The following is a 70,930-nucleotide window of genomic DNA, read 5'->3' as shown; positions in this document are numbered from 1 at the left end:
TATAGACCCCATCCCTCAATAGGAGGGGTGTCACAGCCACATTGTGGAACACATCATGTGCAATGGAAGTTACGGCGGTGGTCATCTCTGGAAAATCCTACCTGCCACAGCGGTCTCATGGCTTCTCACACAGGGTCCTAGCCATGCTTCTGTTGGCAATCCCCTGACACATCATTCTGATTCAATTCCTGGCATTTTTGAGTTTTGGTCCATGAATCTTCCTGCTTCTTGTTGGGGCCCCCATGTGCAGACGTGCAAGCTGGGTGGTGCACGGCTAGCCTAAGGCTAGTGGGTGGCCCGGCTCCTTGCTGGCACCGCCTTCTCTAGCCATTTTCAGCTCTGCTCACTCCTCTGCTCTCCACCCCTCACCCCCAAATTTGTCGACACCTCTCATCTGCTATTGCCCTCCCTCCTGTTCTTTTTGGTTCTTTTGTGAGTTAATACATGTTTGGTTGATTTACTCTGATTTTGCTCAGGCTTTGGGGAAGGGGCAAAGGAAAATACATACCCTCAATCTATTATTTTAACTTAAAGTGCCATGTTTCCTTTTTTTTTCCCCTAATAAAAATTGCTGCAATAATGCCTCATTACACACATAAGCAAGCATTAGTACCTCTTTGTATAGTTCACTTATACAAAAATGGATCATACTATATATATATAGAGAGAGAGATAAGTATATATATATATATATATACAAATATATATACAGAGAGAGAAATTTCTATAAATAGAAAATTAAGGGCACCTGGGTGGCTTAGTTGTTAAGCATCTGCCTTTGACTTAGGTCATGATCCCAGGATCATGGGATGAGCCCCGTTTTGGGCTTCCTGCTCAGCGGGGATCTGCTTCTCCCTCTCCTACTCCCCCTGCTTATGTTCCCTCTTTAGCAGTCTCTCTGTCAAATAAATAAAAATCTTTAAAAAAAAAAAGAAAAGAAAAGAAAAGAAAAATTTCCCCTCTGGACACCTTCCAGATAATCACTGATAACATAATTTTGGTGATTATTTAGACAGCCTCTGGTCTTTTTTTCTCTCTCTTCCCCTGTGTAGAATGTATATCTGTATATATACACCTATGTGTGTGCATAAAATTTTAAGCAAAATCTCCTTTAAAAAAAATATGATAGGGGCGCCCAGGTGCCTCAGTCGATTAAGTGTCTGCCTTTGGCTCAGGTCATGATCTCACGGTCCTGGAATCAAGTCCCACCTTGGGCTCAGTGGGGAGTCTGCTTCTCCCTCTCCCTCTCCCTCTCCTTCTCCCTCTCCCTCTCCCTCCATGATCTCTCTCGCTTTCACTCTCTCTCAAATAAATAAATAAAATCTTTAAAAAATATATGATAATACTGTAATAGCTCTTCTTGCTTTAAGCCCCAGAGTCCTTTGTAATCACTTCTAATTTGTGCATCCAGAGGGCTCTGCCTTACTGCTCGGGTTCTGATGGCACTGATAAGGAGATCCCTCGCCTGTACCAAGGTCGAAATACTGCAAATGACCCCTGTTGCCTGTCCAAGTATAACCTGAAGAATATTAAAAGCATGGCACCCTCAGACGAATGAGCACCCACCTCAGATATAGTTACCTTGTAAATGAGGGAAGCAAGCAGGATGGTAAAAACTTTACAAAGGAGAAGTAGAGGAAAAGCGGTATCATAGTCCATCAGGAAAGGCATACGAAAATCAGTGTGCTAGGTTAGAGGCAAAATGGATTCATATCTCACAGGGCAATAGAACCATAACCTTTCAGGTTATCCTTCCAAACAAAAATCATTTGCATCTCCAGCAAACAAAATTCCACAACTTAGCACACAGCCCTCCAGAAGTGGGGCCCCAGTCAAGAGGAAAGTTCAAGTAAAACAGAAGTCTATCCCCTGGATAATGAAATAATCCCAGGATGGTCTGTTTGTGAGACAGTGTTCCAGTCTGCACTGAAAGGATGTGCAGTCCTCTTTTCGCCTTATTTCCAAGTTTGGGATGATTTTTCTTAAAATTCTTTCTTTACCTTGGTTCCCCAAACAAATTCTTTGCAAGATTTTCTAAGGGAAAGTGGCCGTAGTTTCTGTGGTGTCCTTGGCATCCCTCAGCTTCCTCCCCTCTACCTACATTCTAGGAAGGTGAGATCAGTCCCCACAGACCAGGGTATTTCCAGTTAGTCACTGTACCTGGCCAGACACAACTCACATACCGCACACTTATTTAAAGTGTATGATCCCATGGTTCCTGGTGTATTCACAGTTGTGCAATCAGTTTTGGAACATTTTCTTCACCCCAAAAAGAAATCCTCTACCCGTTAGTAGTCGCTCCCCATTTCCTCCCAGCCCCTGGCAACCGGTAATCTACATCCTGTCTCTACGTATTAGTCTTTCCTGAACGACCTTTTCTACAAATGGAATCATACAACATGTGGGTCTTTTGTGTCTCATTTCTTTCATTTAGCACAATATTTTCAAGGTCCATCCATGCTGTAGCATGGTCACTGCTTCGTTCCTTTCTATTGCTAAATAAAATGCCACTGGATAGATATATACCCCATTTTAATCAACTGGTGAACATATGAGTTGTTTCCGTTTTTGTCTGTTAGGAAAAATGCTGTTATAAAGCTGAGTTAACATGTTTTTGTGAAGACCTATGTTTTCATTGCCCATCTACCTAAGAGTGGAATTTCTTAGCCATACTGGTAACGAATACCTAACCTTTTTAGGAGCTGCCAAGCTGTTCTCCTAAGTGGCTTTGCCATTTTATATTCCCACCTGCAGTGCAGGAGGGGTCCCAGTTTCTCCACATCCTTGTCAACACTTGTTATTATTTGCCTTCTTGATTTTAGCCATCCTAGTGGGTGTGAAGTCACATCATGATGCTTTCAAGGTCTTGCTTCTTAAATCAGTCTTGCACAGAAAACAATTTTGCACACAATCGAGGAACGGAACATAGTGGCCTCATGGTTCTAAGCCTCTACTATGGGTTGAGTCTGAGGGTTGAGTGAAGACTGCCCTGCTGAGCCACCCCAAAGATGAGAGGTCCTGCAGGGGCAGGAGGCCTAGACCAAACCCTACCCTCCTCGGAGGAAACATCTAGAATGCATGATCTTCTGGCTAAACGTGGTCCGCATCATCCTCATGGTAAAAGGAGGTGGTAAATGCCCAGGATTGTTGTGTGAGACAAGGGAGAGGAGAAATGCAGGCTGGCCCTGGGCTGGGCCCCTTCAAGAATGTCCCCAGTCTCTACCAGGGGTCATTTGTGTGCTGCCCACAATCCAATGACCTCCTTCACCACCTCCTTCACCACTCAGAGTCAGGGTCAGAGATTCCACCACATCTCCAAACTCGGTAAATAAGTTGCCGCCTTTTGAAAATGTGAATACCTCTGGGAGGGGTAGGCATCTTGCAAGAAGTCAATAGCTGGTTGTGAATGAGCTTATCAGATGCCGACCCACACCCGGCCGAGACAGGGCGCAGAGCAAGTGGGCGTTTTGACTCACTGGACAGGGTGGGGAGGGATGGGAGGGAGCTCTAGTGGAAAAGGGGTAGCTCTGCTCAAGAGGTAACATTCCAGGGGCGCCTAGGTGGCGCAGTCGTTAAGCGTCTGCCTTCAACTCAGGGTGTGATCCCAGCGTTCTGGGATCGAGTCCCACATCAGGCTCCTCCACTAGAAGCCTACTTCTTCCTCTCCCACTCTGTCTGCTTGTGTTCCCTCTCTCGCTGTCTCCCTCTCTCTCTGTCAAATAAATAAATAAATAAAATCTTAAAAAAAAAAAAAAAGAGGTAACATTCCAGGATGCCAGGACGGGGCCAGCACTGGATCTGCAAGGAAAGTGTTCACCTTCATTCGTCAATGATACACAGGGATCATGATTAGTTTATGGCATGCCACGCGGTGTACTAAGTGCTTTGCATACAATTTTTCTGTTTTATTTACGTAACAAGCACTTATAGAGCTCCATGTACTGCCACCCATCTCTCACACTCCATGTGCCACATCTATAAGCTAACACAGATCCTGTTGGCTTCCCCTATAAAATGATTCCCCGATCTGACTATTTCTCACCACCTTCCCAGCCAACGCCTCCTCTCAGTCTTACTGCAGCTCCCACGCTGGTCTCCCTGCTTCCCCATTTTGCAGTCAGAGCAATCCTTCACCAAAGAACGGCCCTCCTGTATTTGAAATGCTCCATTGGCTTCCTATCTTTGTCACTATAAAAACCAAAGTCCTTACAATGGTCTAAAGTGTTACCTGAACTACCTTCTCTTACCTGGCTAATGTCATCTGCCCACTGGCTCAGCCGCAGGAATCCGGCTGCTCCTCAGCCACACCGGCGTGCTTCAGTTCAGGGCCCCCGCAATGACTGCAGTGCTCTGCCTAGAGCACCGTTCTCCCAGAACTTGCATGGCTTATGCCCTCAATTCCTTTGAGTCTCAGCTTAAATGTCACCTCCTCAGAGAGACCTTTCTTAGCAGTCCCTCCTCCTCCTAGAAGAGCCCTTGCATGCGCCAGATTGCTCACTGTCAGAAAAGAGGGTTATGAATACAGAAAAGGAGAAGACCAGAATGAATTCTAGGGTGATAGATTGGAATCAGAGATATGGAATGAACTCATGGTTTTCAATAGACACAGATATATATAGAAATAAATACAGATGGAAATGGGTGTGTGTGTGTGTGTGTGTGTGTGTGTGTACATACATATATTCTCTAGCTCAGACCACTGGAGAAGGCCTGGGAGCAAGAGTCCAATAACAATGAACACATCTCAAGCCCAGATCTTGACTTCCCAATATTATTCTCTACTAAAAGGAATCAGGACCCCTTGGAGAAATGGTGGATTCCAGGCCTGGGGCAGGAAAAGTTCAAGAAGAGCCTAAAACATTTTTGTGCCAAAAACTAAGAAAGTGCTGGGGTTCCTGGGGCTCAGTCAGTTGGGCGTCCACCTTTAGCTCCAGTCATCATCCCGAGGTTTTGGGATCGAGCCCCACATCGGGCTCCCTGCTCAGCAGGGAGTCTGCTTCTCCCTCTCTCCGTTCATGCTCTCTTCTTCCCTCTCAAACAAATAAATGAAATCTGAAAAAAAAAAAAACTAAGAAAGTGCTCAAAGGAGGGTGTGACACATCAAAAGGATACAGGAACTAGCTTGAAGCGTCTCGCACTAGCCAAATACTGGACAGCTTGAACACCAAAATAACTAATGACAAGAATCGATTATAACTCACGGAATAAACTAGGAATCTGTGAGCCCTTGGCAACATAAATAAATAAAAAGTTTGATGAGGACCCCGATAATTACAGTTTTCAAAATACGTCTGCAAAAAATAGTTCTTAAAGAGATAAAAAGAGTAACTTTACAGTGGAGAAATCTGGCAGATGCTAGTCAAGTGACTGAAGTTAATACCTCAAGTAACGAGACAAACAGAAATTGTCCACCATCTGACAGGAAGCAATGAGAAGTACACAGCATTATTTCTGTGATTATATACATATACATATATATGTATATGTATTTTTCTATGATATATATTTTTTCAGTGATTATATATTTTTTCCTGTGATATGTATTACTTCTATGATTTCTGCCAAAGATATATAACCTAAATCAAATCATGAAGAAACATCAAATAATCCCAAATCAAGGAACAGATTACAAAATAACTGATAATAATCTTTTAAAAGAAATGGAGGGTCTGCTCTAAACCGAGAGAGATGAACGAGATACGACTCCATAGCCATGTGTGGCATTGGATGTTAATTAGACTTAATACGGTCATTGTTTCATGGTACATACATGTATTGAATCGTTATGTCATACACCTAAAACTAATACATTACATGTCAATATATCTCAATTTAAAAAAATGGCAACTCAACGTGGTTCTGTGGTTCTGGAGGGGATTTTTGGCTCTAAAGGACATTATTGGGGCAAATGGCAAAATTAGAATGGGGCCTAAGGATTACGGTGTTGCAGAATTACACGATTCTTGCTCAAATTAGGGCTAGTCCCTGCTCACCTCCACAGTGGTTCAACGAATGCTACTAATGTCTAGTGTGCTTGTGACCAGGACCACCTTATCCCAACCATCTCTGCCACTGTCGCCTGTGTCCCCTCCTCCACTTTCTCGGTGAAGGGATTGATCCCCACCTTAGGAGTGTGGAGTTTGGATTCTCTTCTTGGGCTTGGATTGTGCTTTCTGGGGCTGGCAGTTCATCCATGTGGATGACCATTCTGTTGTCCTCTTTGCCCACGTGGGCAGCCAAGCTGCCAGGCTTGCACATTCCCAGGGCCCATCACTAGCATCTGGGCTTCCCAGGTCATCTTCCAGTCAAACAGGAAGACTTCTGCAAGTACCCAGAAATGATGTGTTTCCTAGAACAAAAAGTAGAGCTTGGAGGTGCAACATCTTTTAGTTTTGTTGTCATTGTTTTGTGTTGTTGTTTTTTTTTAATTTCTTGGTATAGTCACTAGTATCTCTTGGAGGAAATAAAAAGCTATGAAATCTCAGGCTCAGAATCTTCTAAGCAGATCCCCTAAGATGAGGAAGAGTGGGGGCTAGAACCTAGGGGGAAAAGCCCAATGTCAGGACGTTCCTTCATATTCTATTGCCTCCAACAATTAGAGCAGCTGGTCCTTTTGGAGAGCAAACTTTTCTACTTTAAAATTACACCAACTGCAAAGTGATAAGCAAATATCTGTGATTTCTAGTGGTGACAAACTCTCAGGTACAGCTCATGTGCTTGGTTTTTATTTTTGTTTTTGAACATTTACTATATCCATCATGGAAGGAAATGCTAAATATCATTTAAAGGTTTGTGAATAAGGATGTAATTATTTTCATCCAAGTTTATGAACATACTGAGTCCTCACCACCGACCCAGGTTAAGGACCCTGAGTTATCACGTGGTGAGTCTGACAGCCCAGAAATCACTTCAGAAAAGGACCTTCAGGATGCCCAACGAAGAGATGATGTGGGCTTAAATCAGGGCAAAGGCTATGGGCGCCCAGACGGGAGGCTAGAAGTGAGCCATCATCCGGACAGAAAGCCAGCTGGCTCGGTGACAGATGGGGCATGAAAGGTGATGGTGATTCTGGACAATTTGGAAGAGCAGTTGGGCAGGAAGCAGATGAATGTCTGTGAAACACAATGGCCTTACCATGGGCACGGTGCCTGTTACTTTAGAGATTAGCGCACTTCCCTGCAAAAGCCTCCCACAACCTCCCAGAGTGGGTGTGGCTCCCAGAAAAGTACCTTCTACCCTCCAAAATACTCCTCCCCCATTCAGGGTTAAGGACCCATTCTGCAAGACCTCTTAGTCCTGACCCTCCTTGAAATACAAATCCTTTTCAGAGAGGTGTTATTCACATTTTAGCCCAAATGAGTTTATTCATCCTTCCCTGAGAGTTATTAGGAGACTTTGAGTTCACTGAGCTTCTGAGAATAGGTGGGTATTGGGGCGCCTGGGTGGCTCAGTTGGTTAAACAACTGCCTTCGGCTCAGGTCATGATCCCAGGGTCCTGGGATTGAGCCCCACAACGGGCTCCCTGCTCAGTGGGGAGCCTGCTTCTCCCTCTCCCTCTGTCACTCCCCCTGCTTGTGCTCTCTTGCTCTCTCTGTCAAATAAATAAAATCTTAAAAAAAAAAAAAGAATAGGTGAGTATTGAGGGATGGGGGCTAAGAGTGTGACCCCTTTCCCAGTCAGGCAACCTTGAATAAAAGGGGACCTCACTGGAGCACCAGCAGAAAATTCCTGTTTCTATCACTTCTAGCCTGGGCAGGCTGAGCCCCATCCTCCCCCAACCCCAGTCCTCTCAGAGGCACTTTCTGGGTGGAGGGCAGAGTGGGTCACACGTTAAGGATAATTAGGGAAAAAAAAGAATCAAAATGTGATAGCCCTAAGCAAGTTGCATATAAATGTCTGCAGGTGAAGTGCAGCCAGTGGGGGCCTAATTAACATATTTTATTCACCCGTCTGGAGCCTCAAAGACACCTTGACGTGAGGATCCAGCATTTCCTGTAGACTCCTTCCTTACAGAGGGAATTTAAGACTCTACTGCCCTACCCTCTATTGCCTTCCCAACTGGCAAAAAGCCCCCATTAACTCACACGTTGTTGGGGGAAGGGCTAGGATAGTCAACTACCTGTAAACATTGGTTCTTTTTTTTTTTTTTAAAGATTTTATTTATTTATTCGACAGAGACAGAGACAGCCAGCGAGAGAGGGAACACAAGCAGGGGAAGTGGGAAGCAGGGGGAGTGGGAAGCAGGGGGAGTGGGAGAGGAAGAAGCAGGCTCACAGCAGAGGAGCCTGATGTGGGGCTCAATCCTATAACGCTGGGATCACGCCCTGAGCCGAAGGCAGACGCTTAACCGCTGTGCCACCCAGGCACCCCAACATTGGTTATTTTTCTGATAATAAAAGACTCAAACGCACTAAGTGTATTTCCTTCCAGTTCTTTTCCTATGCAATTGTTACGTGCCCAAGAACTTACCGGCTGAATCTATACATACACTCGGTATCCTGCTTTGAAACTAAGCGAAGCAATACAAAAGGACATGGGTTGTAGTCTACGTCCTTACTGCATAGCAAAGGGCCTTGAAGGATGCATGCCAATTTGTGGGAATGTGAAAGGCAGCAAAGAAGAGCAACTTTCACTTTTCGCCTCACGGATTTGTGCATTTCCCGGTAAATGTTTAGGAACCATACACTACTGAGTGAGTTTCCTATTGCTGTCATGACAAATCAGGGCAGACTTAGTGGCATAAAACAACACAGGTTTATAATCTTATAGTTCAATAGCTCAGATGTCCGAAATGAGTCTCGCTAGATTAAAATCAAGGTGTTGGCAGGGCTGGATTCCTTCTGGAAGCTCTAGGTGAGATTTTTCATTTCTTTGCCTTCTCCCAGCTTCTAGAGGCTGCCCACAATCCTTGGCCAATGGCCCCCTTCCTTCTTTAAAGCCAGCAATCATAACCTCCTGACCTCCGTTTCCATCACCACATCTACCTCTGACGTTCCTGCCTCCCTCTACCCCTTAAGGACCCCTACAACATTAAGCCCACCTGGATATAACGCAGGATAATTTCTCCAACTCAAAATCCTGCATTTAATCACATCTGCAAAGTCTCTTTTTCCGAGTAAGGCAACATAGTCACATATTCACAGACTACAGAGACTAGGAAGTAGATTATCTTTGGAGAACAAGGGAGGGAGGGTAGTATTATTCTGCTTACCATCATTACTTATGTAACTTTTAGAAAACCCTTTTTGGGGCACCTGGGTGGCTCAGTCGGTTTAGCATCCAACTCTGGATTTTAGCTCAGGTCATGATCTTGGGGTTGTGGGATTGAGCCCCAAGTCAGGCTCCGAGCTCAGCATGGAGTCTGCTTGTCCTTCTCCCTCTACTCCTCCTCCCACTTGTGCTCACACGTGCTCTCTCTCTTAAATAAATAAAATCTTTTTAAAAGTAAATAAATAACCCTTATTAAAACCTTATATGACAAAATTTTTCTCAACATTAAAATTTCAGGATAATCATAATTTTTCATGGTGCCTAATATTGTATTTAGGGATATACCACAATTTATTTAAGTGGTCCTGCAATTTGGGGTATTTGGGTTGTTTTATCTTCCATGATCTTCATGATGAATGTCTTTGGGTCTTTCGGGAGGGGAATATGTAGAATTAGAAAAGGGCTACAGAAATGGAGTTGGTGGTCAGAAAGGCCTTCGTTCAAATCCAGGCTCTGTCTCAATTCTCCATGTCATTAGAGTCTTGGTTTCCTCAACTGCAAAAACAGGATCGTTACAACTCCAGCGTCAGCATTTTTTAACAGCTTTCTTGAGCTATAATTCACATACCATATAATTCACCCATTTAAAAGTACAAATTCAGTGGGTTTTAGCCTCAGGGTTTTTGCAGGATTCAGTGATATTAAACACATGAATTGTCATCACTCTTAATAATTCTTTGATTGTAATTTATATTATTTTCTTAAGCTAAGTTCTTAGAACCAGCCATACGAGATAAAAGCCTATAACTCTCTCAAATGTTTTAGAAATAGACCTCGTGGGGGCACCTGGGTGGCTCAGTCATTAAGCGTCTGCCTTCGGCTCAGGGCATGATCCCAGAGTCCTGGGATTGAGCCCCACATCAGGCTCCTTGCTCCACTGGGAGCCTGCTTCGTCCTCTCCCCCTGCTTGTGTTCCCTCTCTCGCTGGCTGTCTCTCGCTCTGTCAAACGAATAAATAAAATCTTTAAAAAAGGAAAGGAAAGGAAAAGAAAGGAAAGGAAAGGAAAGGAGGAAGGAAGGAAGGAAGGAAGGAAGGAAGGAAGGAAGGAAGGAAGGAAGAAAGAAAGAAACCTTGTGAAGATAGAAGGTATTCTTCTGAGGGTTTGACATTTTGGGGGGTTGTATGTGTGTGTTTGGGAGCATAGGAGTTGGTATGAAATTGTTGGCCTATTTAACCCAAGATGCTCTCTTTCATTCTCCCTTGTGTAATCCTGGATTGTATTCACCCCTACACCCACACACACACAGTAACTAGGAGAAGTCGATTATGGTTCCCTGTCACCCAACCCTGCAGAGCCACTGACCTGTCCCTCACCATATCCTAGTGAGACTAACTCCAGTGAGGACTGCATTGGTACCATCTCCAACTGCCACTCTTAATTCACACCAAGCACACCGTATGGTGGGCTGGCAGGAAGGAGAGGCGGTGGGTCTTCACCAATGCCGTGGGGAACCCAACCTATTCACCAACGCATCATAAAAACACACTCAGTGTGGCCGTGGGAGGACCGGCTACAGGTTGCAGGGCTGAGTTAGGGAAGTGTCAGCCAAATCCAGGAGCACGTTGCACCAGAGTGATGTGTGGGTGAATCCTCGGCATCCCAGCAGGTGTGAAAGCCGGTTACGTGAGATGGGTGTGGGTTAGGTGGTGAGGGATGAGAGGAAGGTACAGAGAGGGTGTGTGGGGTCAGAGGTAGGAGGGGGTGGAGGCGAGGAATGGGGCCCCACTGGGGTTGGACCTAGTAGACAGACCGGGGGTTTGGAACCATTTTTGGGTCACAGCCTCCTTTGAGAATCTGATGGATGCTAAGGAAAGAATGCAAATACACGCACACGCACACACACACACACACACACACACACACAGACACTGCCTACTGTGTCAGGGATTCTTGGAACCCAGCAAGCTCATCCAAGGGCTCAGGATTAAGAATCTCTGGCCTAGACTAGCTCACAGGGACTTGTCAGAAAAAAAAATCCAAACACTGCATTAAGAGCTGGAGAATGTTTGTGCCTTCTTGCGTGGAAGACCTCTAGAGAGGTTTGCAGGTTTTGGACTTAAATTCCAAAGTCCACTTACTACATAAATGCTTTATTTATCTTCTTCTAGCTTTTGTTTTGAAAATTTTCAAATCTACCAAAAAGTTGTGAGCTCATGTAGTCTTCAACTATATTCTACAATTGTCAACATTTCTGCCTAATTGCTCCCCACTCCCCATGTATGCTTGTGCTCTAGGGAACCCACGTTTTTCTGGAGAACCATTTAAGAATAAGTTGCAGATATTATGATACTTCATCCTTAAACACATGGCATGTAACTCCTAAGATCAAGAGCGTCTCCTGAATAACCACAAGATAATCCTCACATTCACAAAATTTAACATTGATGCAATACTATTATGTAATGCACATCCTCTATTCAAATTGCCCCAGTAGCCCATTCATTAGGGTCCTTTTTGCTGTATTTCTCCTTCCCTCCCTCCTTCCCTCTCTCCCTCTTTTTCTTCCTACCTTTCTCATTTGGGATCAAATCCAGAATTACAGTTCTCTCTCTCAGGCTCCTTTAATCAAGAACACTGCTTCAGAGTTTTGTTTTCTTTTGTGTTGTTTTCTCTTGTGACACTGACAGTTTTGAAGAGTCCCAGACTTCGCTGTTTTGCAGAATGTTTCCCAGTTTGGACTTGTCTGATTCCGTCCTCATACTGAGATTCAAGGTAAGCATTTTGGGCATATGCCATGTTCCTTCTTGGTGCATTACATCACAGGGTCTGTTGGTCCCTTATTGATGAGGTTAAATTTGACTAGTGGTTAAAGCAGTGATCTCCACTTTCTAATTAGTTAGTGATTTGTGGGGTAACACTGTATTCGTTGAAAGCCTCTAAATGTGGCGAATGCTGGGTGAGCCAGTGGCGAGCATCCAGAGTCAGTCCTTGCTCTTATGATGTTTTTACACTGGAGGAGAGAGAATTACAATTACAAAATATGCAGTTTTCTGAAGGATAGAGTGCTGAGATAGACAAGTGTCAACTCTACCATTTCAAGTGAACTTAAAGGGGTGCCTGGCTGGCTGGCTCAGTCCATAGAGATGTGACTCTTGAATGTGGGGTTGTGAGTTGAAGCCCCACATTAGGTGTAGAGCTTACTTTAAAAAAAAAAAAAGTACAGATTTAAATAAAAAATCCATTAAAAAAATTTTTTTTAACATGGGGTGCCTGGGTGGCCCAGTCCCTTGAGCATCCAACTCCTGATTTCAGCTCAGGTCATGGTCTCAGGGTTGTGAGATGGGGCCCTGTATCGGGCTCCGCGCTCAGCCAGGAATCTGCTTAAGATTCTTCCGCTCCCTCTCCCTCTGCCCCTTCCCCCCTTCAAATAAAAAAATAAATCTTTTTTTTAATATTGTTTTTAAATTTTTTTTTTGTAATCTCTACACCCGGCTTGAGGCTCGAACTCACAATCCTGAGATTGAGTGGCATGCTCTTCCAACTGAGCCCGCCAGGTGCCCCTAAATTTTAAAAAATCCATTAAAAATAAGAAAAATTAAAAAAAACAAAAAGAGGAACTGAAAGAGAGCTTGGGAAGATGGAGTAAGAGGACCTTGGGCTCACGCCGTTCCATGTTAAAACTAGATATAATCCAGGGGCTCCTGGGTGGCACAGCGGTTAAGCGTCTGCCTTCGGCTCAGGGCGTGATCCCGGCGTTCTGGGATCGAGCCCCACATCAGGCTCCTCCGCTGGGAGCCTGCTTCTTCCTCTCCCACTCCCCCTGCTTGTGTTCCCTCTCTCGCTGGCTGTCTCTATCTCTGTCACATAAATAAATAAAATCTTAAAAAAAAAAACAACTAGATATAATCCACATCCAAGTGAACAGAATGAGCCTTAGAGATGAGCCTTGAGGAGGAGAAAGAAGGCAGGCATGGGGAGGTGGGATGGAGGGAGAGGAGGCAGCCACGGCCAAGCTTGGAGGGTGAAAGGAACCAAAAGCTGGGCACGTGGTGGTCTCAGGAAGGGAACAGTGATAGGAAAAGGCTCTGGATCTGCTGCTACTGGTACTGAGCACCTCATAACTGCTGAACACTGTTTTAAGTGGTTTACCTTGTCTGGGTCTCCCCATAGCCCTGTGAAGAAGGCCACTACTGTTCTTATGCTGTAAAATCTGCAGCACAGAGTTATTGGCCCAAGGTCACACAGTTTATAAACAGCACAGCTAGGAGTCAACCTGGATGGACCTGACTCAACAGTCTATGCTCTTAACTATATCAAGAAGGAGAAGCAGGGTCTCACCTAGAAAACAGAATATTAAAAAAGACTGGAGCCAGAGCAACCGGGGCTGAGTGGGAAGTGCTGTTGATAAAGGATGTGGAATGGGAAAGCAAGGCAAAAGAAAGGCCCAGAAGATCAAAGACAGTAGAGTGTTAGGAGCTAAAAAGCAACATAATAAAATAGGACAAAGTTTGGTTGGCCGCCTCACCTTCAATCCACGCCCAACCCCTCTCCTGTCCCTTCAGGCAGGACTCACTATTCTTCTTCTGCTCTGTCCTCGCCCACAAAACAGGACATTTTCATAGTCTCAAAGGGTCGCCCCACAGACTGCTTATTAATTACAAAGGGAAGGGGCGCCTGGGTGGCTCAGTCGTTAAGCGTCTGCCTTCGGCTCAGGGTCTGATCCCAGGGTCCTGGGATCCAGCCCCACATCAGGCTCCTCTGCTGGGAGCCTGCTCCTTCCTCTCCCACTCCCCCTGCTTGTGTGCCCTCTCTCGCTGGCTGTCTCTCTCTGTCAAATAAATAAATAAAATCTTAAAAAAAAAAAAAAGGGAAAAATAGGAACTTCACAAAGAGCTACCTGGCCCACTCCAGCTTAACCAAGCCACAGAAGAGAGCATTCAGCGTGTTCTCAGGGAAGGCTCCGGAAGGGAATTAGGGGTTAGTGTAAGAGAAGGGTTTTGTGAGGAAGACTCTGGTTGAAGGGAGGAGGAATCCATGGGTGATAGGGCAGGGTCCATTCGAGAAAGAGGGGGTGTCCCCGGAAGGGGGGGAGAAATCTTGAGGCGGGGGATGTTCTCAGTGGTAAGAGTGAGTCATTAGGGTGGACTTGATGGGGACGAGTCGGTTGACAGGAGGGTCAGAACGGGGTCAGTATGGGGTGGGTAAACCCTGGGTGACGAGAGGGTGGAGGGCTTGAGGTAGGGGTCGCTAAGACCGTCCTGAAAAGGCCCGCGAGGGGCAAGGCCCAAAGGCAGCGGTGAGCGGGTTGGGGAAGCCCCATGGCGGGCGCACAACGCCGCCCCTCGGCCGGGCAGCTTTGGGAGGGGGACTCGGGGTGGCGAGCAGCCGGGGGCGGGGCCGGGGGCGGGGCCGGCACCGCCCGGCCGGTCCCCCCGCGCTGCAGGGGGCGCTGTGAGGCTGGGAGGCCCCGGGCCGGGCGGCGGCCGCTCCTAGTGAGCGCGGCCCCTTTTCCGGGTTGCCTCCTCCTCCTCCTCCTCCTTCGCCTCCTCCTCCTCCTCCTTCTTCGCCGCCGCCGCCGCCGCTGCCCCTTTCCCGGCCGGCGGCCGCCGCTGCTGGTGCCGCCGCCGCCGCAGCCGCCGCCGCCTCGGGGCCGCGAGCCGAGCGGAGGCCGCCGGGAGCGCGAGTGCGTCCTCCTCGCCGCCTGCCGGCTCCCTCCAGGCCCGGCCGTCCGGCCGGCCCCCGCCCCCCTTAGCCCGCCTGCCCCGCGGGCCCGGCTCCGGCCGCCGCGCCGCGCCTCCTCCTCTCCTCTCTCGGCGCCCGGCGGCCCGCCGCTCCGCCCGCCGCCCGCGCCCCCCGCGCGCGCCGCCGCCGCCTTCAGCGCCTCCGCGGCGCCCCCCGGTCCCGCCCTCGCCATGCTCAGGCCTCCGGCCGCAAGCAGGGCCTGGTCCGCCGAGGGTGCAGCCTGAGGAGCCGCGAGTACTGGGACTATGAGGCTCACGTCCCGAGCTGGGGGTAAAGCCGCCGCCGCCGCCGCCCCCGCCCGACCACCCCCCGGCGCAAACCGCACTGGCCCCCCACTCCGCGGTCTGCCTCCCCCGCCGCCCCGCCGCTGGCCGGCGCTTTCTCGGGTCTGGGGTGGAAGGCAGAGCCCCCTCCTCCCGCCGCACATGTGCTTGTCTCCCTGTCCCCCCCCTTCTCCCCGCCTTGTGCACCCCTCTCTCGCCCTTACCCCAAGGAATGCTTTCTTACTGAGAAGTGTAGGGTCCAGGGCCTGGAGCCTGGTGGAAATGAGGGAGCAGCCCTTCCTTCTTACACTTCTGGGTTTCTATTTGGGGTGGGCAGTCAGCAGCTGTCCTCTGGAGCTATTAAAATTCTCTGCCTTTTTAGTTTTTTGAAATGAGGCTGGGTGGGAGGAAATCTTTTAAAGACATCCACATTCTCAAAGCAGGCGCTGGCTACCTTTGGGGTGTGAAGTATAAGGCAGCTGCTGTGGAGCCCCAGGCAGAGGGGCACCCTCCGAGCCTCCAGGATGGATGCTTTGCTTACCCTTCTAGATTGGCTCGGAGCCCTGCCTTCCTATCTCTGCTCCCCAAGTTGTGATGGACCAATTAGGTTAGGTGCTGTGCGCAGAGTGAAAGGAGCCAAGTTTATGTTGGGGCTTTCATTTAGAATGAGTTGTGTCCTGAGGTATAGACGCTTCCAACGCTTGATTAATGGAAGTGGCTGGATGGGGGTGTATAGTGGGCATAGGCTTGGTTAATCCCAAGTCCTGGCATTTATATGTCACTCTTGCCTTTCACAGTAATCAAGATGATTACCAACTGGTTCGAAAACTTGGTCGGGGAAAGTATAGTGAAGTATTTGAGGCCATTAACATCACCAACAATGAGAGAGTGGTTGTAAAAATTCTCAAGGTGAGTGTCTTATGAGTGGCATTAAAAATTTGGTTCGCTGGTCCGGACGTAAATTCCAGCCACATTGTAGAATGAGCAGTGCAAACTCTCATTTCACACATCTTCTATCTGATGTCCCTTCGCTACTCCTTCTCCCACCCGTTTTCCTGTGAACTTTGAAGGAAGTATGTAGACCTGTTTCAAATCTGAGCAGTATCATTCAGGAGCATACTTGTCCTGAAATGTCTCTGTGGGCTTCCAAAGTGAAAATTCCAAAGGGGTCCATTTGTTACAAAAGAAATAGGGATTCAGATGAAAGAAAAGCTTTTCCAGAAATCCCATCAATTCGAGGGCTCCTTGGACATGGAGTTTGTTACCCTTGGTGCTCAAAATTATTCCAGAAAAAAAGTTGAAAGAATAGAGCAGCTCCAAAGATGAGTTTGAAGCTTGGGTAGAAACACCTCAGTGGGTGATGAGTCGTTTCGTCTCCTTTGGCAGTAAAAGTGTGTCAGGTGGGGTTGGATACAGCAAAGCAGTAGTGCCCAGAAGGTTCATTGTTGCTTATCAAATAGTAAAAGTGAAGTTGGGAGCAGTAGAAGAGTACATTGCAATGACTAAAATTAGTGGTTGGAACAAACAGTCTTAGTGTCTGGTTTAGTCACCTAGGTTTGATAAAGATACACCTTTTATTGTCTCTTCGGTGAAGACATGATCTTAATGAGCATGAAGAGTTGGCTAATTCTCCTTTGGGTAACAGGTTGGATAGGTTTAATAATGTTTTGTAGGGTGTACTAAAAAGGTAATTCTTAGAATTTGTGAAGGGTCCTCATTGTTGCCAGATCATTGAATGTGTGTGCATGTCATTTAGTGAAATATCGGAAAGACTAAAGAATAATTAATATAAGCACTTTGGCATGTACGAGATTTCCGATGTGGCCATTTTTCAGGGGCTCCGTGAATAAGGATGAGGAATTGGAAAGCTGTTTTTGTGTCTTATGGATCGAGTTAGGGCAGCTGTGTCCCTTAGTATGAGGGGTCAGGCTTACGCTGTCTGCAAATCAGTTTTCAGAAAAGTGATCAGCTCTGTTACTCAGTGCCGTGCAAGCCTAGTGATGAAGAAGCAGAGCTGCAGTAGAGAGAAGTAGACAAAGTTATCTGTGCCATCAGAGGCACTGGGGGTGAGAAGTGAGGAATTGATACTGAAGATGAGGAGTTTGACTCCCCTCTTCCTCAAATGTGAATTGGACCTGAAAAGTCACATGGTCTTTTTTTTTTCTTTACAAGCATAAATATTTAAAGAAATGTTCCCTTCAGGGAAGTCACCTGGGTAAGCCATATGATTTTTTCCTTTATACATAAGCATAAATGTTTTTAATATAAGCTGCTTAAAATCTTTCTAGGAAGTGAGCAAGGCATAAATTGAACTGAGGAATATCCATATTCCACTGCTGTGCATTTGGAAGAATGAATCGCTGACTCTGGAACAATTTTAGAAAAATAACTAAACTTTTACGCAATACTAGCATTTTTAGAATAAGTGTGTAACTTCCTGTGGTGTCTTTTTTAGAGGAATGGCCTTTAGGTATATGTGTAAGTGACAGTACATTCATGCAAGAGAACATTGCATTGCTCTTTAGTCTTCCTTCTAGAGATCTTCATAGCATCCGCTGCTGGATAGTTTTCCCCCTAAGGATTCACAGGATGTGTTAGGGAACCCAACATGGAAGCCGGAGGTTATTTTTACAGACGAGAAACCTCGGCACAGGAAAACTTACCTGATACCCCTATGTTGAAATGACCCATAGCCAGAACTCCTGTTTCCTCTTTCTCCCTCTCTCCTCATTTTAGCAAGGGTTTGTAAGATCTTCAGGATAAGTGCCCGTGTTCTGCAATAGGACTCAGGAGGCTCCCTGGATGCTCTAGTTAATGAAGTGTTCCTTGTATCTTTTCCATACAAGTTCTTTTTGGGGTACAGCCTGAACCAACTTCATTGCCACTGGTGAAAACCACCCTCACTTCTTTCTTTTCCAAAGGCCTGTGGCATTTTTTATCCAAATTTTGTTCTATCTGAAGGATGGGGTAAGAAACTACTAACGGTATTGCGATTTTCTCGTTTTCACAGGCTGAATTAAAGTGGATTAAAAGTACTTTGTTTGTTTGTTTGTTTGTTTTAAAGGACAGGGTCTTGATCCCAAGTTGTGCACCCTTATTCAGATAAGTTATGACTAATATCTGCTGTTACAGTGTTTGCTCATAGGAAATTAGGTCCTTAACAGAGTACCAGCTGTTCGTAATTTAGAGGAATTTAGAAAAAACTTCCTCTTCGTAAAAGGCCTACTGTACTTCAACTGCAGGAAGGAACTTATGTGTTCACGTAGTCACGGTGACCAAGGTAGAGGGTATATTCCTTGAAGCCAGGGCTGTCTTCTTTTTTGGTCAATAACATTTTCCTTCCATTCTTTCCAGGATATGAGGGTGGTCATTTGCTTAGAGACCACAGAGGAATGCTATGATTTAATTTGTATCCGTAGATTTTTTTTAGTATTTTTTTGGTCAGAATATATTGGAGTTCTTCAAAGGTTTTAGAAATTTAGAAGTTGGTGAGCAAAATTGTACTGTCTATTTAGAAGTGAAATTCTGAAGTTGAAATCTTAAAATGTTCCAGTCAATAGGAAGGTTATATCTTTTTTGGCCAAAATGATTTTGAGGAGAAAAAGAAGGGGAGATGGTGGGTGGGAAGGGTTAGCACAGGAGGGCAGAAAGCCACTTTTGTGCTGAAAGTTTCATCTTTTGATTCTGAAAAATCCATTGCGCAGTTCCTTTGTAGTACCCCTTAGGAAGGTATACACAGAGATAAAAGCATTTGGCCATTTTGGACAACTTGTAGCATTTCGTGGGCACCACCTGTGTATGGATTTCAGCCCTTCTTGGGATCCTTCAAGTTAAAACTGCTATTTCCTAAATAGAAGTTAAGAGCAATACCATTTTTAAATAAACGTGTATGGCGTTTTGAACCCATGCTGCCCTGAGTTGGAAATTATCATATAAGAGAATAAATTGATAGTCTGTTGGTGGTCTTATTTTATAAAGAGTTGGGCAAATCCATTTTTTCCCCAGAGGTTAATTCTCAAGATTAAAACAAAGAATGGTGGTAATGCAAGTTTACTTTTTAAGTCTGCTTAGCATGTTTGTAGATGTTTCTAAAATGTTGTGCTATGAGGAGATGGTGCTAAAAGAAGGATGGGAGGCCTGCTGATGACCCATCATGTGGGGTTACTTCAGAGCGAGCAGGGAACTGTCTAGGTTATATTAAAGTGGTGTTTGCTCATGCTGGTACGGGGCTTTCTGCCTTATTTCTGCTTTCTCCGGTGGTAGGTTTTTTCCCTCCAGGTACTTTGTTAGGCAAGTGTACCAAGACATCATCTTCCTGAAGCAAGGCATTAGTATTAATTTATCTAAAGTTTTTGTGATTTTTAGTTCCCGCAAATGTCTTATGGTATAAAAGTAGTTAAAATGGTATTATTAAAGTATTACTAACATCAAAAATAATATAAGTTTTAAAAATGTGTGAACTAGTCAGTGCTGTTTCTTTTTTCTTTTAAGATTTTATTTTATTTGAGAGAGAGCACACGTGTGCATGTGCAAGCGTGAGCAGGGTGGGGGAGGGGCAGAGAGAGAATCGCAAGCAGACTCCTCGCTGAGTACGGAACCCCATGTGGAGCTCCATCTCACCACCCCATGTTCATGACCTGAACTGAAACCCAAGAGTTGGATGCCCGACCAACTGAGCCACCCAGGGCCCCTAGTCATTGCTCTTTCCAATACTGTGGTTGTAGGGTCCTGGAGAGTGCAGTGAAACAGAATCATGAAGTGAGGGAGCAGAGAAACCTTAGAACCCAAAACCTTTTTACAGATAAACTGAGACCCAGAGCTCGGTAGTTTGCTCAGAGTCACATGGTTAGGGGGTGTAAGCACTAGGGTCCTGGTCCTCTGTCCCTCTCATGGATCTTGCAGATGTGAGGAGCAGTTAGGACATTTGCAGGATATTTGATTTCTTGAGGTGTTGAACTGTACTGGAAAGATGGATAAACACTCACTGGAAGTCAAATGAATTTGTTTCTAATGGTTTTGGAGAGTTATTCTTCTGTACGGAAATGCTTGACTTGGACCGGTACTAGATGGAGTGTGGAATAGATGAATACCCAGAGGGCCCTAGGGACCCAGCCAGGGGCTGTGTGGTTTGGGTCTGCAGCGGGGTGGTGAATGTGTAAGTGAAATGTTACTTTGCTCTCTTGGTTTGAAGCCACAATAACCGGTGTTTTTACACTTTTTTTAACCCATACAGTTCCCTCATCATGATAACTTGCCAGATAAAGCTAACAGCTTTATCCCTCTAATATATTAGGGTTTGTTGGAGAGTAAGCCATGTGTAAAAAGAATATCGTGACGTAGAGGACCCACTTGCATGTGTACGGCGTGGCTGTAGATAGTTTCTTGAGCCTGATTTTAGGATCTGCCACCTCACGATGAGGACAGTATAGTGTTAAGAAGTGCTGTAAATGGAGGGCAGAAGACTTGGGTTCTAGAGCCAGCCTCCTCATTTATACCCACTTGACTCTGTTTTCTTATCTATAAAATGGAAATACGTTTCTTGTGGAACTCACAGGGTTGTTGGGAGAATTAAATGAGATCTGCAGAGATGCGTAGGTAGAGGACAGTGTTTTAGTAACCTGCACGGTCCTTCTTTCCCAGAAGTGGCCCTGGAAGTAGATTGCCTGCATTCAGATGGTCATTCCCAAGACTCGGCAGCTCTGTGACCTTGAGCAGTTATTTAAACTGCCTCAGCATCCTCATGTAAAATTGCGCCAATGGTAACTCCTCTCAGAATACTATTAAAAGTGGATTAAATGTGCTTAAAACAGTGCCTGGCACTTAGAAAGCAATTCTAATAACAATATTTCAGTTGGGCCCTGTGAATGATTTCAGAGGGCAAAACCGGTAGTAGAAAGGACCATACCATCCTCTTGATGAGATTCAAAAGGCCTACTGTATGCCTTGCTTTTTTAAATTAAAACACACACAAACATCCTGACAATAAACAGTCTCAAGGAGTTGATAACGTAACTGGAAAGATGGGACTTGAAAGATGAAGGGAAAAGTTGCCGTGAAGAAATAACATTGCTCAGATAATGTTTATATTTGGGTCAGTTGCAGAGGATTTGAGAGACGCCCCCGAGGTAGTAGAATAAATGCTGTCATCCAGGCTGAACTTTTCTTCCTGACTCTGTCCTACAGCCCTGGCAACCAGTGTCCGCTGTGGTTGTTTACTGTAGGTGACGACACTAATCTGTCCGTTGTCACCGAGGCACTGGAATAAAAGTAATTCCAGATTTGGAAGTTCTGAGCCACCTAACCGCCTGTGTCGAATTTATTAATTCAGTTGTGCTTAGAAAGAAATGAAAATGGGACTTTGCCTGTTAACATTTGCTGGGATTTCTTGAGGTCCTAATTCTTTTTTTTTTTTTTTTAAGATTTTATTTATTTATTTGACAGAGAGAGAGAGACAGCCAGCGAGAGAGGGAACACAAGCAAGGGGAGTGGGAGAGGAAGAAGCAGGCTCATAGCGGAGGAGCCTGATGTGGGGCTCGATCCCACAACGCTGGGATCACGCCCTGAGCCGAAGGCAGGCACTTAACCGCTGTGCCACCCAGGTGCCCCTGAGGTCCTGATTCTTATGCCCTTTGTATATGTTAGTTCACAAATTCAATCACAATCAAATGCTAGTAGTTGAAATCATTCTCAGATCTGGCTTTTTAAAAATCAGCCCCATGTAAATAGGACCAATCACTGACTTCTTTAAGCAGCCCATCACTAAATTTATCTTTTGTTTTAAGTTTTTCAATGTTGGTCAATAAGGAGAGAGAAGTAGTATCTTAATTCTTGAATTATGTTGAACAAGGTTGTCCTGAATAGCTGGGACTCTCCACCACGTGGGCAGAAACCTTTGGGAGAGTTCCTTCCTTCTACCCCCTCTCTCTTTCTCTTTTTCTTTTTCTTTCTCTCTTTCTTGTTTTTTCCTTCCTCCCCCCCTTCCTTTCCTGAGCTCATGCACAGAAAATTTCAAATTGAGTTTTTTCCTTTTAAACATTCTCTCTAGATGTGTGCCAGAATTCATTTATTAACGAAACTTGATTTAATACTTTAATTTCTTTCTTTCTTTTCCTTTTTTTTTTTTTTTTTTTTTTTTTTTTAGCTTTTTGCCATTTTTATCTACTAGGCTTTGAGTAGAAAAAAGAGTATTGGGAAACAGCTAAGCTGATTCATTTTGAATCTTTTAAACAGATATTCTTTGACTTGGGATAAATGAACCTTAACTGGGAGAGACTTTGTCTAGCTGGATGAAATGATGAGACTATGATGAAAGTGTGTGTTTTCTGTTTGTGTAGCTGCAGGTGACTGAACGCAAACATTGGGCTACAGGCTCAAAGCATTCTTATTTCTATAAAGTCCATGATCTGTTTTCCATAGGATGCAAAGGGTCTTCCTTTATAAATTCTAACCTTTCCTCTCTAGTTATGTTTACAGCATTAAAATGATCACTTTCGTTCCCAGGGAGCTCATTGGTTTTTTAGCTTCTAGCGCATCTCCCAGGTTCTGAGGAATAAGCTTGAGGCTAAAGGGAGTTCCCCAAGGCCTGGTTCCTGTAGAGAATAGATGTCCCTGCTTTGGAGGAGTGTCCTGGACTGTAGGTCACTTTCCTTTTGTATAGTTTCTTGGTCTTTTGTCAGGATGTGAGGACTCCAGGTGCTGTGTGAGTCCATTGTGCCACTTCAGAATTGCCTTGCTGTCCCCAGTCTCTAGGTGAGGAAGTTGTTGGACAGGTCACAGTTGGGTAGCAGAATACGCTCACTTGCTCCATAAGTTACCTTAGGACATAATGAGAGATACCTAAATCTCAGCGGCATTGTCTGGGAACCGTGTGCCTGCTTGACCTGTTGCTGCCTAATAGGAGGGCAAAGCAAGGCTTTATATGGGGCATTGTCATAAAGCCAACTTAGTTAGTGGGTTACCTCAGTACTAATTCACTGTTGGGAGAGGAAGGTTTTTGATGTATACAGATATCTGGCTGTGGTGTATTTTTTCTTCTGTGACCCCTATCACAGATATGTAACTGCTTTCCAACTCTAGAATTTTCTTATATTGAGTATACTGGTAGCATTGGCTGAATTTACAGATACAATAGCCAGCTTTTATTTTTCTTGTAACTTTTTGATGTAACGTCAGACTTAAAGAAAAGTTACAAGAATTCCCATATATCTTTCACACAGATTTCTCAAATGTTAACATTTGCTTTATGCTTTTCTCTTTCTTATATATAAACACACATACAAGTGTGTATAAACATATGTAACTATGTGTTAGTAAATCACAGTGATCCTTACTGTAGTGTGCATTTCCTAAAAACAAGGACAATTCTTATGTAACCCCACAGTGCCATGATCAAAAATCAGAAACTAACATTGATACAATGCTGTTAGCTAATCTCCGGCCTCTGTTCTCATTTGCCAATTGTCCATATAATGTTTTTATAGCAAAAGAAAATCCCAGGTCATGTGTTACATTCAGTTGTCCTATCTTTTTAATCTGGAACAGTTGTTCAATCTGTTTCCTGACATTGACATTTTTGAAGCTTACTTATTTTGTAGTATGTCCTTCTCTGGCTGTTTTTTATTTTTTGTTTTTTGTTTTTGATCAAGTTGTACTTCATGTTTGAGTCCTTTATTTCCCCTAAGTATTGAGCTCCCTAATTACGAAAAAGGGAGTGAGTTTGATTCCTAAGTGGAAGTGGGAGAGAGACACAGTAGCCAGATCTACTCTCCTGGGAACCCTGACAAAGCGGAGTGGACATGAGTGTGGCAGCTGGCTTGGAAGAATGCAGCTAGATTCCAGCCTGTCAGTCAAGCACCCCGTTAGAGGTGATGCAGGTGCTCTGTGTTTCATAATCTCCCTCTGTTTTGTTATGTGTTCAAAGCTGTAGCTTAGTGACCAACAAAAGATGACGGTGTCTCTGGCCTATGTATGTATCTCTCCCCTCCCACCACCACACACACGCAGGCTTTTAAAATCTTACTTCATCGAAAACCCATTGGACTCTGCCTGTGCTATCAGAAAAGTGTCCAGCGCCTTAGTGATAGAATACTCCTTTTCCTTAGTTCCCTTTCTCTCATAGCTATACTTGGGAAATGAGAGCACCATGGCCGAGATGGAGGCCTACGGAGTCACTGTCTAGATTCCCAGTCCTGCCCCCACCTTTCACTGTCAGCTGTGGGACCTTGGGCAAATGGTTCAACTAGGCTGAGTCCACTACATAGGAATTTTGTGGTTTGTTACTAACTAAAAACATGAAATAATAAATAATAAATTTTCATTTATTGGGTGCTTCCAACATGCCAGTCACGTGTTCTAAGTACTTTATAAAACGTAATTGATTGGGATGTGACTGTTGTTCCAGAACTACTTACATTCTTTAAATTCACATGTAAATAGCACATGTAATGCTAGTATTTCTGATAGCCATCTTTAATTTTTCTATCCAGCAGATGGAAAGGTTAGCAAGTAGCTGAGGTTTCCAGTCAGTACTGGATCAGAGATCCGTTTTCTCCTTTGCTAGTCCATCATCTCTTTCTTTAGGAGTGGGATGTGTTGGGGAGTTTTAGTGGCTCTGTGCTGATTTCAGATTCTAGATGTTGAGGAAATGGGAGTGGCAACAGGAAATGGGAGCCAGCAGCTGGGAAACAAGTTTGTAACTTGATGTCAGTGAACTGGTCTTCGCTCCTGGAAGACAAAATTACATGTAACGCTTTGGAAGAGCAGGTGTCTCACCATTTTGTTTCAGTTCTTCCATTTGCAAGTGCATGATATACAGCTGTTCAGAGCTATAACACGCGTTCCATTTGGCAGTTATCTAGAAAGCATTTTATTTTTAAAGTATGACATGGGTGTTTGAAATCTGTAAGTGCCCTAAATGTAACTACCTAAAGATCTGACACATATGCTATATGAGCCTGTATTTAACTTGATCTTAAACGTTCTCAAGGGCAGGCCCCATTTTTATCTTGATTTCTCTTTTCTAATTTAGACACTCCCTCTAACGTGACACGGTGTGCAAGATAACGCATTAGCCACTTGATTAGGTGACGTTGTTTTAAGGTTTTGTTTATTAACTTCAAAAGGAATCTCACTTCCGATTACTCTTGTGTATTTAAGCCAGTGAAGAAAAAGAAGATAAAACGAGAGGTTAAGATTCTGGAGAACCTTCGTGGTGGAACAAATATCATTAAGCTGATTGACACTGTGAAGGACCCTGTGGTAGGTGCCTGATGGTTGGGGGAGAAGGAGAAAGTGAGTGGGTGTATGAATGTGTGGTGAGACACAGAATGTCAAAATAATGAGAAGCATTATGACATAGTGGGAATGATTGTGTTCATCTTTACTACCGAGTAGTTTTGAAAACCAGAAAAAATGATGGCCCAAAGATGAAGTAGCCGCCACCACTTTTATAGAACCTTAAAGTGTGTATAGAAAAATCCCTGTCCCAGGGTTATCACCTCGCTTTGATTCAGCCTGTAAATGTTTGCGGAACGTCTTCTTTAAGCCCCTACTTTTCTCCCAATTTTGAAAGCTTATTACTACCAATTTGCCTTACTTTGCTTCGCTTAAGTAAGCCTGACATCTGAAAGTCTGGCCTTACCGGAGGAAGTACCAAATATGTGCACGTGGACACCTGGCATAGAGATCACAGCCCCACAGACCCTTTGAGGAAGGCATCTTGCTGTTTCTCATACTAGGCTTTAATTCAGTCTACCCCTGGGGCTCACCGTTGTAGATGCTGATATACTAAACTATTTTTGTTAAAAATGCTTACTTTGTAGCCATTTTAGATGTGCTGTTTAATTTTGTTTTCTCTTGTTGGGGAGTAACTTAAGTGTTTATGATTAGCTAGTTTTTATGTACCCACCTCCCATGGCATTTCTGGTCTTCGTCTGTGCTACCTCACCTATTTTCCTATCCTCCCATGCTAGCTTTTCCATGAAGAGGTAGGTCTTTGCTTCTCTCTGCTGAAGACATCATAGAGAAATGACATGCATTGACTGCTTACTGTGTGCTGGCACTGTTCTGGACCTCAGGGCAGTCCTCCGCAATCTACTGGAGTAGGTGCTGTAATTGGCCACATTGTTACATTGTACACATAGGAAAACTGAAGGCTGTGGGAGGTTCAGTAATTTGCTCAAGATTACACGGTATCATCGAACTAAAGAATCAGGAAAGTTTTGCCTTTGGGACCCTAAAAAGACTGAGAAGAATGCTTGTATGCTAGCTTCTAGCTAATTGGCATTAAAAATATGTCCCAGCCTGAGGAGCTCAGATCGATTTTAGAATGACTAACTCTGGACTCCCATCATCTTTGAAAATGGCCTGCAGTGTGAGCCAGTACATGTTACTGTTGTACCAGGGGCCTCTGCATTTTGTCTTTTTTTTTAAGTTAACAAAACTCGTGATACTTGTCTTACTGATACCGTAATGTGTTGCTTAAGGCATGTGTGTGTTTTATATAATATGGAACACAAGTAAATTAAAATTGGATGAAAACCAAGGAGGGGAGCCCTTCTCCTCTAACCTGTAGGGAAATGGGCTCACTTCCAGGCAGTAGAGAGATCTGGTGGTCTTGACGAAGCCCCACCCCCTTGGGGCTAGTGAGGAACCCTCTGACCAGTGCTGCCGGGACTGCTGCTCATTCTGACAAAGCCCCGTGTGCACGTACTGGGCCCTGTTTCCTAGGTAACTTTCACCTGCTTCCTTGAGCAAAACTTCCCAGCCATAAAGATTTCCAAGGTGATTTTCTTTCTATAACCCTTTAAGCCCCTGCTTTTCTCCCAATTTTGAAAGCTTATTACTGCTAATGAGCATTATTTTACCTTACTTAAGTAAATCTGACATTTGAAAAATTTATACAAGGAAATATTAGACATTTTGTACTCCATTGCATTAAATATTAGAGCACTTTAGAAATACTTGGTTATGTATGGTTTTTTTTTTTGTTTTTTTTTTTGCGGGGAGGAACACATCTACTTTGTAAATTGAGACATTCTCTAGTGTCTCTAGCCAAGGCAATAATTTCACATTATAGCCTACTGATAATCATAGATATTTTCCTTTTGGATTCTGAAAAGGCCTATGATAGATTCCAAAGACGTATGATAATTCTGTAAAATGCATCTGGCTTGCTAAACCAAGATGAAAACGTCACTCCTTTGTGGTTGGCAGACTGGAACACTGCAGAGTATAATTCTTCACATAATGTGCCAGGACCACTGACAGGTTGGTCAGAAAATACATCTCCTTTAAAAAAAAAAAAAAAGAAGAAAGAAAGAAAAGAAAAACCTTACGAAAAATGTCAACCATTTACGAAAGTAAAGTGAATAAGATAACGAACCTCCGTGCACACATCACTCAACTTTAGCAGGGCTGCAACTCGTGGCCAACTTTGTTTCATCTCCCTGCCACCCACTTTCCCACCACCCACCAACCCCACTTATTTCGAAGCAAATTCCAGACACATAATAGTCTCAAGAGGATACTTTCTTAATAGGCTCTCCCTGATGAATGAATCTCTTTTTCATTTAAGTGGGATTTGGGGATGGATCAGTACGACAGAAGGAAAGCACGTTTATTGTTTGAATACTTATAAGGCATTACTATTCTCTCTTGCAGTCAAAGACACCAGCTTTGGTATTTGAATATATCAATAATACAGATTTTAAGGTGCGTATATGCTTTTTCTTTCTGGCATGGGGTTAATGGGGGATGGGCAGGTGGTGATAAGTACTGTTGATACTGCAGAACAGGAGGGGGCCAGGAAAAGTCATTGGTGAGAGTGGGAAGTAACAAATCGGATTCCTTACCCGCATGAGTATAGGATGCCGAAAGTGGGTAGGGTTCTTGTATTTGGTGAAATTACTCATCACCGTTTGCTTACTCTGGGAATAGCTGCTGGGCTGGGTCTAAGCTAATGCCTCATCTATAGCACTCCTGTTTCAGACAACATCATTTCAGGTAGATATTTGATTTGCATAGGAATCTTTTCTTGCTGATAGGAAGTGATAAACGGATACAGGGCTCCTGTGAAAAGCAGGGCATGGGATTCAAGCTGTCAGAGTGTGTGTATTCACGGAACACTGTAGACAAAGCAAATGACACAGAAAAGCTAGTTAAGTGTAGCTGCGCTTTAGAAAAGCCCTGTCCTAGGTTATTTACTTTTCTTATATTTATAATGCAAATTAGTTTAGACTTGAAGTGTTCTTCTAAAAGCAAGGTTTTAAGCTGGTGTTTCATGAGTTTGTTTTTATTGTTGTTCAGAAACTGCAACCTTAACTTCTGGTAAGGTTTTTGGGGCCAGTTATTCTGAACATGGTAAAACATAATATGAAAACCAATATAAGAACAAGATATTGGTGTTGATTTTGAGGGGTGTTTGGAGAACTTTTAGGTGATTATAATACGGTGAGTGAATAAAAGGGTTGTGATTTTGTTGTGATGGAAGTTAGGGCCAAAACCACATCAGCAGTTCAAAGATGCCGGTATCAGGAGTGAAGCTTTTGGGTGCAAAGAAAAGAGCTTTATCTCACATTTAATTTTTCTTAGGTAATCACTGTAAAACAACTCTGAAATAAGGTTAATTAGTGGAAAATACGTAAAGGTGGATATTCTAATTTATGAAACAATAAGCAAATTTTATATACAGTGTAGCTTTTCCATGTGTAACAAGTTTCCTTGTTAGTGTGACTCCTTAAAGGTGAAGTCAGCAGTGAGCTCCGAACTAGGGTATAAATGTTTACATCAGCCTCACAGCGCTTAGCTAGTAGAGTTCTCTGCCGAGACACATGGCTGATCCCACTTTTGCTGTGAATGACCCAAGCTTATCAAGGTGTACATACACGAGTGGGAATGTGTGTGCATTTCTTAATGAAATCAAACATTTTCTGAAATACCAAAAGTTTAAAAGCTGGTCTTAATGAGACTTCATAGTGAAATGCCTAAGTTTTAAATGCTTCCGCTTCCTTAATGAGTTTTTACCAGTTGTCTGGCCACACACATAAAATTTTCTTATCAGCATTTTGTGTTTCTTAAATTGACAGCTGATTTAACAGCCTGCAGAAGATCGGTTAGCAGGAATTTTGAATTCCCTGGAGAAATCTTATTTCTTTTGCATCTTAACTCTCGAAGGGATGCTGTAATGGCACATTCTCTAGGGCCTTCCCTGAAAGAGGCCATGGAGAATTCATGTTTTTTGAGGCTTGCATATCTGAAAACGTTTTAATTTTATCTTTCCAATTAATGTACTCGCCATGGCATAGAATTTTGGGTTGTAACTAATAAGTTTCTCAGAATATTGAGGAGAATTTTCCAGTTTTACCACTGAAGCCGTCTGGTTTCACCTTATGTGATCTGGTTTTGGTTTTGGTTTCTTCTTTGGAAAGCTTTTAGGATTTTCTCTTCAGTCACAGTCTGTGAAATTTCACAATGATGTTCCTTCGAATGGGTCACTTTCATCTTTTGTTCTGGACACTTGCTGGGCGTTTTCAATCCAGAAACTCATGTCCTTCCGTTTTAGAACAATATTTTTAACATTCTTTGATTTTCTTCCCTTTCTTCTTTGTTCTCACCCTCTAGAAGTCATTCAAATATTAGACTTCATCTCTTAGCTCTGTTCTGTTCTCAGAACTTTTAAAAGTAGTATCGGTTCTTTTATGTAGTATCTTCTATTTTCTCACTGAGAATGTGTGGATTCCTTCCCCCTGCCCCCCGCCCCGTGATGTTTTCTTCTTCGTGTTCTTTTCTCGGTTTTTCTTTCAAATTCTTTTTTGTGTGTATTCTTGTTTTTTGTCTCTGTTACAGTTGTCTGAAATGTTACGGTTTTTGACTATCTACTTTTTAGAGTCATGAAATTACTGATGACTGGTGTCAGCTCCTGGAGGATACAAGCCTGGCTGCGGGCCTCCCGGCCCCAGCGGAGGAGCCCGTGGGGAATATTACTTTCACGTAATTCCCCATTTTCAGTGTGATGTTTTAAACTTGTTTTCCTGTTTTCAGCTGAATCTGGTGACTCTCTTTCATTGATCCCTGGGGTCACTGATTCCTGAGCCTTTCTGTAGTTCTTCCGTATGCGGTTGTCTGCTTCTGGACCCCCTCTGCTCTTGGCAGAATTTTCAGCTTTTTTTGGTCTGCTCTGTCAGTTGGACATTTTTGTCTTGCTTCAAAATGTCGTCTCTCCCATTCTCTTAGTTATTGTGAGTGAGTCCCCCAAGCCCCACTCCTTTTACCGTATGTTAGAGAAGCTTCAGGAGGAAGCGGGGGTAGGGGGTGTGTGCTCTGCCGTATCTGGAGGCCTGCGCATGGTCAGGCAAGCCCTGCTGTTTCAGTTAGCTTACAGGATTGTTAAATACCAGGGAGCAGATGCAGGTTTTGGAAGAGCAAATCCTGACAAGATGGTCGTTTTCTGCTCCTGATAGTATAACAGGCCACAAATAGGGAAATCAGCTAGTTTAATGCCCTCGTGCCCTTCAGGCTTTTTATTGTGTCCTGTGTCTGTCTAATTTATTAGAAACCTTGTTTTTATTTATTTCATTTTACTGATTAAGTGTATTATAGCTGGATTTAAGGTACCGCTCAGGGGAGGTTTGTCCCAGGTTTAATATCAGAGGTGAATCAGCAGTGATCCAACCTGTAGCCTGTTCTTTTCAGAATTTTGTATGGATGTAAGTGGTCATAAATTTTTATTCATAATTTCCTTTTATCGTCGACTCCTGATTATTCCTAACTTCATAAAATAAGTTGGGCAGCTTTTCCTTTCTAGTCTCTGAAAGTTTATATGAAATAGGGATTATCTACTTGTCTTTTGGGAGGGAAGGGAGACTTTGGACTATACTTTCCTTTTCACAATGTACATACGTATAAGTGAAGGGTTTATCCTGGTCTTTCATCTCTTTGTGAGTTTGTTTGGACGATATCTATTTCTAAAGTTGTCCACTTTCAATTTTATTTACGTAAAGTTGTTAATAGAATTCTCTCAGGGCTTAGAAACTTTAATATGTTTGTAATTATGTTTTCATTTACATTTTCAACATTATTTGTGCCTTTTCTCTCTTGTTAAAAATTACTGGTATTGCTAGAGAGCTCTCTTATTAATATTTTCAAAGAACGAGCTTTTGGTTTTATTGCTCAAATGTTTTTGTTTTTTCTATTTCCTTGTTTCTGCTCCTATCTTAATTATTTTCTTTCTTCCTCTCTTCTTTGTTCCTATTTTTTTTGTTGGGTTTTCATTGTTTTCCCCCTAACTTCTTGAGTCAAAGTCTGCTCATTTCATGTGTTTCTATTTTTCTTGATTGGTGGTAGGTGGGATTTAAGTCTGTGTAACCCCAAGCACCGCCTTAGCTACATTCCGTGGTTATGGAACTCACTTCTGTATAGTTTTCAAATTAGAGGTACAAATTCCAGGGGCACCTGGGTGGCTCAGTCGGTTGACTCTTGGTTTCGGCTCAGGTCATGATCTCAGGTGTTGGGATAGAGCTCTGTGTCAGGCTCGGCACTCAGCTCGGAGTCGGTTCATCCTTCCCTGCCTCTCTCCCTGCTCCTCCCCTGCACGTGGGCACATGTGGGCACATGCGCACTCTCTCAAATAAAGTCTTTATTTTAAAAAAAGAAGAAATACACATTCCAAACTTGTGGATTTGGGTTTTTCTCCCCAGATTTTGTACTTTGAAATATTTTAAACCTACTGAAAATGGGAAGGAATAATGTAATTAATACCCTCATGTTTTTCCCCTAGATTTACCAGTTGCTAATATTTACCACATTTGCTGTTTGTTCTCTTCCCTCCCTCTCCCTCCCTTCCCTCTTTATCTCTTTTTGTTGAAATCATCTCAAAGTAAATTGTAGGCATCATGATACTTCACTCCTAAATATACTAGCCCTGGAACTAGGTAGGACCTTTTGGTACCTGCCAATACTATCAGTACACTTAAGACATTTAATACTTCTATGATAATGCCATCTCATACACAGTACAGAGTTCATAGTCAAGAGTTTCCTGGTAGTTATTGTCCTAGGAATGTCCCGCATATCTGTATGTTTGTGAATAATGCAATGGAGGAGCCACATGGTTTTTCTTTCTTTTTTTTTTTTTTGTTAAGATTTTATTTATTTATTTGACAGAGATAGAGACAGCCAGCGAGAGAGGGAACACAAGCAGGGGGAGTGGGAGAGGAAGAAGCAGGCTCATAGCGGAGGAGCCTGATGTGGGGCTCCGTCCCATAACGCCGGGATCACGCCCTGAGCCGAAGGCAGACGCTTAACCGCTGTGCCATCCAGGCGCCCCGCCACATGGTTTTTCAACAAAAATACTCTTTTATTGTTGATTCCTAATTTGGCTGTGCTGTGTCCAGAGGAACATGACCTATATAATGCTGGTTATTTGGACTGTGTTGACGATTGCTTTGTGACTTCAGTGCACGGCCATTTTTTATATCAAACTTGTTAATTTAGTTCAGATCAGCTATGGCCTTACTGGTTTGGCCAGTTTCTCCTTGAAATCATCAGTTATGTTTCATATGTGTCAAAACGATCATAAAAAATACATCGTGACACTTAGAAAAAAGGACAAAACTTCCAAACAAAGGCATAGGAAAAGCCCGTCTCTCTATTAGTTGAAATGAACAGTTCATTGAGAGAGCACTCTCAAACATGACATTGTCTCAAGGAAGCTAAAATATAGTTTGCGGTAGAAAAAGTTTCTACTGAGACATGCTTCTCAATTTTCTATGCTTTTGTAAGGGTATAAATAAAAATGAATACACATTTTAAGCAAAATGTATCACCTGGACATGTTAAAGATTGGTAAGGCATCCTGAGTAGACTCCATTTGAGAAGACAGTAGACCCATATTGCTCTGTGGAGAATTTCTCAATCACTCCCTGAGAGGTGAGGGTGGGAGGATCTTCTTTATAAGACATGTTCAAGTGATTAGTAATAACTTTGATTAGTAATTTGTTCTGCTTCCTTAAATTTCTATAAATATTGACCTTGGTTTTATTCTGGATCTTGGGGTTCTGTGTTAATGCCAGTACTGGTGACGACTGCATTAAGCACCTTTCACTTTATATCCCACTTGCCCCGCTTTTTCTTCTTCCTGAGTGGGGACCACTGGGATTTCTGGACACAGACTGAGCTGTGTGTGTGAGGGACTCTGCAAGCTCTGTGTGCAGGGTGAGAGTTTGCTGTGTTGGTGATTCCCACGTGTGGCCGGCAACCTTCCTGAGCCCTGTGGTCCTGCTGAATGACAGTCCTCAGAGATGGGGCCCTGCAGCCTATAGTTGATCGTGATTGTAGCCGAAGCGCACGCACAGTCTCTGAGGAGCAACGAGTACACAGCGAGAGCGAGGCCCACGTGGGGCCATTCCGTTCTGGGTGGTGGTCTTAGACCAAGGGGGTTCTGAGGCTGTTGAGCAAATTGCCTTTTTTCCATTGTCCTCCTCAGACTTTCCGAGGTTAGTAAAAAGTCCCAGGATATTTCCACCTTGGGCCTTTTGAGCAGTCCTGGAGTAGGCCTGATTTCTGAGAAAAGGCCAGTGTGTTTTGAGGCTTTGGAACCAAACTGGGATTGGTGAATAGTTTCTTCCTCAACACCTTTGTAATCTTCTGGGAAGCATAGGCTTGTTTTGCTTTCAATAAGTCACTTATTTCATGAAAATATAAGCAAAGCTAACTTCCTGCCAACACTTTGCAGTTGGTTGGTTAGCAGTATTCTCCACATAGCTGGCCAAGAAGAATGGAGGAAAGTGTGGTTCTTGTGAAATTTCCCTTTATAACTTGTCATGGACTCTTCACACTTGTGTTTCCTGGAAGACAGTTTTAAAATTGTTCCATTGACTGGTGAACATTATCAAAGACAAATATTAATCGATTGCCTTCTGGGTGCAAGCTGAGAGCCACCATCGATGGGGTGGGTGTATACCACACATGCTTCTCCGCTGTTGTTATCCGAGCACTTAGAATATGGACCAGGTTGTATGGTGGCCCCTTGTATATTTGGGGGAAGGAAAGCAAAGATCTTGAGTCAGCAAGTTGGTGACTACCACCAGCCACAGCACCCATTTTTCCCTCATCGTGTGTGGCCTGATATGTGGGGATGCTGGCATGAGACTTGGTGTGCGGGCAGAGTGGAGCAGCCCCTTGTTGCTCACAGCCAAGTGAGGTTATCTTGAGAACCTCAGGTCACTGCAAGTACCTGAGTGAGGAACATTAACTCTGGGGACACGACTGCTGTCCGTGTCCGCTGAACACCCCAAAGGGCAAATAAATAGCCAGGGGATTCAGAGAAGGAAGGGACCACTGTTGGCTAAGGGAGAGGGGCGGGGTCTTCTAGAATCGTGGGAAGTTGGGACACTGGAGAAGGAAGAATGGAGTTGGGGACTCCCGGGGGCAGCAATGGAGACAGAGCTGCAGAAGTCGGAAGAAGCCAGACTGTGGACCCTGGTGAGTCCTGAGTTTTAGGCCCAGGTGGTAAAATGTTACAGATGTAGTTGGGTCTCCTCCTACCCAGAGCTCCTGAGAAGTGAGAGTGAATGTCAGCCTGTCATTTGGGACTTCATAATGTATTAGGCCTAACCACTATATTCATTTAGTGTTTTATGTTACATAAAATTGATATTGGTTGGAGTAGCTAGAAATATCATGTTGGCAGTCCAAGGACATTTATTGTCATGCCTTAACACCATTTACACAGATGCTTCGTATAGATACCGCACGATAGGAGAGGAAAGCCTTCCACAGATAAAAGTCCAAAAGATAAAATAGCCCATATTTGTTCTCTGGTAATAAAATAGTCCAACCCTCTGAGGGTTAGAAAATGCTCGCTTCACTTTCGTGGCCTGTTTATTGACTTGAGGTTCAACTTGGCACAGTCTCTGGGAGTGATCTCCTTAATTCTCAGAGGAGGAGCTGGTTTGACACCCACAGAAATGGTATCTTCAGCCTGGGTCTGTACATGCGGGTTGTTGGTATGCTGGCTGGGAAGCCTTCCTTGCTGTGCAGAGCTGGAGGAGAACAGGACAGTTGGATGTTTGGCTGTTACGCAGTCGAATTCCTCCTGAGCAGAAGTGGTAGCGTGTGTGTGCTGCTGTTCCCAGAGTAGTTCCCAGCCCAGGCACCACCAGCGGACTGGTCTGTATGGTCTCATTCCCTCCGCTGCCCTGAGTTGGCTGCTGCCTGAGGTTGATGAAGGCAAATATTTTTACCAAGCTAGAGGGAGAATTACTTTTATTCAACAGGGGAAATTCGAGAAAGAAGCTAAATCCTAGTGTTCTTAGAAGATGTTAAATTTTATTCTTGGCAAATTGTTTATCTTTTTGAACAGGTAATGTATTTACATGGATCTAAAATATAAAATGGTATGCAATGAAAAAAATCTCCTTTATTTCCCTGTGCTCCAGCTGTCCATCCCCCACACGCATATATATGAAGCCATGTTTTATTTATGTCTTTATATCATTCTTATAACTACAAACAAATAGGGATGTGTAGTTTTGCTTCCCCTGCCTCACACAGACACATTGTATAGGTCGTCAGTGCTCCTTAGGGAACTCTCCTCTATCACTGGAGTCTTCCAATAAAGAAACAAAGTATGTTTAATAAAGTTGTGCTGAGTAATATTACAGAAAGCGCTGCTTGGGACTTATGGGGAAACAGATCTACTTGGAACTGATTACCAAAAATAATAGTATTAGTATAGTTTCTGATGATTTTAATGAACATGGATGTATTAATGCTACTCTGTCTCCTAGAAATGGGAAAAAAAAAAAAGACTCCCAGTGGGTGTGTCTTTGTCCCAGTATGAGAACTCTTTGTGTGTCCTTTTGGCCTGGAATCATTTTCAGTAGCGGTCTCTCTCCTTTTTTCTCTCTCTCTCTCACTCCCCAACTGCTCTGTTAAGTCTCTTTACCATCTCCAAGGGCTAGAGCTGTCACTTTTCTCCTGTTTCTTTGATGAGCAGATCGGCTGTGTTGCCGCTTTTTACCACATGGGCCGATGAAGTTCTTCAAGTTCTGCTCTCCACTCAGAACTTTGTTCTCTAACGGACACTGTGCTGCTCTAGTGGGGTTAGTTTGTTTGAAGGGTAGTAAGGATATGAGGACGATTGGACAACTTGGACTTCATCTCATAATAATGTAATTTGGGGTGTTGAAATCATGGAGCATTGAACAAGTTTTTAAAAGATCCGCATTGAATTAAATGTTTCTCTCCCTTGGAATTCCTTCCCCCCACCCCAACAAAGAAAGAAGTATTACACCCTTCTCCTTGGTCTTTGTTCTCATTTGTTCCAGATCAGGTGGTAAAAAGTCCTGGAGTTCTTTAGTGACTTAAGCAGTAAGTTTACAGAGAATGATGACCAATATTTAGGGTGACAAGAGGCAATGAGACTAAAGTAACTTTTTCTTTTCTGAAATCTGTTTCAGCAACTTTACCAGATCCTGACAGACTTCGATATCCGGTTTTATATGTATGAGCTACTTAAGGTAAGTGGCATTCATAAGCAGTGACCTTTTTCAGGTATGTTCGTTGAAGGAGAAGTTCTTGAGAGAACGAAGAGAACTCAGGCAGACTCTTTCTTGCTTCTTAGAGAATTTAGTGAGGTTTTTATTTCTGTCTTTTAATTATTTTTAAGTAGGCTCCACGCCCAGCATGGGGCTTGAAATCACGACCCTGAGATCTGGAGTCACAGGCTCTATTGACTGAGCCAGCCGGGCACCCCAGGGGGGGGTTTGTTTTAACTTACATTGAGATCTCTGTCATGGGATCTTTACATAGAAACTTTGAGTGGAACTGAGAAAGATGGCCACATCAAGAGATACCAGGAACATTATGCCAGAAATCAGAACCTCCTTCTTCATAGCTTGTACTGGTCCTTGGATTTTCTTTTTGCTGCATAATTAATACTGTTAGTTTTCACTGCATAACACATCACCCAGAACTTAACAATTTTTTTAAAAATTATTTATTATTTCTTCTAATTCTGTGGGTTCCTGGGTGAGTCTTTTGCCGGGGGCAACTTGACTGGGGCACATTGGTCTAGGATGGCCTCATTCACATATCTGGGATGATAGCTGAAATAGCTGAAGGCTCCTTCTGCAGGGGTTAGTCTAAGCTGCTTCTTCCCATGGTGGTCTCAGGGTTCCTAACAGCACGAGAGGGCAAAGTTTGATGTGTAAGTACTTTTCAAGCCTCTGCTTGTATCATTGTCTCCTAATGCCTGTTGGCCAAAGCAAATCCTGGCCAAACCTAGATTCAAAGTGTGGGGAAATAGACTTCACCTTTTGATGGGCAGAGCATTGATGTCACAGTGTGGAGGGACATGCGTACTGGGAGGGCAGGCATTCGTGGCCATCTTTCTCTGGCCATCACTCATAATCCCCTTCCCAGCCTACTCTGCAGCCTTGACTGACCTGGACACGCAGGGAGAGGTGATGGGTGGTCCTTCTAGGAGATCTAGTAATCTCCCAGACGCAAATTTTGAAGCATTACTGGTTGATGGAGGAATGATCTTTTTTAGTTTGTCTAGGTAAACACTTAGATAAGGAATTCCAAAAATGGCTTGTAAAATGGTATAGACCAATGGCTCCTAATTTGTTTTGAGTCATGGATCATTAAGAATCTAATGAGAATGTGTAAAGTCCCCCCAAAATGCATGAATAAATATACAGTATTACATATTACATACAGTATTACATTTATGGGGGGTGTGGATCTCAATTTAAGAACCTCTGAAAGATAGAGATGACTAAGTTATTGGCATTATTGAAGAAAATTGCCAAGATGGAGTTTTGATGGGATTGTGAACAGTTACTTGAACAAAATCCCACGTTTAATTAAGGATAAGGTTTAGGGAACGGGGGTTTGAAGAACTAGCTCTGTGAGGTAAATGTGTTTTCTTAGAAGCCCTTATAACAGACCACTTGTCATTAGTACCAAGGTGGTGGATTTAAGGGTCCACTCTTAGAACTAATGGGTCTTTCTTTTGTCAATAAGATCAGAAACATGTGAAGGTAGAGCTTGGTTTATCACACCTTTCTGCGTGTCCTCCAGATTTGAAGGCATCGTGGGGAAGAGGTTTGCGGTGTTGTGGCCTTACGAGCTATCAGGTTCCCTGGAAGTGCTTTCCGGAGAACCCCATGCATCCACCCAGTGAGAACTGCAATCCAAATCTCACAATCGATTATTTTTTTTTTAAGTAAAGTGTTAAGGTTTTGTGGTTTTCACTTAGCACACCAAAGATGAAGATTGTAATGTAGCACAGTTGTGCTTCGGTCAGGTGAAGACACCCCGATGACGCAGGTCTTCACGGGCTGGTAGTTCAGACGGTACCATGTGTCTGATATCCCTTCTGCATTCCGTAGGCAGTGGCAGACAGTAAGGGCATGCTTTCTGCTAATGAGGCACAGAACCCCACATGAAGCTTGAAAAATGTCTTTCATGCTTAATGGTCAGATAATACGATTTTGAAACTGAAATAACTCCCCCAAGGAATTTAAAAGCATGTCAGCGACTCCACAGGGAGTCTGACTAGTGAACTTGGCAAAAGAATTAATTCCCTTCCTGTACTTGTTCAGCGTCTGCTCTCCTCAGGTATTTCTCACATCCCAGGTATTATGGTCCTAATTAGTTCATTCCTTTGGGCAAAGACTAGGCAAAATAACAGAATCAACACTTGCTAAATTTTCTCTTTGGGGGGACAAAATGGGGATGAAGAAGAGGAAATCTTCAGTTTCACAGAAAATGTAGAAGAAACTGAGGCTAGGGCTATGGAGTGGTTGCTGAGTACACAGTGCAGTCTCCTGATTCAGATCCGGGGAGGTCTGTCCTCAGGAGCCCTGGTTTCATAAGACACTGCCACAAAGCCATTGTGGAATCTCGCTACACCTGTTGTTGTGAAACAAAACAAAGAGAAAAATTAAATTGAAGTAGAACTTCCATAAATGAATAAATCTTAAGTGTACAGGTTTTTGGGGTTTTACATAAGTGAAACCTTCACCCAGATCTATATAGTACTATGCTGCCCAATACAGTAGCTGTTGGCCACGGGTAGCTATTTAAATTTTAATTAAAATTTAAAATTCCTTTCCTTAATCACAGTAGCCACATTTCAGTGGCCTCATGTGACTAGTACCTACCATATTAGACAGTGCAGATCTAGAATATTCCTGTCATTGCAGAAAGTTCTGCTGGACAGGGCTGGTAGAGAATATTATGAATACCCCAGAAGGCTCTCATGTGCCCCTTCTCTTCAGGATCTCCTTTTCTGAAGATACTATTCTCACTCCTACCACCATAGTTTAGTTGTGGCTATTTTTTTAAACCTTCATATATAAAGCATCATACACTGTCTACTTTTTTGTGTCTGGGGAAAGCAAAATTTGTTTATTCCTGGAATGCTGATCCTAGGGATCATTCTCTGACCTAGTCCAGTGGTTCTCAACCAGGTCAGTTTGGCAAAATCTGGAACCATTTTTGGGTGTCACAATTGGGAAGAGTGCTATTGGCATCTGGTGGGAAGAGGCCAGGGATTCTATTAAACATCCTGCAGTTCCCCACAACAAAGAATTATCTGGTCCAAAATGTCAGCAGTGCCGAGGTGGAAAAACCCTAATTTTTTCCTGTGGAAAACTCCCCTAGAAGCACTCAGTGCCAAGCACATAGTAGGAAGCACAAGATGACGGTTGCTGTGATTATTACCTAAGGAGGAAATCATGGCACTCAGGTAGGCTGCAGTGCTTTTGAAGGCAAGCCAGAGAGCCTAATTTGAAATGTATGTTAATAGTTACTGTGGTCACAAAGGGAGAATTAGAAGCAAATACCCAAAGAAAAAATGGTGAAAGATAAAAATGGCTAAGAATTAAAAAAAAAAAAAAAAAAGGTTTGAATCAGTGCTTGTCCAGAGAAGATACAGGATGTCAACTTGATCACCCAGTAAGGAAATACAATTCAAACCCACAGTGAGGTCCCACCTCAGACCCACCAGAACGGAGATAATGCCAAGGATGAACCAGTGACAAGATGTGGCGAACCGGAACCTTCATATGTGCCTCCTGGGCATGTAAAATGGAGCAGGCACTTTGGAAAACAATAAGGCAGACTCTTAAAAAGGGTGATGTAATAACCGACAGCTCAGCACTTTGACCCTCTAGAGTCTGCGTGAAAGAAATGAAAGCCTGTGTCCCCTCAGAGACAAATATTTATAAGCAGTATTATTCATAATAGCCCCAAACTAGAAACCCCCAGATGTCCGTCAGCTAGTACAGCCGTGCAGTGGAGTACTACTCAGCAAGAAAGAAGGAACAAGCTGAGTCTCGGCAACATTGTGCTGAGGGAAAGAAGACAGAGTACTGTATATTGTATTGTTTCACTTTATGAATGCCCAGAAAAAGCAGATCGGTAGTAACAGCAGATTTGTGGCTATGGCTGAGGTAGGGAGCAAAGGGGAATGGAGACTGATCACAGGCAAGCTAAAGGGGAATTCTTGGGATGATGGCAAGTTCCAAGACTGGACTGTGGTGCTGGTCACACAACTCTGAATGTGCTAAAAGAAATCACTGACTTATATGCTTAAAATCTTAATCTGTATATCATCTATCTTGTAGGAAGCAATATCTTCCCTTAGAGTAAAAATTGAATTCTTAAAGGCCAACTGGTTCAGGGGTTGTTTTTAAAAGAAAATACTAATACTAGAATACTTGGTAATCTCGAAAGTCCACGGGGATGGGGGGGGCATTGGGCTAAAAGACAAGCCACGTTGAACAACGTGTTGGGATGTCATTCTTCATCCCCACGGTGACTCTTGCGTGCCATTTGAACCACTATGAGAGGGGACTCCAGTGAGTTTCCCAGATCTGGTTTTGAACCCATCGAGTTAGACCAATAGATTAATGTAGGATTTCTAAATCTAGGTGGCTGGTGAAGTGTAACCTACTTAACACCTCAGTAGGAAGAGTGTCCATGTCCCCTCCCTAACATAGCCCCCTTCCCACCAGCCAGCATAGTGTGCACAGAGAGCAAGGGGTTCCTTCTGAAGCACGTCTCCTCTGTTACAGACAGGAAGCTGCCCCTTGGGAGACTATCCAAGTCAAGCTGTCACAAATAATAATATGCTTGCATTGGGGGTTGGTAGACGGTTTGCTTACTTTTCTCTGTGCTTTCTTATCTAATAGGCTCTGGATTACTGCCACAGCAAGGGAATCATGCACAGGGATGTGAAACCTCACAATGTCATGATAGATCACCAACAGAAAAAGGTACCATTGCAGCCAGGCAGCAACAAGGCTTTCCGTGGAAGGCCTAGGGCAGACCACAGCGCTGGCCAGTACCTAGGTGGTACTGCAGACCCGTACTACTTTCTTTGGCAGACTTGTGTTACTGTTACCTCTTCAGTCTCCGGTGTTGCTTTCTACTTTGCAGAAGCATGGTACACAAGGAAAGTAGACAGCCGAGCCTCACTGTAGTCCCTTGTTTATTTTGGTCGTGGTTTTCTAGAGGGCCTCAAAAAGAAACTCTAGCTGATGGTTTCTGCTTCTTCTAATGGCCCTCAGACCAATCAATCTGCCTGGCCTTAAAAGTACACTTGGGTCCCTCGTATTTTTGCTATCCAGTTCTGGTTGTCCTGGTTGGTGAGTAAACGCATCAGCTACTAGGAGGTGAATGAAAAGCTGGAGCAGTGCTTCAGTCCTGGACTGGGGCCTGGTGCCCAACCCTCTCAGTGTGGCTAGAGCTTGTAATGGAAGCTGTTAATGACGGGGGAGTGTGTTCCACGTGCCAGGGGTACGGACGCAGAGTAAAAAGCTTAAGCTTGATTGATCTGAAGAGAATGATAAGCCAGGATCATTTAAATTTTTAAAAAGATAAAGTAAATAAGATTCTGAGGGCTCTGCTCTAGAAGTGACCTCCCCCACAGTTGCTGAGTTATTTTTGCCAGTGCACTTGCTAACATTTTTTTGTGGCCCATGTAATTGTTAGCTAATGTGATGTGGCCTTGTTCTAAGGCACAGGCGTCTAGAAACACTCCTTCACGTGTTCGGTTTCTGTCATGTTTGTAGCTGCGACTGATAGACTGGGGTCTGGCAGAGTTCTACCATCCTGCTCAGGAGTACAATGTCCGTGTAGCCTCAAGGTACTTCAAGGGCCCGGAGCTCCTCGTGGACTATCAGGTAAAACTCTTAGCCAAGCACCTCCGCCTTCTTTGTATGTTTCCTTAGGGCTTCTCCTCATTTGCTGTTTAGTCAGTCAGTTTGGATATATTCAAAACCCCAGCCCAGAGCGATAATTTCAGATTTTTCTCCGTGACGTTTTTTTTTTCCTTTGAATTCTAAAATATGTGCAAAGGTCAACTGAAGACTAGAAATCCAGATCACAGAAACGCATTTGTAACACCCTTCACTGACAGGCTGACCTTATTTCCCCAGATGTATGATTACAGCTTGGACATGTGGAGTTTGGGCTGTATGTTAGCGAGCATGATCTTTCGAAAGGAGCCCTTCTTTCACGGACAGGACAACTATGACCAGGTGAGCAAACACTGACTGGCTCTTCCCCGTGTGGGGACTTAGGCCAAGGAAGTGGAGTCCCATGACAGGGATGCTATCCTCGAGCCGCTAAATATCACTCGATGACTGCACAGAAGTTTTTCTTCAGGGTACAGAGTTTCATGACATTTTGTCTGTGGTTACCATGTCCCCAAACGTAGAGACAGATAAAGCTCTCTTATGCCCAACTTCCAGAGTGAGTCTGTGAAGAAGTCAGGCAGTCCTTGTCTAACAGAACCGGACTGTAGGCATTAGATTGTGATGCCCCCGTAATTGTCAGCTTCTGGAAGATTATTGTCGTAAGTTGTTACCATTTTAAAGGCAGATTGGAAATTTGTTTTGTGTGAACATCGTGTCGTGGGGTCTGCTGCCTGTCGGCCCCAGGCTCCAGCCTGCATCTGGTCCCTGGGGACTCGGTAATGTGGAAGCCCCTTAATGCCTTGGGACAGCGTCCTCACAGGCTTGCAGTGAGCTCTGTGCTCAGTGATTTGGTCAGTTTGTTTTGTGTTTCAGCTTGTTCGCATTGCCAAGGTTCTGGGTACAGATGAGCTGTATGGGTATCTGAAGAAGTATCACATAGACCTAGATCCGCACTTCAACGATATCCTGGGACAGTAAGTAAGAGAGAGGGAGAGGGAACGAGGGTTTTAACTTACGCCGTTTCAGAAGCGGGAATGTTCACCAAGATCACTTGCTAATCATAGCAAAATTGAAACCTTCTTTTTTTCTCCGTATTTTTTTTTAACTTGCTTCGAGGTATTTGGGCATTGTTTACATGTGTCTTCTGCGCATTGTACTTCTCTAAGAGGTAACCTGTCAGTCAGTAGAAAATGGAAGACAAAATCCTATTACAGAAGAAAGCTTTCTGGTACAGCATATGCTTCTTTTAATGGAAAATCTTAGAAAGCTGTGATTCTTCTTTGAGTAAGAGATTTATAGTTTTTTTCTTGTTCTGTGTAATGGATTTTCTCCAGGGCAGCAAACTTTAAAGCATATTTGCAGGTACAGTGCAATAGTGTTGAAAAGAAAATGCGTTGACAGTTTTCAAACAGTGTTTTATGGGGCCTCTGTGTTTCTGAGGCTAGCTCTAAATATTTCTGCTGAGCGACAAAAATAACTCCGTCACCTCTTTGCCTCACCAGAATGAACTAAAAGCCTGAGGCATAAGAAATGATCTAAGAAGGTGCCACAAATTCTAAATCAGATATAGAAGTTTTAGCTCCTTTTATGTATCAGAGAGCACGGTTTTTGTTTCAGGATGCTGCGGGTGTCCCTGTGGGGGGTGGGGCAGATACCAGTGAGGAAGAGATTTAACGAGCTTGAAATCAGTGCAGTATTCTAAGATTTTGTTGCCTTTAGCCCTAGTAACATCAGGATTCTTGTTGAATAGTATCTCAGTACTAACGCTTGCCTTTCCTTCTCAGACATTCACGGAAACGCTGGGAAAACTTTATCCATAGTGAGAACAGACACCTCGTCAGCCCCGAGGCCCTAGATCTTCTGGACAAACTTCTGCGATACGACCATCAACAGAGACTGACTGCCAAAGAGGCCATGGAGCACCCGTACTTCTGTGAGTGCCCAGGGGTGTAGTTTATTAAAGAAAAAATTCTTCTGTTCTTTATCTTTGAGGCCAGTCAAGAGAATTCTAGGTATTTGGATTGAATCGTCCTTGGAATTTGGCCTCATTAGTTCTAGACTGTTGAGACGGCTTTGCAGTTCCGTGTCTGGACCTGCAGGGGTGTTTGCTTGTCCCCCTCCCATAGCTCTCCTTGACTGTGGTCTGTGGACCGTTTCCCTTGGCCCTGAGTTGATAGATCACAAGTACCTAAACATTGTTTTCAGATATCTACGTCGGTGTGGAAACCTAATCAAAGATATTTTCCCCTCGAAAAACAAGTAGTTAAAAGTAAATAAGGTGACTGTAGTATATTTTTAAAGAAGGAAATGAGTTAAATAAATAACAGGAATTTGAGGAAAGGAAAGCAGGTGTGGAAAAACCTCACTAAAATCCTACCTCAGTTAAAGAATTTTTAGGTCTCCCTTCAAAGTGTGTGTATATATCCGGTGCCTATGGTTGCTTATTGTCGACATGTGTACACTCCTCCTCCCCCAATAAAGTGTGTCTCAAATAAACTTTCCCCTTAATTGCTGGCAACGTGAGATGATTTAGTCCAGGCACAGAGGAGACTGGGGATAAAGGTTATGGGACCCATCTCAGCTCATTCTCTGAATCAAGAAGAAAACCTTCAGCCTATCTGTTGGCTTGGCCAGTACGCTATCTTCCTTTCTTTTCTTCTCCTCTGGAGAGTAAGCAAATCTTACTTGAATAATACAAATCTTGAACCCGCTGGCCCATAAGCATTAGTAGACAACAAATTGGAAGGGTTTTACCCTTTGTCCTTCTAGACCTCAGACAAGTGCAACTCAGGGGTCCTCTTTCCAATTTCTGGCACAGGAAGCTATTTTCACCCTTGAGTTAGATCCAATTAAGAATTCTGATGTTTGTAATATGTAATTCATGATCCGTCTACTTTTCTGAATACATATCTGCTGTAAAAAAAAAAATGTGTTTCAAATAACTGTTGCTTAAAATTGATAGGTCTTCTAATGGCTCTTTTCATTCCTTTGCTCCCAAGTGCTCATTACTGCACATGATTTGAAGAAATTGGGGGTTGGATCTGACATTAGTATTCAAGGAAAATAACACATAAGAAGATTAGTAGTGATTTTGAACAGTGGGAAGTCAGTGTTCATGGGCCTCTGTTTTCCAGGAGTCTCTGTAGTTGAACTTGCCCTCTGAGGGAAGTGAAAGAGTTGACTAGAAGAGCAAATTCCCCTGATTATTTTTCAGTGTCTGATTTTTCTCTAACCTTAGTTCTGTAATTTCTTTTGTCCTTCTGACCCTGGCTTTCCCATCAGTCTGTCTGTCTCTCCCTACCCCACTGTGGAAGGGGGTTTGTCGTGATGGTGTCTCCCACACGTTCCAGCCCAGATTCGGCTGACTTCCATCCTGTTTTTTTGCAGATCCCGTGGTGAAGGAGCAGTCCCAGCCTTCTGCAGACAATGCTGTGCTTTCCAGTGGCCTCACGGCAGCCCGGTGAAGACTTGGAAGGCGACGGGTAATGCGGCATTGATGCTTGCCAATAAAACCAACCAACCAAACACAAATCTTGAAGGAAAACTACAATGTGATAGAAAGAAATTCTAGTCATTCCTTCTAAATGCAAAGAAGAGTAAAGACCTAACTGTCTGTCAAAAAGAAAGAAATCCCCCAGTACTAGTCTACAGGGAGCTGCCGTTGTGGCAGCGTGACGATGCACATAGTTCAGGATCTGAGGGAACGCTCCCTTTGGAATGCATGGGAGAGGAGAGACTCGGAGTTGTTGTCCATTTACTTTTATTTAACAGGAGACCACTGTTGAATTAACCCGTTCAGTCAACAAGCTCTGAATATCTGACTTCCTATCTATTCCACTGTGGTCTGGGTTTCCTTTGGTGAGATTCAGGCTCAAGTTTTAGCAAAACGTCAGCAGTCTGTACTGACACACCAGCCTCATTTACGAAAAGGAGATATTAAAACAGTGACAGTATTTTTTTTTTTTTAAGCTCTTTTACAAAGTCATGTTTTATGTATTTTTTTATGACATGAGCTCTCTAGGAAATGTACCTCATCCTTGCAGTTTTCTTCTAAGTGTATTCATTTGGGAGCAAACTGCAGTCATTCACAAGAGGCCCCTTTGCCGTCAGCAGGCATCACTTGAAACCTTGTGATGCCGTGAACAGGTCCATCTGTCTCATCAAAAGTTTGATGCGAAGTGCATAACTTGGAGCTCACTGTAACCTTTGTTGATTTGCCTAACCATAAAATCTTGTTGCTATTTTTTCCGTGTAGCCTTTTTTTTCCTTTTGCAGCCTTGTAAGGAAAATCTCACCATTTCCCAGCACATACATCCCAGTGTGTGCGCCTGTTTTCATGCACCTGTCTGAAACAGACACTTTTTGGTCACAGCCATAATGGAAGCTGGAAAGTCGGTCTTCAGGCAGGTTGGGGAATGAGAGAAACATCCTATTAGAATGTATTTAGAAAAGACCTATCGGGTGAGAAAAATGTACTCCCCCGCCACCACCACCCTTTTTGCCTCTTTATCCCCACGAGAAGCAATTTCCCTCTGTAATCAGGGTAAGCTGCATCTTGAAGCTCCGAGAGGTCATATGTGAACATGATGGCAGGGCTGTCCTCCTCACGTGCAGGGACTGGGGTGTTGTGTGCAGGGCCAGCCTGTTCCCCAAAGACTGAGCAGAGCATCATACAAGGAGCCTGGGGGGTTAGTTGGAGCTCCTGGAGCCACTGTTAAAGCTTGGGATCCATTGTGCCAGCCTTCATGTTAGCAAAGGAAGCTAGATTCTACTTTAAGAAGTAAACAGTCAAGCTGATTTCATTTTGGGGACTTGTCACTAGTCTGGTTCGCAAGCAGTCCCCTCCCCCAGCTGCAGAGCCATGCCACAGCTGTGGGGACTTTACAGGTAGGCTAGAGCTCAAGGCGTCTACCCACATCAGACCTTAGGATTTCTTTATTAACTATTTAATAATGCCATACATTTTTATAAGGTTAGATTGTTTGTTTGAAAACATCTGTTTACATTCCATATTCCAATAAAATCGTATTGGTATTGGTAGCAGGTCCTATCTCTAAATGTAGATTGTATTTTTGTCGTTTGGTCGGTGGGAATTTAAAATGCAAATAAAACTCTTACTAGAGTTGAGCTTACAGATTGAAAACTAAAAATAAGACCCCAAAGCCAGAAAATCCATTCAGTTAGGATTCTCATACCAATACTACCTGCCTATATTGCACATTCTGTATATTGATGTATACATTTGTTCTACCTGAAAATGAAAGCCAAGGCATGAGCTCTCAGCTGGACCTGTATTGGTATGTCAGGCCGCAGGAGCCTTCTGATGTGCCCTTCTAGGCAGCACTGTTGGTAATTATCAGGGAGATGTGCCGCTGTGTGTCTTTTTTGCCCCCTACCTCTCCCTCTCATCACCGCCTCTGTCACTCATTCTCTCCCCTCTCCCCCCCCCACTTTTTTTAAGTTGCCTGCCTGGACCAGGCAAAGGGAGCACACTGGAGGGTCTTGGTGAGGTAGTAACCCCAGTTCTTTCCCTCGGGTTCCCAGAGGCAGTGAAAGCATCTGGAGGAGTCTAGTCAGCTGAGGGATGGACTTCTGCCTCTCTCCGTTGATCATGATTTAGTTGGTGCAGACACAGCTGACCTGCCTATCCTGGGGCTCTGTGACTGCGGCTCTGACACGGGCATAATTCTTCTTTCTGTGCACGGTTTACTTTTCCACTGCCTGTACTTTCACTTCTCCTCCTACCTTAGACAGCATGACTGCGTTTAAAATGCCCGCCCCTTTCTGAGTCTGGTCTTAACACCTAGCTGGCTGGCTGCTGACTGTAGGTTGTTCTTTCCCAGACTGAAGTGAGTCCAGTCCATACCTTTTCTCTTACCCATCTCCAGAGCCATTTTGTGTCCAGATGTATCTAGCTCCCCTGAGATTTCGGAGTACTTAACCTGGGTTAGGAAATGGTCATGGAGAGTTCCAAAAGTGGAGGGGGGGCGGGGGCAGGGAAAGAAGATGAGAGAGAGAGAGAGTGTTTGTGTGTGTGTGTGTGTGTGTGTGTGTGTGTGTGAATGAGTGGGAGTCTGCTCTTAGACTCAGCTGTGGTGTATTTACCCACCCAATATCCTTTTCGGCCAGCAGATTATTTCTGAAGTTCATCTCAGTATTTTTGATTAGCCATTTTGTTTGCTTTGTTACCTTTAACCAGTCAAAAGTGCCTATGATAAGGACTTAGTTATTTCCTAAAGAAAAGCAAAAAATGTGGGGAACAGGGTAGTGTTACATTATCATCTCAGGTCCTGCCTGTGTTCTACGACATAGGCCTGGTATGGTGAGAACAAAAAGTTCCTATGCCAAATACCGATTGGTCTGTCAGGGTTGATGGGCCACGAGTGAGCGTAAGTGCACGGCTTGGCTTCAGCTGACAAGTCCCATGGTGAGAGCAGAACTGAGGAGATGCCAAGTGATCTTTCCATCTGCAGCTTGCTTGCAGTTCACTCTCCCCTGGATCGCATCAGCTGCCTGCTCCTGTCCCGTCCCTGAGGGAGGGGACCGGGTGGGAGAAGCCAAGTGGACAGTGCAGACCAAGCATTCCTGGGTCTTCCCACCAATGACAGCAGTGCCGATGGCGGCTCTCTGAGGCGCTTACACCCTGGCCGCCGCGCCAGGTCTAACAGACATTCTCTAGCACATCGCTGCTCACCAGGCTCAAAGCTGCTGTGTTCCCTTGCAGAGAAGAGAGGGACTCAGACTGCTTGGCTGGAGAAGACAGAAAAGCTTGTAAGCCGTGGGGGCTCAGGCAGGAGGTGGTTCAAAGGAAGGGAACCAATAAGAAAAACAGTCAAAGCAGAAATCTTAGGAGGGAGCATGACTTCTCGAGAGTTAGGGGGCACCACCTTCATGAGCTGGAATTATGTCCTGAGATGGGCATGGCGCCTGGAGTGGTTCCAGCGGGACTGGAAGGTGGTGCCCTTGAGGCAGGTGCTGAGTCCCAGAGAGAGCTGGCAGCCATGGGTCTTGGTCCACACCTACTCAGGGAAATGACTTAGGTTCTCCCAGGTGCTGTATTAAGGATGGAAGCAAAACGATTTGGGGAACACAAGCAGCAATTGGAAGAATTTTTATATATGCATTGAAATGGTTCTAAGAGAGTCCACTTAGCCGTTTCCCATAATGCCAGTTCAGACCGCACAATTTGTTTAGAAACCTGTGTTACTGCATGAGCACCCACAGGAGAAAGCGAACTTCCCTCCTACAAATAAATAGGGGTGGATAATAACGGAGCAGAGTGAAGGTCATTGAAATCTAAGCCCTTCCAAAAGCAAAAGCAGGGTGCACAGGAGCACACGAGAAGCCAGTTTATCAGCGAGCTTAATCAATCTAAGATGGCATAACGTCCTGCTTTTAAAAAACTAACCCCAGGGTGGGAGTGGGGGAGGGGAGGTGGTGGTGAAACATCTGGCCAAGAAAACCAGTAGTAACATATACTTTTGAGCTGTATGGATGTGTTCATGGAAACGACTACAAGCAGGTGCCGTGGAGGCTGGGGAAAGCGATGTGATGGGTTATACAGCTGATGAGATGAGTACTTCTGTGTAGAGACTCAACAATGTGCTACAAATGTGATACTTAACCCTGAACTGCATGTATTGGGGATTGTTCAAAAAAAAAAAAACTTTCATTGAATCAATAAATTAACAGTTTTGCACTTGCTGGCTTTTCTTGCTGTAAATGGTAACTAAGAGGTTGGGACAGAAATCTTGACACCCCATGGAAAGCTTGGATAAATCTTCAAGACCCATGGAGCCAACTATTTCCTTCTGTTTGCAGAAAAACACCACTGCCTGGGTTGTGATCCTTTCCAAGTGACCACTTCTGACACACTTGGCCACTTCTTTGTATCACTGGATGACTGATGTATGACTGGTGCGCTGCTGCCCTTAGAGGAAAGACAAATGCCATGTTCAATCCTGTTTTCCTAAATAAAAATTTTGATAACCACCAGCTTCCCAAGCGGGAGACCAGCTACTGCTGTGGGGACCTTAAGCTTGTATTTCCTGTGTCTTGGGGGAGAGGCGGGGTACACCTTGAACTGTAAAGATGTGTGTAAGGGGGTTGCAATGAATCCCCACCTTCGTGTGGGGTCAGAGTGGTGTCCCCGTGGGGCATGTGCAGTTCCTTCGTACCTGCTTCCCCCCCGGGCACCTGCTTCTGGGGCGGGCCCCTTTCAGTGCCCACCTTTCACCTCTGTGCCAGCGCGCTCTGCGGTGATGAACACCTCTCCCTGCCCCCGTTCCTTGCATCACAAGCAGGCACACACTATTGTGTGTCCGCCTTTGGCAGATGGTGGTGTCTTTAATTAGTGTGCTTCTCACTGACGGATCCCTCTGTGGCGCTGGATGCTTGGAAATCAGTTGCTGAAGTGCTTAAAGGCAAATAGTCCTTTCTTTCTTAACCTTTGTGCCATGTGGCCTTTGTTCAGGACCCTTCCTTGACCCAGGGAAGGTTTTCATGAAACGATGTTTCTGTGACCACCTCCCAGGGGCGTAGTCCCTTCTCTCCTTGCTGTAGCGCCAATCTCTGAGACCCAGCTTCTAGAATTCCACTGCTGGCGTCTCACTGCCCACTTCACTGTGCTGGACATGGAAGGAGAAATGGGGTTTTCAGGCCATGCCACACAGCTGCTCCCAGGGGAGAGTTAAAAATATTTGAGCTCCCTTTTTGCTCTTTGTTTATTAGTGGACTCGGCGCTTTCCCGGCGTAAATACAGTCATCTGATTATTAGTCCCTGAGATGTCCTCTTAGGTAAATTGGGTCAGGGCTGATGGGATCTGGAGTTGGGCTGCTGAGCTTGTGGCTCGGCTGGCACAGAATGGTCAAGAGACTTCGGTGCTTCTAAATCCGTGTTCTGGACCCAAGAGGTGGGGAGGAGGCCTGGGGAACACACAAGATGTCTGGAGCTTTTCCCTTGCTGTCCCAGAAGGCCGCGCCTAAGACCACCTCTGTGAGTCGCGATTGCAAGAGGAAGGAAGAGGGTATTGCTTGAAACCTGAGACCATAAAGTTAGCTCTTACTAGGTTTTCCACAAAGTGGCATGGGAAAGTCCAGCTTGCACACTTTTCCCAGCACTCTTCCAGAGAAGGAAGCCGCAGGCAAGTGAAGGCCTGTCCTCACTCTGGGTCAGATTGATTAATGCCGTCTTTCCCCTCCTCCCATCTCTTTCCCCAGGTCTGTTGCGGTTCCTCCCACTTTTCCATAAGCAGAACAAGAACCAAATCAAACGTCTTAACGTGTGTAGAGAGATCACGTTCCGTGAGCAGACACAAAATGGTGGCAGGTTTGGCCAGCACGAACCAGACCAACTGAAGGGCAGCCCACCACCGTATATCAAACCTCACTTCTGAATGTAAAAGGTTCACACGCCTTTGGCTTCCTGTTGACTTCCTCCTGACCCAGAAAGCATGGGAAATGTGAAGGGTATGCAAAATGGTTGTTGGGTACTGTTGCTCCCCTGCGCCCCCTTGACTCGGCCTGTGGCCACCTGTTTTTCCAGCAGACCACATTAACTAGACGACCACAGACTCCACAGTGGGGGCACGGGGGTAATCTATGGCATGATGGGCAGTTACATATTATAATTTTAAAAGTATATATTATTGAATAAAAGGTTTTAAAAGAAATGTATGGAGAGTTTTCAGTGTGGAAGGGGCCATTAACCGAGACCTGTGGCCACAGAGGACTGAGTGAAATAGAAGAGCATTCGTGCCAGGTTCTAGCCAGAGGAAAGCAGGGGGAGTCCCAGAGGTGAGGAGGGCCGGTTTGAAGGACGCTTTTGACCAGAGATGAGAAGTCGAACAGGTATCACGAACTACTGGGAATGGGGCAAACCGCAGGTGACTCCAGTAAACTGGGCAAGCCAGGAGAGCCATGTTTTGCCTTGACCCTTCCTTCTAACCCAGTGATTAGGCAGTAGACAAATGTCATCTCTAGTGACCTCTGGAAGATGCCTTAGCCCCTTCTTTGCTTTTCTATTGCTGGTGTCTCCATAGTTCATTCCACCTCTCCATCCTGCCCCTCTTCCCCGTGGCCCCTTCTGGAAAAGCATCTTACTTTGGAGGCTGGTTGAGTCTGCTGTCGTGCAGCAGGGAAGGGGTCAGGGGTCTCAGGTCCAGATCCAAGGGCCGTTTCTCATGGCATTCGGAAGTTCTCATGAGCTGGAAGGAAAAGTGGCCCGCTCAGCTGTGAGAGAGGGTGTGATGGAAGCACTGGTTATATTTGTTAAGTGAAAACGAAACGCACTTTACAAATGAGCCTTCCCTGGCTCCCTTAGGCCTGCCCTTGCAGGACAGATGTGCCGCAGGGAGGTGAAAGCAGCCATAACGTGATGGCCACCCAGCTTTGCCTCTGGCTGTGGCCCGCGTCCTCCCACAGCCTGTAGAGAGCAGGCGCACCGGGCAGACCCCGATGCCCACACAGCTCAGGGGTGCCCATAGTTCCCCACAAAAGCCACTTGGTCCCACAACATTCCTTCTTCTGTCTTTGCTGCTTGTCCTGAACAGGTGACTGTGGGAACCCAGGTGTGGACACTCACAGTTTCTGAAGCAGTTGTGGGGGGAAAGCAAAGAGGCCCCTCGGGGTCACCACGGCATCACAGTGTCCCTTGGAGCAGCCTCTGTCGTATCCAAGCAGTTCCACAGGTGTGGGAGCCCGAGACAGTGCCTGCCCCCGGACAGCAGCGAGGAGGGCCCTCAGGCCCACTGCCAGCAGACTCTGTAAGGCCAACAGGACACCGAGCAGATGGACTTGGGACTTTCCAGCACCATCGCTGGCCTGGTTTTCTCAAGCAGGTGCTCTCGAGCGGCCCTTTTGACTCAAGGCTCTGCAGATTTCTCGTGGTCTCCCAAGTCTCTGGGGGACGGCTTCTCAATACCTCGTTACAATGAGCACAACCCCACAGCTCGTATAGACACGGTGCGTTGTGTGTGCACGTTTATGTACGTGGCACATTACCTCCGTGTTGACCTGCCAGCACTCGCAAGCCTTCCCAGAGGAGAGGGGTCTCTTCAGAGTAGATGTTGATCGACCTGGAACGCTTAGATGCCATGCAGAACTTGAATGCTAGCTCCCCATTTATCTTCTCAACCAAGGTGCTCTTTAACTTCCCTGTGGGAAAGTCTCGTTTTCCAGAAACCTCTCAAGCATATCAGATACATTTCTTTTTTGTGGATGATATACTGTTGGGTGGGAGAGAGTTTGTGGAATGAAGGGAAAGGAGGAGTTTTTGCCTAGGCTTTTTTTGACCTTGAGAGAAGGGGACAAGGGACCTGCTTAGCCAAAAACAGTCTATAAAGCTTATCCACAACATGCTTGGAAACCCAGAACACCAATTCACGTCTTTTCAATGCTCCTGCTTGTGTTTGGGCTGTTTAATGTTTATTTAACTTTTCTAATTACCAAAGTAACAATACGCTCACGGCAAAAAATTCAAATGTTACCTAAAAGCCAATTATGAAAGCCTCCCCCCCCCCCCCACACCCTGCCACACACACACACATGAAAACTCTTTCCTCCCTTGGAGGTAGCCATGGTTAAATTTGGCATATCTCGCGATTTTTTTTCCTTTGCATTTACTAACAGTTAAAAAATCATGACGATTTTTATTTTTACAGAAATATCATCAAGCTATGCAATTTTTTTTTGCAACCTGTGCTTTCCTGGAGTTGTGACAATTTCACCGTTAGCACGTTGAGATCTACTTCACCCGTTTTCGTGGCTGGGTGGTGTCCCGGTGTGTGATGTACTGCTGGCGAAGCAGCCCCTTACTGATGATAGACTGTCTGCAGAACTATGACCAGTACTGCTGCAGTGGACACATTTGCACATAAATTTTTACATGGTACACTGTGTGTGAGATAAAATCTTCAAAAGGAATTACTGTGCCATATGTTTTGCTTTCTCTTAGGGCATTGCCGTGATTCAGAGAAAGCAGGCTTCTCTTCTCTCACTGGTGTAGGTTGGAACTATGAAGCCTTTAGCCATGGATTCTTGCGGGGCTCTGTTAGGTACTCGGGACATGTGTCCAGAGTTTTTGAGATTTCCAGGAAAACAGGAATGTTTGAAACCTGGAAAAAAAAAAAGGTGTTGGTGCTCACATAAGAAAGTTACAAATAAAAAATTAATAAATGCAATTACATATCTTTCCAATCCTATGAGCTTCATTGTTATTTGCTTTAAAAAATATTTTTCTCATCATAGTGAAGTGTCACAATCACCAAATCAAATAATTTCAAAAGCAATTTTTAAAGATCTTTTCGAGAAAATACAGGAAAAAATTTACCTTAAATATGAAAAATGGCTACCTTTTAATATGTTTGAAGTGCTGTAGGGAAGCCTTCCAAAGTAAGCGTGCAGAGGGCTGGCAAATGTTCTAAAATATCCCTGGGCAGAGGGGTGGGTGTAGAATGGATGAGCACCAGTTTGAGGAATATTCAGCAAGCTTTTAAAATGTGCATTTCAAATGCATGGTACTGAGTGAAGAGGCCAGACTCAAAAGGCTACTTACTGAGTAATTCATTTATATGACATTCTGGGAAAGGCAAAATGTAGGAAATGGAGAACACATCTGTGGTTGCCAGGGATTCGGCATAGCGGGGGGAGGGGAGTGGTAACGGGGGGAAATTTGGGGGTTGATGGAACTGTCTGTATCCTAAAAATGGCAATGGTTATATGACTCGATGCTTTTGTCAAAACTGTACACCCCCCCCCAAGAAAAGAGTACATTTTACTGTATGTGAATTAAAAAATAAATTTAAAAAATAACAATAATGTGCAGGGGCCCAACGGAGTCCCATCCGAACTTCACTCTCAGACGTGCCCACCACTGGATCTTTTACTGATGTCAGGCCTCATGGTCTTTGGATACAACCACTGGCGCTGGCACGCAGTAGCCCTCCGTCCACCAGCCGAACACCCAGTTCCAAGGCACTCTTCCATCTTTGCTCCCAGCTAAAGGGTGTTTCTCCAGGCACAACTACTGCCCTTGTTGCTGTACCTTCCCATCCCGATCGGCAAGGAGGTGTAGGGCATAAACTCTGCCTTGCCGTGTGTGGCAAGTCCCTATGTCTCTCTGAGGCCAGTGTTCAGAGTTTCTGGGCTTTGACATGAACAAACACTGTCAACTTGGTTCTGGTGTCTGACCAAAGCCTTTGCACACTGAAAGGGATGCTTACCATTACTGGTGTTTCTAATAATATCTTAGTTATTAAAGCTGTACATTTAAAATCTTCTTCGTGTTCTTAACATTGATTTCCAAATCTTGTTCTAACTATAAACTAGTTGGTTTTGTATATAAACACTTTTGCTTATTCCTTGATCAATGCTCAATCAAAACGTAATGGGTTAAGCTGTAAATATTGTTTGTACACTTAGTCTAGTTTCCTTAGACATTTCAAAGTCACCCACATATTTCATCTGTTTGATTTCCATAAACATTTCCAATAGCTAACAGGACAGACCTAAAATCGAATGAAGCCTTCCTGAGCATTCAAATATGAACATACTTAAACTCATAGATTTAATAAATCAAAATCTTTTAATAGTAAATGTTTATAACTTAAAATGTCTTCAACATTTTTAAATTAAAATCGCAGATCTAATTTCACATTCCTTAAGCATTTCAAATTAAATTCGAAGTATCAGATTCTCCAGTGCGTTAAGTTATCTTAAATAACGAAATATCACAATAATCAGAAACTTATTCCTCACTTTGACATGGATTACTGATATCATGGGTTTGATTTACCTGCCATAATCTCTGTGGATGTTTTGACATCCTACCAAGGTAACCTATCTAAACTCAGGACTGTGATACATTCAGGGTCTGAGATTCTGGGCTGGTCAAGTACTGGTTGCTACTTCTGTAATGGTTTTACCCAAATTTCAGGTTAACAAACTAATCCCCTTGCAGTAGTAATGGGTTTTCAAGACCACCCCTATCTTGTACCTCACTCCATTGACAGAATTATGTTACCACTTCTGAAACTCTTAATGGCCTGATTTGCATCAGTTGAGCTTCCTCACCCACTACCTAATAAATTCTGCTTCCTTTCTATTTATTACTTTTTTGACTGACTCATCCACCCCATTCTAATTATAGAAATCATTGAAGGAAGCAACTCATTAGCAAGATTTTTCTTGTGTTTTGTCATTACATGACTTCAGGTTGATGAAGGGAAAACAATCTTAGAAAATTATAGTGTTTAATGAGTTTTTCTGTGACAGATGTCTGTGGTTTTAGGTTAATTTGGTCTACATTACCTTTGAAATGAAAGTAAATGTCAGAGATGATCATTTGGCTCTAGTCTACTCATCCATCCATGCATCCATCCATCCATCCATTCATTCATTGTGTGTCTGCCATGGTGGTGGTACTGTGTAGGTGCTGGGATACATGCACAAAAGATAGTCTGCACCTGAAAAAAGCATGCCAAAATTAGGTCTACAATGGAGCCAACTCACTAATTTATGTTCTCCAATCTTTGATCAGATCATCTTTACTGTGCCAAGGCCATAATCACAATCAACTTTGAAACCCAACATAAGAAAGAACTGAGTACATTTCAGGCAGACATGTACTGAGAATGAGTAGTTAGGAGAAGCAAACACTCATTTTCTCCATCAGCTTGCTCATTGATTGGCTATCTGTTCAAGGCACTTGGGCCCACGCTTGGTCAAGGTTTCCATTTTAGTTGAGAATGCATGGAATGAGAGATTTGTGAGCAGGCAAATGGGATAGGTGAGCCCCAAGTCAGAGCAGAAGGAGATTTCTATTGGCTGGGTGGTGTGGAGCTACTGAGGCCGGGAGAGACAGAGCCTGTGCTGGGCCTGCAGTGACCAGGACCGCAGGTCCGTGACTCTGATTCACTGATTGAACACATACTTACTGCATTCCCACTTTATGCAGACACTTGGATTGGGTACTGGGAATACATCTATAAGCAAGACAGATCAAATTCTTTCTCCCAGAAGATCAAAATCAGGGGAAAGGAGATAGCAATAAGTAACTATATTGACTATGAAGTGATGGTAAGTGCTGTAAAAAATAATAAAGTGGGGTAGAGGGACAAATAGTTGGGGTGGGGGTGCCATTTCAGGTTAGTTGTCAAAGAAGTCCTCTGATGAGGTAGTATAGTGAGTTGAGTAGTGTCCCCTCAAAATTCATGTCCACCCAGAACATCAGAAATGGGCATTTATTTGGAAATAGGGTCTTTGTGGATGCAGTAAATTGAAGGTCTCAAGATGATGTCCTACTGGATTCAAGGTGGGCGCTAAATCCAATGATGGGTGTGCTTACAAGAGGAGAGGACACAGAGGAAAGCATATGTCAAGATGGCAGAGAGATTGGAGTGATGATGCCACAAGCCAAGGAGCACCTAGGGCCATCAGAAGCTGAAAGAGGCAAAGAAGGATCCCTGAAAATGTTAGTAACAATCAAGGGATAAAGTGTTCACTGGCCTAAAGTATATAGAGTCCCCAGAAGTCACCCAAAAATAAGTTTCATATAAATATAAGTTGACTTTCTACTCTAATAAGATCCATATGTCTGGAAATTTTGGTTAGATTGTTCACAGGGTTGCTGAGAGGATTAAATGATTTAATAAAGGCTAAATCTCTTAGTATAGTGCCTGACACCTAATAAATGCTCAACTGATCTTAGCCATTTGTAGCCGTTTTGATGATGATGTTAACTGCAAACTCCTTTTCTGTCAGCCACAATACCAACCACAGGCCTGGGCACACGTATAATATTGAAGTAGACGCTCAATGAGTGATTGGTCTCCAACATTTGGGATTTCTTCCCCACTGTGAAATATCAGAGCTTATTTTATGTCTTTTAAAAAATGTTCCAAGTATTACTCGATTTAAAACAGCTGGTGGTTCAACCCAACTTTATTTTATTAATTTCTGCTTTTGTCTTAATGTTCAGAATTTTTTGTTTGCTAGTGCATTCGTAATACATTTTCCTGAGAGCACTGGTTTGCATCCCACGAGATAACACGGTGTATTCATAGTGACTCTATTGATAAATAAAGCAATGATGCATATAAGGCGCTTAGCATAGTGAGTGCACAATAATGGTCGGGTGCTTTAACCTCATCCTGCACTTGGCCAACACCTATTTGACATTCTCAGAACACCAGGGAAGCAGTTGCTCAGCCAAGCCACCTTCCGCGCCTTTCTCCACTTTTCTTTTGCCCTTGTAACTCCTCCCAGTCTCTCGGGGGGGGGGGGGGGGCAAGTCTTCCCGCCCCTGACCCCACCCCCGCCACGTTTCCTTGACACCGTGCGTGTGTACCACACATTCTATAATCCTCTGTCTCCTTCCGCTTTCTAAAAGCAACTGTGCAGGACTACGATGGAAAAATAGTCCCTTGGCTACAGTGTTCCTTCCACAAGGAGGAGGAACTGGGGCGGGGCTTAAGAGCGGAAGGAACAGGAAGTCCATGATACTTGTGGCAGGATTGGGCTCCGCGCGCCCAGAGGGCGGGTCAAGCAGGCGGAGGGATCCATGTTACGCGGCGCACGGCCCACCGCCTCCATTTAAGGCGGGGAGAGCGGCGAGGGCGGCAGTTGCTGTGGTTTCCGAATTGAGGTGGTTTTTTTTCTTGTGGGAGCTGAAGTTTTAGGACGTAGCGTCTCGCGTCCAAGTTTAGCTGCGGGTGACTACAGATCAGGCGGTCAAGAGCGCAGCTTCTCATCTTCGGACCAGGGTCGGCCCTGCTTTCCCTTCGCCTCTTGGTTCCCGTATCTAGGTCGGCTCCGGCGCGGCTGGGAAGGCCGCGGGCGAGATGTTCAAAAACACATTCCAGAGCGGCTTCCTCTCCATCCTCTACAGCATTGGCAGCAAACCCCTGCAGATCTGGGACAAAAAGGTTAGGAGCTGGGCGGGGTGCAGGGGCCGCGCCCCCTCCTTGTCCCGGGGCTGGGGACGGGGTGGCGGGTAGTTGTGCCGAGTTGGAGCTCCAGAGAGGCCAAGCGGGCGCTGCTGTGACCTGTCCCCAGGCTGGCGTGACAGAGGCGCGAGGTGGGGACGTCGTGTCGGCAGCGGGGGGCGGGGGGGGGTGCGTGTGGGGTGGGCGTGGCTGGGGTTTAAGTGTCCTGCGGCCATGGTGTGGTTGGGACAGTGGTCCCTCGCCGCCGTCTTGACTTGGTCAGTCAGTTCCTCAGAGAGAGCCTTGGTTTCCCCCTTTATATAGTGGGATCGATAGTGCCCATCCCCTAGTGTGAAATGCATAAACTTGAGGTTGCTTTGGGAACATACAGATGAAAGAAGCTCCTGTTCACTGATTTCACAAATATTTACAGATATCCTGTTTTGTGCCAGGCACTGTGCTGGGCACAAGACACAGAGCCTTTGTTCCAGGCACCCTTATAGGGGTACAGCCAGAAGGCAGTTATGTTTGGATTTCATTCATTTGCTCCTTTCCTTCCAGTGATGTCAAACAAGGCAGAGTTCGTGGCTTTTGGCACCTGCTCCACATTCATTGCTACTTGGGGTCTGCGCTGTGCCTTCCATGCTTGATGTCTACATCAGGAAAATTGCAAAATGGTGATAAAGTTTTGTTTGGAGTAATAAGCTCAGAGCCAAGTATCAGCCTCATTATTTTTATTGAGGTGTCCACTGGATAACACTTTCACTGACCCCAGGAGATGATGACCCTGTCCTTCATCTCCTGTCTTTTTGGAGCTATTGAGTAGGGGACATGTGTGTCAAGCATGCTGTGAGTTGGTTTGCATTTTATTACTTCATTGTTCCATTTCTCATGCATGTTCCCAGTCAGCTGTACCCTTTGTTTTTTAAAGGGTGAGTTAAGACAGGTACTCTATTGCGGAAGACAGGTGATTCCTCAGGGGATCACAGAAAGAAGTGTTATGTTGAATGGTGTTTTTATAGAGATGGATGTGGAGTAATCTAAATAAGCAGTTTATTGGTAATGAAGCCAAGAATCTTGGATTTCATCTCAGAACAAGTCTTCGTCTTCCTGTATCCACAGAGAAGCGTTTTGGGCCACACAGAGATTGGGAGAGAACACAGATAGCCTTCGGCCTGTCATCACTAGGGATTTCTGCATTTCCAAAGCAGTTTTGAGGGTGGTGTGTTCTTAATGTCATTTTTATAAGATAGTTGAAAGATCTGAATATAGTAAGTTGTTTGGGCCTTATGCTTGGGTGAAAAATCTGACTAACTTTCCTCTTTCACAGTGCTTCTATCCACAAGTTCAGGCTAATACCAAGAGTATTACACAGGAAAGTGGTTCCTTAATGTTTTCCCTGCGTTACTGAGGTTTTCAGTTCCATGGTTTTGTTCACATTGGAATAAATACTGTAAACTCTGAAATTGCATCTCTGCAAAGAGAACCTGAAGTGAATGTCCCTGAGAACTTTGTAAGGATGATGGGTTCCCAGCTGTGGCTCGGCTTAACTTATGGGCTGTCAGGAGGCATGGAGAGAGTGACCTTGTGTGCTGTTGAACATGGAATTGTAACAAAAGTGTCAGTATGAGGCAGTTGAACTAGAGGATGGGACTTGATCTAGGAGAGGTTTACAGAGCAGGTCAGAGAACTTAACTAACACTGAAAAACTTCCAGCAGTAGAGAGGCCTCAGCATTTCTAGTAGGTGAAACTTGCCAGAGTTGTCCATTTTAACCCTTCCGGGGTCTAATCTTTTGTAGTGTGTTTTATTTTTCAAATGCAGCTTTTTGACTAGTCAACATGTTTACACACAGAATATAAAAGCAAAGTAACCATGGTGCACTGTGTCCCTTAACAACGCCACTAGAGGTCGGATGGTACCCTGATGACATAAACACGTGTGAAAACATTAGAACAACTGGCGGGGTTACACGGAGTAAATTAAACAGACATTTTGGCAAAGAAAACATTTAGAATAGCACTCATTTTGAGCAAAGTTCTGGTAATAGTAAAAGTTAATTATGTTTCTACTTTTCGTATTTAGACTGAAAAGTATTTAGGGGTGAATTTTTTCCCCTGGGGCAAGAGAAGGGAAGGGAGGAAAATGGCAATTTTGGGGTCAGATCCATAGGCTTTGTGCTATATGACAAAATACTCAGAAAGTGTTGGGGATCCAACCCAGTTGGGGAAACACTGGGAACTGATATACTTATCAAAGATTGATTGAGCAACAGTTAAGTCACAGGCACTGTGTAGATTTGGGGAGGTACAAAGAGAGAAGAAGACATTTTCCCTGCTCTCAGGAAGTAAGGCAAAGTTGTAGTAAAGGCAAAGTTTGATGGAGGGAGGGATGGACTGCCCACATTTATCTAGAAATGACCCTGAACTTTGCCAGTAGGTACATATGGCTATTTTTACTATTTTGATTTCACAAACTTTACTATTCTCCTTCCCAACTTTATGAAGACGGAATTTCTATAGTTTGTTTTCTGTGAAGAATAATCTTGGAAAAATTAAGTTTGTCTTCTGTTTAGGGTCTGTGTCTTCTTATGAACGTGAGGAGTGAATGCCATATTCCTAATACCAGTGAATTGACAAACTCCATTTTCATGGGTGTGGTTACTAACATTTGTAACATCTGCATTTATCCTATACTCTTTGAAGTTCATACCCCCCCCCATTCCATGCTTCAAATCTCAACTTAAACATTATTTCGTTGGAAGCTTAGGTCTCCTCTGTGCACCTGTGGCCCTCTACATCACACTGTATGGCGGTTGCCAGTTTATTGTGTATTTCCCACTAGACTGCAAGTTCCTTAAGGGGAGGAAAAGTATTTTACCTTGAAACCCCAGGGCTAGAGTTGGGACAGTGTGGATTTGTGTCCTGGCTCTGCCCTCTGTCCTGTGCTGTGTAACCTTGGGCAAGTACTTACCTACTCAGTTTTCTCATTTTGTAGTGATGCCACCTCCTCCCATGGTCATGGAGATTAGATGACGATGTATATAAAATGCTTGGCAACAGAGTTATGGCATACAGTATTAAATAGGGTAGGAAACCGAGGAATTTGCCCAAGAGTAAATAAGTCTAGGGGCGCCTGGGTGGCACAGTCGTTAAGCGTCTGCCTTTGGCTCAGGGCATGATCCCAGCGTTCTGGGATCGAGCCCCACATCAGGCTTCTCTGCTGGGAGCCTGCTTCTTCCTCTCTCACTCCCCCTGCTTGTGTTCCCTCTCTCGCTGGCTGGCTGTCTCTCTCTGTCAAATAAGTAAATAAAATCTTAAAAAAAAAAAAAAGTAAATAAGTCTATAACTGATGCCTAGGAATAGGAAGTGCAGTAAAGTCAGACTTCAGAAATTAGAATAATTTTGTCATTGTACCAGAGCTTTCCCAGTCCAAAAGCCTTAACACGGCTCTCAGGACACACAGCACATGGTCTGGTGCCCACTTCACTGGTTCTCCAGGCTCACCTCTCCCAGGCTCCCCACCTTAGCAGTGACCTCCTGCTGAACTCAAAGAGGTCGTGTTCTCGAACCTTCAGGCTTCTGTACCTGCTGGGACCCACCCTGCCACCTCCTCATTAGTCTCTAGGTCACAGTGCAAAGGCACCTCCTCAGGTTACATTAGTTTATATCCACTCGCCCGACAGGTTAAGTTCACTTATATACCCTTATAGAACCTCTACTTCCTTTTCATCGTACTCCTCGTACTTGAAATTAGCTTCCGAAAATCTATGCCTAGTTGCACTGTAAAATTCCTGATGGAGACCTCTGCAATAAAAACAAAAACAAAAACTTATCTGTTTATTTGAGAGCCCAAGAGAGAGGGTAGGGGAGAGGGGCAGAGAGAGAGGGAGAGTATCTCAAGCAGACTCCCCGCTGAGCCAGAGGCAGAAGTGGGGCTTGATCCCAGGACTCTGAGATCATGACCTCAGCCAAAACCAAGAGTTGGACCTTAACTGACTGCACCATCCAGGAGCCCCAAGACCTCTGATTTTTCAAACCAACAGCTTAGGAGAAATTGATGTTCCCTTAACTTCTGGGACCAGCAAATATTACATTTACTAAAGGACTTTTACGTTTAATGTAGACATTACTTCTGGTTTGTAAAGAAAATACCAGATGGTTCTATTCCCATTTATGCCTGTATAAATCATACAGTTTTCACATTTCAACATATAAATATGTCTAAAATGCTAAAAGTCTACTAGATGAGGATGTTAATTTCATATCATCTTCTCTACCTTTCTCGCCTCTCACCTTGTCTTTCAGCTGCTGCTGATTCTTGCCTGTTCCAAAGCTAAATATTAGAACCAGACTTTTTGTGGTTGTTGTTGGATAGTATTAGATTCCCATTCCCTGTTCCTAATTTTATTTATTTATTTTCCCTGTTCTCAATTTAAAAAATGAATTGTCTCCAGAAAAGTAGTTTCCACACCCTCGTTTTTAATTAGCAAACCTTATTGGTAAATTGTTAAACTGCTGCGGTTTCCAGTAGCAGAGTCGAGGGCATTTGGACGGGAAGGTAGTACAACTGTTTTTTTTTTTTTTTCCAGACTTTCCCTGGATCAGTCTGATGATGTTTCATATTCTGAGGAACAGCTTTTACTATAATTGGACGAAGGCATGGGTTTTAGTTATACTTGCCCTTGCAAGGCATTTCTACGAAGACTGGTTAGCAATGCACTTAATTGATCCATTGGAGCTTGCGAAGCCCAAGACTCGAGACAGAGCTATGCCCAGCTCTCCCCACAGAGGTCTCCCTCTGCCTGTTTTCAGACTTAGATCCCAGCCCCTAGCTGTGGGCAGAAACTTCGCTGCTGAAATGGACAGCTCTCATGGCTTAATGTAAATTGGAGCATGTGTCATTAAGACTAGGATGCCAGATGGCTGAGGGCTCAGCTGTCTGCCAGGATAAGTGGGTGGAGCCAGAGAAATGGAAGGTGGGGGTAGGGAATGCATACAACTCATGTGTTATTTTTAAAACACTTGAAGAAATATGGAGCATTGGCCAGCTTCCTCCCTATCCCAGGAGTACTTTTTTCCCCTCAGCTTGACCCTCCTCCCTGGAGCTTACATTGAAAAAAAAAAAAAAAAAAAAATCAGTGTTCTTTATTAGTTGCCCCAGCAACCATGGAAAGCCTGGGAGAGTGATTGCAAGAAGGGCTTGAAGGTTCCCTTCCTGGTGTCTGCAGAGGCTGAGAACTGTTCTCATTTGCAAAAGATAATAGGAAGTGCAGTAAAGTCAGACTTCAGAAATTAGAATAATTTTGTCATTGTACCAGGGCTTTCCCAGTCCAAAAGCCTTAACACGGCTCTCAGGACACACAGCACATGGTCTGGTGCCCACTTCACTGGTTCTCCAGGCTCACCTCTCCCAATGTTGGGGGGGATTGGTGGGGGTAGGGAGTTCATAAAAAAAAGTAAGATTGGCTTTGCTTCTTTTTTGGAGGAATGAAACACTTGTAGCCCACACCTTGATAGTAGGAATGTGTCATGAAATAAAAAAGAATTGACAAGTCAAAAACAATTGGCACTTTCTCATTTAGAGAGGGAAGTAAAATAAAACCCACTTCCACTGTAAGCAATAAATGCTGACCAGTTCATTTTATCTTCATTTCAAAGCCAGGCCTGCTTAGCGACCTCTGAACTGGAAGGAGCTAAGGAAAGGAAGTCAATGCTTTCTGAGGCTGTGTATCTAGTTATGTGTTTGTCAGAAACTGGACTGAGGAGGGGTTGGCTTCCTGGAAGATCTTTACAATTTAAGGTGGTGACAGCCAGATTGCCAGGGTGGTTGGGAGGCCTTGCCCCAAATTGTCCACCCCCCCTTTTCCCTTTGATCCTAGTTTTAGAGCCTAGAGAGGTTTTGGAAGGTTTCCTTTCAGTGCTCATATGTCTAATTAATTGCACCCCCACCCCACCCCTCTTTTCCAGTGAGTTTGTATTTGCAGCCCTGTGAACTTAATAAAGGAGAAAAATCATAATTCACTAACAAATCAACTTAATATGATTTGAAAGCTCTGGCAGCTGATGATATGAGAATACTTAAAACTCCAGAGAGACTGGTGGGCATTCCTTTGAAAAAACTGCCTTTTTTCCTGAGTTCTCTTGTTTTATGGACTATGTTAATTAACTTCGTAAGAATTAAGTCTGTGAGTGTGGTGGTTGATGTGTTGCTGAGAGAAAATTTTCTTTAGGAAGTTACTGAAAGTCTAACTAAAAATGAGCTTGCCTCTGGGGCAGAAGCAGAAGAGAATACACAAAGTCTGTTTTGGCTTCCAGTCTGTTGGCTTCTGCGTGCAGTGTAAGGCATTGTTTTCTTCTGTAAAGACTTGAATAATCGCATTTGCTGGGGTGAAGTCATCCGCTATAAACTTTGAGATGGGCAGAAGCAAGTTTCCTAACATTTCCTCCCTGTGAAATCTGGCTGGACTTTCTGGAGCTGAGAGAGAATTCTCACTGTGCTGGGAGAGACCTTCTGGATGTAAGATCTGAGGCCATGCTTTCAAGCAGCATTGGGTAAATTGCAACAAGTTGCCTTTTAGTTGTCCTTGAGCCCTTGATCTTTTCAAGTTAACCATCTGATTGTTGCATTATGTACCTTTTAAAAAAAGAATGAAGCTATATTAGATAACTGTAATTGTGTTAGAATAATTAGCAATATGTTATAAAATTAGTGTTTGCATCTTGTTGGAATACTGGCGGCTCTTAGCAATATGACTGCATCATGTTATTTGGAAATGGAAATAATTTCTCATTTGATTCCTCCTTCACCGACAAGTCTGCAGCTTGGGCTAGCAAACAGAGGAGGAATATTGCCACTTCGGTCCAAAGTATTTATATGGGGGATGAGGTGGGCAGTGTTGGCATGTGCTACACAGACCCAAGGCTTTGTGCTCTTAATCTCCCTGGGAAAGAGGCCCAGAAGTCGAAGCAGGAGGGCATTGGGTGTCGCCAGCTTTGTTTGAGAAGCACTTCAATGTGACATTTGTGTCTTAAGAACCTAAGAAATGCTGCATTGGCAGAGATCTGGGGCCCATCCACCATGCATTCTGTCTCTGATAATGGGCACCAAAGGCTGATTTGTGGGAAAGCATTCTTCTCGCTGGCAGCCTCCCTGGCTTTGTGATATACCCCAGGCTCTCTGGCTTCCTATAATAGTCCATGGTGGATATGTTATCCAGGAATTTTTTAAAAATCCTCCTTGAATCTATTCATTCTTGCCAACTCTCAGGGTGACAAATTCCAGAAGTCAGCAAATATTTGAATGCTTAGTTTGTGCCTAGCATGGTACTAAGCATTGTAGAAGAGACCAACAATGCTTAGTACTTGATCCCTACCTTTGAGGAGACAAGACTCAGTTGCATCTTGCAGAAAAAGCTGGGCAGTGGTGTCAGATGTCACATGGGAACACCAAGCACACCATAAGCAGATCAGATTCATAGGAACACAGGTCACAGAGACGAGGTCTAAACACAAAATGCCATATTATTAATAATCCCTTGTGAAAAATACAACTATCTGTCAGACTTGACACTGTGCTCTCTCTTTATATGCAAGCCCAGTGGAAGGCCAAAGGATTGAGTCCTTGACTCTGACAGGCCAGTACAGCCATTTTCACTCTACCTGGAAAAAGACTACATGCTTTTGGTGCCTACTGTTCTAAAGCTGGTTGATCTTTTTCATGTGTGAGTACACGCGGCCCTAACAGGCCAGCCCCATGTCACAGTGCCTGTGCCCGACTCTGCTCCATCCCTATAGGTGCTTCAGAGTTGAGAGCTTGAAGGTAATTGTGCTTTCCTGAATTATTTTGAGAAGGGAAACCTGTGTTGAGTGTTGATCCGTCCCCATCTGTACCTCCTACGTATGCAGCAGCAGACAATACAAAACAACGTGGGATAAAGTGCTGAATTATGTCCTCTAGACCACATGAGCCAGACGAGCAGATCAGAAAGAAGAGAGGTCCGTGTGGGACGAAATGCTAAAGAAGGCTTCTGCGTATGGCAAAGATGAGACTTGAATTCTTACTTTAGAAAGTTGAAGTGTAAGAGACTCGTAACGATAGAGAACAAACTGAGAGTTCCTGCGGGGGAGGTGGGTGGGCGATGAGCTAGATGGGTGACGGGCATTAAGAAGGGCACTTGTTGTGATGAGCACTGGGTGTTGTATCCCACCAGTTCAGTGAGTCACTGAATTCTGCTCCTGAAACCAGTATTACACTGGGTGTTCGCTAACTAGAATTTAAATTAAAAAACCAAAAACCAAAAACTTACAAAGCTGAAATTTAGGGAGCAGAAGGTAGGGAAGGGGAAGTAGGAGCACAGGACTAAGCACTGCAGGGGCAGAAACGATGCTTCCTACCGGGGGCGGCATGCTTTCATGTTTCGGTTGCCACCCTCCTCCTCAGTGGCACTCAGCGTTCGGCCTCTCTGGCTGGAGTGCATGAGGCAGTGCAGGGCAGCGGAAAGCCTGGTCATTGATCCTGACTCCCTCAGGATCCTCATTTGCATTCCCCGGGTGTCCATGTCCACATCTGTAAGGTACCACCGCCTTTGTGATTTCTCTTGTTGTTAGGATTAAGTCAGAGAGTACATGAATGTCCCTGGTGCGCAGTGCATACAACATTATCCTGATGTACAGATTGCCAGGTCACCTGCGGCTCCTGTGCTCGTTGATGGGACCCTGTCACAAAGTTCTGTGCTATGCCCCAAGGGCTACTGTGGTCTTCTTTAAATGGTCCCATTTGGCCTTCAAAATCTTAACAAGGTTATTGCCAAATATTTCAGTACTGATCAGTTTAATTTTCTTCATTGTAGGTGCGGAATGGTCACATCAAAAGAATCACTGATAACGACATCCAGTCCCTGGTGCTAGAGATTGAAGGAACAAATGTCAGGTAAGCGGCCCCTCCGTTTGCCCAGAGACACTGTGCACGAGCAAGGCAGTACTTCATAGAGGTTAATAGCACAGACTGCGGGGCCGACCATCTGCTTACACCTTGCCTGGGGCAAGTTACTTAATCCCCTTAGGCCTTAGTTTCCTCATCTGTAAAATAGGGATAACAGGACACCTTCGTTATGGGGTTATTGTGAAGATTAAGTAAGTGAATTGTGTATGAGCACACTTAGGACCTGCACAGCCCGTAGTAAGTGCTGTGTGTTAGTTATCTTATTATTAATACGTAACCAAGGCTTGTGGACGTGCATGGAGGGATGGCACTAATCATCCCGTGGGTGGCCTGGGCCACAGTGGTCTTAGTTTGGGTTTTCTATCACTTGATGGTTCTCTTAGACCAGAGGGGAGTCGTCTTTGACTGGAGGAAATTGCTCAGCTCGTTGGCCTGGCTTTGTTTTTCAGGTATTTTCTTGCTGATGTCTAGCTCTGTGAAGCTTTTGTTTCAGGGTCCAGCATTGTTTTTTTTTAAAGCCTCAGGATTGAGGGATTATTGGATGATGTATCTGGATCTTTTAGATCTACTCTCCAATTCACCTCTTGGACCGAGTGTTTTCGCGGTGTATACCACAGAAGAAAAGGCACCTGGTGTGTTTATTAGTGTCTCCTCTCTCTGCAGCACCACATATATCACGTGTCCTGCAGACCCAAAGAAGACGTTGGGGATTAAACTTCCCTTCCTCGTCATGATTATCAAAAATCTGAAGAAATATTTTACCTTTGAAGTACAGGTTAGTAGATGCATACGAATGTGTATACTCTTCGGTCTGCCAGGGGGATGGCCTATCAACTTGCAGGACAAGAGTAGCTCTAGGAAAGTACCCTTACTCTTTCGCGTGTCTTCGTTTCTGCCTCTGCTAGACACTTGATGCAGCCGTTATTATTATGATATAAATTTGGTGTTAGTACTCAACCTTTAACGCAAAGTTTTTAAAGGAGAAGCAAGCACCTAGGAAATCTGAATGATAGCTACAGGATTTCAAAGCTTGAAGGTTAGAGTAGTGTCCATTCAATACTGGTTACTGTAGGCCTGTGTTCTAGTATTTTTGATTTTTCAAATGGAAGAACGTTTATGAAATCATTCTGTGGTCTCTTGGCCCTCGGCTGTGTCATGTGCCCTAAGCAGCTGGTGTTGTCTCGGCAACGGACAAGATAAACTTGCTCCTTCCGGGCCATCTGCATCCAGTGTGACCTGTATCTGGTCTGTTTATTCTCCCTTGGGCCTCAGCCTTGGGAAACCGGGCTGCGGGAGCTCAGGCCCTTGCCTCACCAAGGTTGTTTGCTTCTTCCAAGGTAGAGTGAATGTGGTGGCTCTTTTTCTGTGTTTCACAGGTGCTAGATGACAAGAATGTGCGCCGGCGGTTTCGGGCTAGTAACTACCAGAGCACCACCCGAGTCAAACCCTTCATCTGTACCATGCCCATGCGGCTGGATGATGGCTGGAACCAGATTCAGTTCAATCTGTCAGACTTCACTAGGCGGGCATATGGCACCAATTATATCGAGACCCTAAGAGTGCAGGTACTGGCTCCTTTTCTGATGGAGCCCCAAACGGGAGAGGGGAGTGTGTGCTGCCTGTCACTGTCCAGAGGGCTCAGAGACGTCCAGGACACATTCAGGTGTCTGCTCAGATACAGTGGGAGAACACAGCAAGCAAAATACCGCTCTTGCCAGAATCCATAATATCCCTAAGCCAGGCTGAGGAGATGCCAGAGAGATGAAGCTCTGACAGCATCATGGGAGGGGCTCCAGGAGAAGCAGGAAAAGAGGAAAGCCGATCATATTTTGTCCCTTAAAATAAGTCTTGCACCCACAGATCCATGCAAACTGTCGCATCCGACGGGTTTACTTCTCAGACAGACTGTACTCAGAAGATGAACTGCCAGCAGAGTTCAAACTGTATCTCCCAGTTCAGAACAAAGCAAAGGTAAGCTGCCCTTCCTCAGAGGAGGCCAGATGGTGAGTTGGGGAAGCTGGAAAGTGCGCTCGTCTGAGGTCAGCCGCAGAGCCTCTCCATGTTGACATGGGGGCTGGAGCACCTTTCATCCTACAATCTTCCTAAGGTCTTCTTCCACCATCAGCCCTGAGTCAGGATCAGTCCTGTGCAATGTTCTGTTACTGCTGTCTCTCCCTGCACAAGGTGATCCTGCCCCTCTCGTGGGGACAGCCTGCTGCTTCCTGCTCACAGACCTTCCTTGGAGAATGTCTTCCATCCGAACCTCTTTAGCAGCCCCAAATTACCAGCAGCCCGTTGGGCTCCTCTAACAAAATGGTGGCTGCTTACGTGCCTGACTGCTGCTGACATTACGCATTTCCGCACAGCCCAGCGTCCCCTCTGGTGTCATCAGAGATTGGGGTGGGGGGTGGTCAGTGGCACTCACCATTTATTTTCTGATAACTTAAACTGATGCTTCTTCTGTTTGTTTCTTTTTCTCCAGCAATAACTGGAATGCAACTCTAAGGGATAGCCCCTGGATATGGCTCTTAGTTTAAAAAGGAAACTACCTGGAGGACAATGCAAAAAAACAAATATTTCTATTAGTTTACTGTGCTGTGGTTCTTTTATCTATTACTTGGTGTTCCCTGTTGTGGA

The 70,930-nt window shown here is 44.4% G+C and overlaps 2 protein-coding genes across 2 annotated transcripts in view; both read left to right on the top strand.

Moving 5' to 3' along the window:
* Nucleotides 1-14,530: 14,530 nt before the first annotated feature.
* CSNK2A2 (casein kinase 2 alpha 2) lies at nt 14,531-45,911 on the top strand. Its single transcript, XM_040633088.1, has 12 exons — nt 14,531-14,704; nt 14,965-15,224; nt 16,015-16,126; nt 25,373-25,474; nt 27,878-27,928; nt 36,676-36,735; nt 41,422-41,505; nt 42,304-42,414; nt 42,670-42,771; nt 43,303-43,403; nt 44,214-44,362; nt 45,817-45,911. Exons 1-12 carry the CDS (start codon nt 14,531-14,533, stop codon nt 45,891-45,893), a joined length of 1,383 nt encoding a protein of 460 aa, XP_040489022.1. The 3' UTR covers nt 45,894-45,911.
* Nucleotides 45,912-59,006: 13,095 nt separating this feature from the next.
* Nucleotides 59,007-70,930, top strand: part of CFAP20 (cilia and flagella associated protein 20) — a 12,209-nt gene continuing 285 nt past the window's right edge. The window contains exons 1-6 of the mRNA XM_008702585.2: nt 59,007-59,351; nt 68,202-68,281; nt 68,957-69,068; nt 69,670-69,858; nt 70,154-70,264; nt 70,776-70,930. The exon at nt 70,776-70,930 is cut by the window's right edge and continues 285 nt beyond it. Coding sequence (XP_008700807.1) covers nt 59,268-59,351; nt 68,202-68,281; nt 68,957-69,068; nt 69,670-69,858; nt 70,154-70,264; nt 70,776-70,781 — 582 coding nt within the window. The 5' untranslated portion in view covers nt 59,007-59,267 and the 3' untranslated portion in view covers nt 70,782-70,930. The remainder of the gene's footprint in view (nt 59,352-68,201; nt 68,282-68,956; nt 69,069-69,669; nt 69,859-70,153; nt 70,265-70,775) is intronic.

Source organism: Ursus maritimus, unplaced genomic scaffold (assembly GCF_017311325.1).
Source record: "Ursus maritimus isolate PB19 unplaced genomic scaffold, ASM1731132v1 scaffold_19, whole genome shotgun sequence".
Taxonomy (NCBI): Eukaryota; Metazoa; Chordata; class Mammalia; order Carnivora; family Ursidae; genus Ursus; species Ursus maritimus.
This window is presented reverse-complemented; position numbering and strand designations above follow the sequence as displayed.

What these genes read in the sequence shown, in the direction of transcription:
- CSNK2A2 (XM_040633088.1), top strand. Translation starts at nt 14,531, where the DNA reads ATGGCGGGCGCACAACGCCGCCCCTCGGCCGGGCAGCTTTGGGAGGGG. An exon ending in GCTCACGTCCCGAGCTGGGG is followed by an intron (nt 15,225 to 16,014) that starts GTAAAGCCGCCG and finishes TGCCTTTCACAG; the next exon opens with TAATCAAGATGATTACCAAC. An exon ending in TGGTTGTAAAAATTCTCAAG is followed by an intron (nt 16,127 to 25,372) that starts GTGAGTGTCTTA and finishes TGTGTATTTAAG; the next exon opens with CCAGTGAAGAAAAAGAAGAT.